Below are 72,089 nucleotides of genomic sequence, written 5' to 3'. Positions count from 1 at the left end.
TCTCTATTTCGTTTAATCTGCCCAATGGCCTCGTAATGGAGGTATTATTATCCCCAAATTACCAAAGAGGAAATTGGACCTATGCTTCAAAGTTCCATAGCTCGCAAATCACAGAGCCAAGATTTGACCCCAGGTTTTCTTGTTAAAAGCCCACCGCTCTTTCCACATCTGGCTCAAACGTGCAACACCATCCATCCAAGCAGTGTTTAGTGAACGCCTGGATGTGTCACCTGAGACATGGAGATGAATAAGGCTTTGCTTCGGGATGCTGGGTGAGGCCCCAAAGCTCTCCTCCCTTCTAAAAATCAGATGAAAGCAAGATAAATGCCATGAATTAATCAGAGAATTTTAAACAAGTCCCTCGGTGGCTTATATCCGGAGGTTGTACCTGCTTCAGGGAAGGGAGGTGGGAGGTGGTGTAGGTGGCTGACAAATTCAGGTGTGTCCTTGTGTCTTGTCACCATTGTTCAGGCAAGTGTGGATCCTGTTGTCGCCCTACCCCAGATCATTCAAACTGGTCCTGTGTCCATTTTTTATTTATAGATCCCAGAATAGGCAATTTCTCTGCTTCCGTCAAAGTACCTGAGAAGACAGCTAGGAGAGGCTGGACCACGCTCTCTGGCCTCCTCCTAATGGACAAACTGCTTTTCATTTTGCTCTGGAATCTCTCCCACCGGCCCAGCTGACTTCATAATCGTCCTTCCAGCCCACAGAGTGGGGGAAGGGGGCTGACGTTCCCCAGCCCAAGGATGGCTCATCTCTCTCTCTTTAGGGTACCTTCTACTTTCTGAAGAGAAACAAGTGGTGGTTTGGGTCTCTCTGTTGAAGCCACTCTGTCTTGGATAAAATTTCCTGAGGCTGTGGAAGTCAACGGCGACAGTAGCATTCACAGTAACTGCCAAGCTTAATAGCATCTTGTGAAGAAGTTTTACTGTAAACAGCAGAGAAGGTGGAGGGCAGCGAGTGGGGCCTCCCTCATCCTGGCAGTGTGGAGTGCTTTGTCCCCACTCAGAAGTAACACTTCTCGTGCGCTTCTTTACCAGCTCCTTACACTGTTCCAGGTGCCAGAGTCCTGGGATTGATACCAATGTCATCTGCTGATTCGATTGTGTTTCTTACCATTTTTCTTTTTCTTTTCTTTTCTTTTCTTTTTTTTTTTTTTTTTTTGCAGTATGTGGGCCTCTCACTGTTGCGGCCTCTCCCGTTGCAGAGCACAGGCTCCGGACGCGCAGGCTCAGTGGCCATGGCTCACGGGCCCAGCCGCTCCGCGGCATGTGGGATCTTCCCAGACCGGGGCACGAACCCGTGTCCCCTGCATCGGCAGGCGGACTCCCAACCACTGCGCCACCAGGGAAGCCCCTTCTTTTCTTTTTTTTGAGAGGAGCTGGGGAAGAGGAGGAGGGCCTTGCGAAGGCCGTTGGTGGTAAGCTGGCCCTGGCCATGGAGAATGCATTCCAGAATGTCCTCATTCTCGTTCCAAGCAGGCCCTGCCTTCCTCTGCCCTGGGCCTCCCAGGTTCTGGTAGAAGGGGAGGGAATGCCAATGGCCATTGGAGACAAAGCCAGTCCAGATCTCAATCCTGAGACTCCAGGGCCACCTGGGACACCACTGCCCCCATCCCAAAGACCTCACGTTCTGGAACATTCCACTAGGCAGTGAGTCATCTGGAAATGTCTGGACTTGGGACTGGCATGGTGCCTCAGCTGCTGGGATGTGCAGAAGGCTTACCAGGAAAGGAGGAAAGGGCTGGGTTGCAAACAGCTGGCCACCCAGGATGGCTCTCAGGGCCACCAACTGCTGGGCAGTGTCCTTTCTCAGAGCCCTGCTGAGGTGGGTGGATGGAAAAGGCAGGTCTGTCACTCAATTCCGAACACCGTGGCTTGCGTTTGGATCATGGCTGTGTCCTGTGGGTTCCCTGGATGCACTCCACCACCCCCTGCCCCCCCCCCATCATTTATCTCACATCATTGGAAGGAGAGAAGCAAGGGCATTCCCTCCCTGCTGGCATGGGACCAAGGCCCGGCAGGGATGGGGGTGGGATGGTGCAAGAGTGACTCACTCTGCTTTCTTGCTGGCTCTGCCACTGACTACTGTTTGTGTTGCTGGAAGCTGGGTGGTGCAGGAAAACAGGGGAAGGCGGGAGTTCTGTGTGTACAAGTGTCTGTAGAAGCAAACAGCAGGCCATCAGACCTCCACTGGGACATACCTGTGAGTCTGCTGCAGGAGCAATAGCCAGAGCACAGGGTAGAGTCTCAGGGTGAGACCGCTGTGCGTCACTCATGCAGCATCAGAGCCAGAAGATGACGATGATGATGATGATACCGACAACAGAAGCCATCTTCAATTGCTGAGGCATTTTTCCTCCCTGGCTCTTCCTTATCTTTACTTCTTTTCAAACTCTCACCATACCTGGAAGATGGGAAGCATCTCTCATCATTATTTATGAGTGGAGAACCCAGGACCAAGGTCATACTGTATATCAGAGGTAGCAAGATATCAATAAGCATGACAGAAATTTTATTGAGTGCCTACTCTGTGCTGTTATTTAATTGTATTTTTACTACAACTCTATGATAATGGAACAATTATCATCCCATTTGACAGGTGAGGATCCCTGGGCATAGAAGGGAAAAATAACCTCCCATGGGCCCAGCTCATTAATTCAAAGCTCATATCCTTAACCGTTAGGCAACACCATCCTTGAATCCAGTGTGTAGCATTTGTCCTCCACACCAATTTGTGGTGGTTAACTGGAGTCAGAATGACTTCTCCTCCTCTCCAGGAAGACACCAAGGTGCCCAGAGGCAGAGAGACAAGGTAGGTGTATTAGTCAGCTAGGGCTGCCATACAGAATACCACAGACTGGGGGGCCTCAACAACAGCTATTGATTTCTCACAGTTCTGTAGGCTGGAAGCCCAAGGTCAAGGTGCCGGCAGGGCTGGTGTCCTGTGAGGACTCTCTCCTTGGCTTGCAGTCGGCTACCTTACCCACCGTGTTCTCACCTGGCCTTTCCTCCGTGCACATGCACTCCTGGTATCTCTTCTTCTTATAAAGGTACCAGTTATATTGGAGTAGAGCCCTGTCTTTATGACCCGTCTTAACCTTGATTACCTCCCTGAAGGCCCCATCTCTATAAGGTCATATTGGAGTTAGGGCTCCATTTGATAGGTGGGGTGGGGAGATGACACAATTCAGCCCACAACCGTAGAGAGTGGAGAGCTGGACTGCCAGGAGTAGTGGAAAATGCAAAGGGGAAAGAAGGAAGGACCCCCAAAACAAAGGCACAACCAAGCCTCCCTCTCCAAAGGGAGCCCCAGACCTTGCTGTATCATAGGGCAGGGCCTCTTCAGAGAACCTGGCTCTTCCAGGGAGCTGGAGCCTAGGGACTGTGGGGCAGGTTCCATCCAAAGAGGACAGTGTGAGCCCCACGTTTCCTCCTGTTTCTCTTGCTCTACTGGGCATCTGAGGTTTACCCCAAGGCTCGCCTGGACCCCTTGTCAGATGAGCCCTGGGAGGACAGACACCCTGCTGAGAGCGTGTGAGGGTGGCACAGGTCCCGAAAGCCCCTCTCAGGCCTTCATGGCCTTCCACTAGCGTCCAGAGCTTTCTGTTTGAGAAGAGGAGTGAATGACATAGACCTGGCAGGGGAAGCGGGACGAAGCTATGTGCCATCTCTCCTGGGATGTCTGGTAACCCTCCGGTCAAGGGCACAACAGTGAGGGGAGTTTGTGCTCCTACCTGCTGCCTTTGCCCTTGGAAGTTCTCCCACGTGAGGAGGGGGCTGATATGTCTTATTTAAGGAAAAGCCTCCAGCAGGGCTCTACCCCCTTGACATGTTTGCTACTGGAGCCCTTTCTTGAGGGTTCTGGGGCATCTTTGTGAAAGGCAATAGAGAGGAGGTGCCAAAGAGCTTTCAGCAGCGCTAAGGTGATTCTGGAACTTTGAGGAAGGCGTACGCGCCTGTTTTCCTGCCGCTTCCCCTGCCTGAAGGGCTTCACCCTCCCCAGCCTCCCTCCAGCCACTGTCTGAGGGCCCAGAGGGGAAATGAGTGCCACCAGCTTGGGCAGAACTTGTCCCCGAGGAGCCCCCCTGCCTGAGCCCCAGCTCCAGAGTCCAGTTTTCTGCAGAACATCCAGACCTTACGTTCTCTTCCCTTCTCCCTTCAGCTCCTGCCATGTTTGGATCCTTCCCAGGAGCCGGAGACATGAAGCCCAGACAAAGGTGGCTTTTCTTTGGGGTGACTGCCTGGGCCAGGAAAGAGGTCAAAGCTGCCCATGGAAGCCAGGTTTGGGGATGACGTGTGAATTTCAAATACCCATGCTTTTGCCTGAGGCGAAGGGAGGCAAGTTTGTTCCTGCTTTTGCATTTACCACGGTGACAATCCTTCCCTGGGACAATTACTTACCCCCGCCTGCGTGGCTGCAGGAAAAGACGTCTGAAGAGAGAGCTGTGACCGCCAGACTCGGGAAAGTCCCTGTTGGTTGGTTTTAATCTATAGTAGAAAACCTCCACATTCTTCTGCCATCCGGGGGTGTGACAGATATTAATAACCCTATTAGCTGCAAGCCCTTCCGGTGCTATTTACAGAGGCCGTGTCCACGTCGCAGCAGCCACTCTGTTGCTACGTCCTGTGCACGTTCAAAGCTAACGAGACTCTGGCTCCTGTTTTCCTCCTCTGAACCGAGGGTGTTGACAAATTAGGTTTTTGGAAGGAGATTCCCCATCCGCACGTGCCCACGTTGCCTATGGCCCGGTGCCAAAGAGCTTTCAGCAGCGCTAAGGTGATTCTGGAACTTTGAAGAAGGCGTACGCGCCTGTTCTCCTGCCGCTTCCCCTGCCTGAAGGGCTTCACCCTCCCCAGTCTCCCTTTCTCTGCATCTGCAAAGCCTTTCCATCCTTCAAGATCAAGTTCAAAGTCACCTCTTCCTTGAAAGCTCCCCTGAGAGCCTCAGCTAAAAGTAAACTTCTCTCCTGAACGCTGACGGCCCTTCATCTGGAGCTCATTGGTGAGGCTAACACTTCTGCTGGGTTGTCTTGCCTCTCCTCCCAGGTGATGAGAGGAGCTGGGCAGTCATTTTGCCTACTGGGCATCTGCACCCTGTTTTGCTCATAGAATGTGGCTGACCTTGGCTTCTGGGGCTCGGAAGCTGGCTAATTGCAGCAGGGAGTCGACACAGGGCAGCCCAGAGCCTGCTCAGCACGGGGACAGTGTTACTGAATGAACCGGGCCCTGCCGCTCGCCGCTTACAAAACTAAACTCATAAACGTTGGTAGAGGGGAAAGTTGTCCTTAATCAGAATGCCGGCAATGTGGGGAGATGGTGAACTCAGTGTCCCAAAAGAACCACCTCCGAAGATTCTGTTTGGCCAGGAAAGTTTTAAAGGAAAGGAGGGAAGTAACCTCAGTTAATCATTGAGACAGGTCACCATCCCCCACTGACTGCAGGCTCGTGGACTCCTTGTGACCTTCCTCTACATGTTATCTTTTTTTTTTTTTACGTCTTTATTGGAGTATAATTGCTTTACAATGGTGTGTTAGTTTCTGCTTCATAACAAAGTGAATCAGTTATACATATACATATGTTCCCATATCTCTTCCCTCTTGTTATCTCCCTCCCTCCCACCCTCCCTATCCCACCCCTCTGGGTGGTCACAAAGCACGGAGCTGATCTCCCTGTGCTATGCAGATGTTATCTTTTTCACGCAGTTTGGTCACACTGTTTGTTCATGAAATTCCTGAAGGGGAAGCTGGGGGAGAGATCTGGTCATCTGTTAATTACTTATTCTTTATTCCTACTTTGATCTACGGAAAGAACCAAGTTAGGCAAGGTATTGTGAGATTAAAAGATTTGATCATTAGAGAAATGCAAATCAAAACTACAATGAGATATCATCTCACACCGGTCAGAATGGCCATCATCAAAAAATCTAGAAAAATAAATGCTGAAGAGGGTGTGGAGAAAAGGGAACACTCTTGCACTGTAGGTGGGAATGTAAATTGATACAGCCACTATGGAGAACAGTATGGAGGTTCCTTAAAAGACTAAAAATAGTATTACCATACGACCCAGCAATCCCACTACTGAGCATATACCCTGAGAAAACCATAATTCAAACATTCATGTACCAAAATGTTCATTGCAGCTCTATTTACAATAGCCAGGACATGGAAGCAACCTAAGGGTCTATTGACAGATGAATGGATAAAGAAGATGTGGCACATATCTACAATGGAGTATTACTCAGCCATAAAAAGAAATGAAATTGAGTTATTTGTAGTGAGGTGGATGGACCTAGAGTCTGTCATACAGAGTGAAGTAAGTCAGAAAGAGAAAGACAAATACCGTATGCTAACACATATATATGGAATCTAAGGAAAAAAAAAAGGTCATGAAGAACCTAGGGGCAGGATGGGAATAAAGACACAGCCGTAGAGAATGGACTTGAGGACACGGGGAGGGGGGAGGGTAAGCTGGGACAAAGTGAGAGAGTGGCATGGACATATATACACTACCAAATGTAAAATAGATAGCTAGTGTGTAGCAGCCGCATAGCACAGGGAGATCAGCTCTGTGTTTTGTGTCCACCTAGAGGGGTGGGATAGGGAGGGTGGGAGGGAGGTGCAAGAGGGAGGGGATATGGGAATATATGTATACATACAGCTGATTCACTTTGTTATACAGCAGAAACTAACACACCATTGTAAAGCAATTGTACTCCAATAAAGATGTTAAAAAAAAAAAGGTTTGAAAGGTGTGCTGAGGGAAATGAGTAGAGCATGGGGATGCCTGGTTACAAGTTAGTTACAACATAGCTTTGCTAAAGTGACAAGGAAAGGGGTTTCCTGCTAACAGCGGTTTCCTGCAAAGAGCTGCTTACAACAGTCCTGCCACGCTGCGGGACCATGGCTGCTGGAGACTCACCAGCCAGACCCTTCATCCAACTGTGCAGAGGCAGAAAGAGAAAGCAAAGCCTGGGGCTGGCCGGGGCAGGGGATGGTCACAGGAATATTACCAAACCAAACTTGAGTCTGCTCACCCGTGCACAGCAAAGCCAATGTACTGACACCGGCTTGTGGTGAAGGAAAGTGCAGAGTTTACTGCAGGGCAGCTAGTGCTCAGAACACCTGAGGAAGCATTTTTAAAGGCCAGGTGAGGGAGGGGAGTTGGGGTGGGGGGGAATCAGCTCGTGCACAGTTCTCTGATTGGTTGATGGTGAGGTAACAGGGCTGTGTCACAGGGGTTAACGTTATCAATCCTTAGGTTCCAGTAGGTCTGGGGCTCAGGATCATCAAGTACTTAATTTCTTCCATCTGGTGGTGGTTTTAGCATCTGTAAAACAACTCAGGAAATGTGCATCAGAGAGTGTTATCTAGGTACTTCAGAGAAGAGCTACCGCAGAGAATGTGGGGGAGGAGTCTGTCCCCGGAAAGCCCCATAGGGTCCTGCTCAGTTACAGAAAGAGCTTCAGAGGGACAGGTTGTAGGAGAGTCTAGAGTGTCAGCAAGAATGAGGCTTTCAGGCTGATATGAGGAGGCCAAGGAAAGCTAAGAAGAGGCTTTTAAATTGGGAGGACTGGGAGAATGGGGAAGAGAGGTGGGGAATGGACAGCACTGATTTTTACAGGAACTGCCACTAACCCACACGGAGCCTTTTTTTTTTTTTTGTGGTACGCGGGCGTCTCACTGCTGTGGCCTCTCCTGTTGCAGAGCATAGGCTCCGGATGCGCAGGCTCAGCAGCCATGGCTCACGGGCCCAGCCGCTCCGCATCATGTGGGATCTTCCCGGACCGGGGCACGAACCTGCGTCCCCTACATCGGCAGGCGGACTCTCAACCACTGCGCCACCAGGGAAGCCCCACATGGAGCCTTTGAGCACGTCAGAAAGTAGAGTCCTTTACTCAGGGGACACAGCTTCAGGGACAGGCTGCACAGCAGAGTGCAGGCTGGATTTTCACCCCTCAGCTGGACATCTGTATCAGTTAGTTATTGCCTCCAAATGCCGTATAACAGGCCACACCAAAACTCTGTGGCCTAAAGTGGCCATCTTACATTCTTGTGAATCTGGTGGTTAATCAGGGGTTGGCTGAGCTCAGCTGCGCAGTTCTGCTGATCTCCTGAGAGGCTCATTTGCATGCTTGGAGTGGTCACGGGTTGGGTGATTAGGCAAGGCTCAGCTGGGCAGTTCCCCCTGTTCCATAGTACCTCATCCCCCTCCTGGGACTAACAGGCTAGTCCATGCCTAGTATTCCCCTGACAATGTCCAAGTGCTGAAAGCAGGCCCAAGTGCTTTGAAGCCCTTGACTCTTACGTTGGCTAACATTCCACTGGCCAGAACGAGTCACATGGCCAAATCCAAAGTCAAAGAGTAGGGAACTATAATTGGACTCTTTGGTGAGAGGAACTATAGAGTCACAAGGTACAGAGTGAAGAAGTGGTACCATTAATGCAGGAAGGCACCATGTACAGGACACAACATGTCTGGCCAGATGCTGCAGCCCTGCCTGGCTCAGAGGTTCTGTCTGAGCCCTGATCTCTCGGCCCAACCTGAATTTGCATCTCATTCTGTGTCTGCCTCAAACTCGCTGCATTTACCACTTAGGATGTGATACAAACTCCTGTCTTACTGCTGGTGATTTTTGTATTTTCAGACCAGTATCCTGGCTTCCTCTCATGGCAAATCATCCTCTGACCGCTTCTTTTTTAAATTAATTTTTATTGGAGTATAGTTGATTTACAATGTTGTGTTAGTTTCTGCTGTACAGCAAAGTGAATCAGTTATACATGTACCTATATCCACTCTTTTTTAGATTCTTTTCCCATGTAGGTCATTACAGAGTATTGAGTAGAGTTCCCTGTGCTATACAGTAGGTGCTTATTAGTTATCTGTTTTATATATAGTAGTGTGTATATGTCAATCCCAATCTCCCAATCTATCCCCCTGCTTTTCCCCGTTGGTAACCATAATTTTGTTTTCCTCATCTGTGATTCTATTTCTGTTTTGTAAATAGGTTCATTTGTACCGTTTTTTTTTTTTTTAAGATTCCACTTATATGCAATATTGTATGATATTTGTCTTTCTTTGTCTGACTTATTTCACTCAGTGTGACAAACTCTAGGTCCATCCATGTCACTGCAAAAGGCATTATTTCATTCTTTTTATGGCAGCATAATATTCCATTGTATATATGGAATCCTTATGCATTCCTCCGTTGATGGACTCCTCTGACCCCTTTAGGAGGTATCCCCATCTCTCAGCCCCTACAAGCATTCTTCCCACCTGGTAAGGTGATGCCAGGACATGACGTGATCCAAAGGTATGTTGAGGAGGAGTCAGGAACTAGAAAAAGGGGAAATCACAAGGAACTGAGAGAGGAAAGTCTTTTCCAGAATCCACGGAGATGATGATCTAGCTAGTCCATTCCACCAGTCTGACGTTGGCAGATATTTGAACTGACTTACAAAGGTCACCCTGGATCCATCTTCAAAATACCTGTTGGCTCTATGTCTCGGGGGTTCAGACACAAGATGTCTGGAGGTTCTCCCCAGTATCTAACTCCAAGGCCCACTGCCTTTGAAGTCTATTCTGATTTTGTTCAGCATTATTGCTTGTTTTTTGGCCAGGTGCTTTTTTATGTTTAAACCAGCCATTTTTCTTTTTATACTGAAGAAGACACACACTTGCTGTGTGTGTGTGTGTGTGTGTGTGTGTGCATTATCCCAATTAAGGAAAGAAACAGCGCCCCATTCTTCCTGCAAATGCTTCTATTGTGAAGCAAAGTACCCAAACATTTAATCCTTGACATCTGGAACCCACTTGAAGCAGACCCTTATTTTGTGCACTTAGCTTCTCTCAATACACACAATTCCTTCTTGATGGAAACACTTGTCTGTTTTCTCAGTGGACACTTTGGGGAATCAGGCCCTCCACACTGCTTTTTGGGTTATTACACTGTCACATTTTACCACTTTGCAGAAAGAAAGTATTAAGCAAAATAGAGTTCTCAGGAGCAGGGCTTGCTATTGTTAGAGAAACAATACTTGGGAAATAATTCGCCCCCAATTTCGTCTTCATCTTTTCTCTGCTGTGCAAAGAGAGGAACAATTTATTAACAGAAGGCAGAAAATGTTACTACTGCTTATGGGCAATGGAGGTTTACGAGGTCCACAATATATGTAGTTTCAGTGGTGTAGAAGGCAAGATACTGTAGGAGCTGGAAAAAAAGAATGAATTCCCACTGGGAGAGGGTTGCTAAGGAAAAGAGCCTCATTTGAATTTCACAAAGGTTTTGGAAATCGTGGTGGTGGTGCCCTCCTGTCTGTATTGCAGACCCTCATTGTTTCAAGGGCTGTCTGCGTGGGGGAAGGGAATCTGGGGAAGAAAAGGGGCAGCCTCCTGACTCTGTGCGGGTAAGCCAGGATCCCACCCTGTGCCTGCAAGCCAGGACAAGAAGCCATGTTTATAGCATAGAGCTTAGAATTCATTGCCTTCACGGCTGCCTTGGATCTTGTATAGTTTGGCTCCTGGCTTTGGTTTTGCCTTATTTCCAAGTTCAAGCTTGTCCTTAGACCTAGTGCTAGATTGTGGTTTCCTGTCTTGACAGTGACCACTGTCCCCTGAACACGGCTGGCGCTCACATCCGTGGTTCACCATGCTTTCGGCTGCTGTGGCTCGCGCTCAGCCTAACAAACTCTGATCCTAGCATCCCCTTCTTAGCTGTGGCTCATGTGGTCCCTGTTGGCATGATTTGCCCCTGCCTCACCCTGGCGGATGATTACTGCCTGGTGAACATGTGTAGGGGAGGTTACTTCCCAGGGTCCCAGTGGGTCAGTGACATGCCTCCTAGACTCTAAATAGCCATCAGGCTGAAAGTGAACTAGGCCACAGGTATGAGTCTTAGGAGGTAATACCGATTCCTAAAACTGCATAGGGTTTCCTAAGACCTGCACTGCCTTGAATCGGCACTGGAATCATCTCGTTAAAGCTAAACCAGCCCTATGGAAAGCATTTTCATGTTAACTTTGGTCCAACTGGAGATCCTGGGCTAGCAGAGTTCAGGAAAATGTGCACCTGGGGTCTGCCTGTAGCTTGAGGCTCAAAATACAGCCCTGCACAATCACAGCCACAAGCAGGCACGTAGGCAGGAGCCTTACTCAGCTCCATAGGAGGGGCCTGTGTGACTCTATTAATGAAGCAAAAGATATTGGAATCCAATTGTTGATGGATCATCACATGCCGAGAAAACTCTCAGCTGCATCGACTGGGCAAGCAGGGGGTATCGTTTTGAACTTCTGGAGTTAATGAACTATGGCCTGAAATTTACAACCTGGTCGTGTTATGGATTTAACTCCAGAGCAGAACTCTGGGGAGCTGGCACACTCCTCTGGCCTCTGTGCAGGCCAGAGGCCCTCCAGGATTTGGCTTCTGTATTCTCCCATTTCTCTGCAGTCCATTACAGGGAGCCCAAGAGGCCTGCTGCTGCCCATGGGCCCCCTTGCTGTTCGCTGGTTGCAACTATTGTAGCCCAGCACAGACAACAAAAGAGATGGACTGGAGTTGCAGTTCTAGTTGTTTCTGTTGCCTTGAAAGAATTGAGAAAATCAGTTAGTACCTGTGTAGGGTAGGTGAGGATTGGGCATTCTTTCAAGCCACTACATTTTAGAACACAGCATTTTTTTTTCCATCTGGACATATCATTTATTTATGGATTCAGTCCACAAAGAGATTTTGAGTCCTAAGAGGGAAAAGAAAATGAGAGTTTATAAAGGTTACCCACCAATCTTGTTTGGAAGCCAGTTATATACACATATACCCATACTACACATATTCTTAAAAAAAAAAAAACTCTTCTAATATAAAACGAGAAAGAGAGGGAGAGGGAGAGAGATTCTACATGTAAAAACAGTACATAAGTAGTGATCAGTAAATGTATTAAATATATACTTAGTAAATTATAACAATGCTTCCCTTGAAAACAATGTGAAAAGTCATAGTGAAGACTGGCTTTGTGTGAAGTGAGAAGAGTTCTATTTTGACAGCTTTCCTCTTTCATTTGTTTCCATTTGCTTTCACTGCTTAATGTCAAAAATAGTCAATAGTTGCTGCTTCCTCTTCCTAATTTGCCGTTTCTCCTTGGCTTAGTTTGGTCTTGGCTTCCTTCCTGTTACTAAATTTGCTTTTTTGAGAGTATCTGGTGCTCTTTTGCTTGCCAGATCCAGGGGTCATACCTGGACCCCAATCTGGTCCCTCTCTTGTTAATGTTCAGTGCTGTTTCTCACCCTCACTTCTTAAAGGTTTTTCCCCCCTGGTTTTTATGACTTTTTTTTTTTTTTTACTATCTCAAGTCTCATCCAGCCTGGTGGTCATTTCTTGGCCTCATTTGTTGATTCTTCTTCTACTTCTACTTCTATTTGTTGATTCTCCTACTTCTACTTCTTCTTACAGATGTCAAGAAAAAATAAAAATTCAGACCTTAATTTCTTTTTACATTCTAGTTTCTTTCTCTCTATTCTGTTTCTCACTTTTAAAACTTCATGTCATTTCTTTAAAAATGTCTGTGCATGATGTCTCTCCCAGGGTCTAGCTTCATTCATCTGACAAACATTTACTGAGCACCTAAGAAATGCCAGGCACTTTCCCTGGTACTGGTAACAGAGCAATGAACAAAACACACAACACTGAAGACAGTATGGAGGTTTCTCAAAAAACTAAAAATAGAACTACTATATGACTCAGCAATTCCACTCCTGGGTATATACCCGAAAAAACCAAAAACACTAATTTGAAAAGATACCTCAGTGTTCATAGCAGCATTATTTACAATTGCCAAGACATGGAAGCAACCTAAGTGTCCATCAACAGATGAAAGGATAAAGAAGGTATGGTACATCTATAATGGAGTACTACTCAGCCATAAGAGAGCATGAAATTTTGCTATTTGCAGCAACATGGATGGACTTGGAGGGCACTATGCTAAGTGAAATAAGTCAGATAGAGAAAGATAAATACTATATGATACCACTTATATGTGGAATCTAAAGACTACAACATACTAGTGAATAAAACACAAAAGAAGCAAACTCACAGATATAGAGAACAAACTAGTGGTTACCAGTGGGGAGAGGGAAGGTGGGAGGGCATGATAGGGGTAGGGAAAAAAGAGTTATCATGGGATTATATGAAATCATGGATGTGAAACTTTTGAAAATTGTAAAGCACTATAGAATGTAAAGAATCTTTCATTCAGTTAAAATACCACACATGACACTGCCTTTTATATGGAAATTTGCATTCTAGTGGAAGAGACACATAATAAACCGAATAAATAGCAGCTAATGCTTATAGAGTGCTTGCTTTATGCCAGACATTGCTCTAGATGCTTTATATATGTTACCTCATGTAATCATCCCAACAACCACAGAAAGGCTTATTAACTTGCCAAAGATCACACAGCTCTTAATGGGTGGAGCTGTGACTCAGCCTAGGTAATTTGGCTCTAGATTTCATGAACTTGACCAGTAAGCTCTATCTTGTCTCCCTATAGAATGTTGCATGGTGTTAAGTGCTTCTCAGAGAAAATAAAGTAGAGCGGAAGGGTAGGGTGTCTGTGTGTGTGTTGGGGGGCTTGTGATATTAGACAGAGTGGTCAGGGACGAGCCTATGAGGTGATATTTAAGACCTAAAGGCAGTAAGAGAGAGCCTTCAGGAATCTAGGGAAGAGGGAAGAAAAACAGTTTGACGTGAGGGCGTGCCTACCTGTCTCAAGGAAGGGCAGGAGGTGAGTGGCCAGGAAGGGTTGAGGGTCAGGGGGGACCTATAACCTATAGGGCAGGTCATCTGGGGCTCGGTAGGTTACGGTAAAGGCTTTGGCTTCTGCTATGAGTGAAATGAGAAGCTAAGTCATATTTTGGCAGGATCACTCTGGGTGCTGCTTTGGAAACAGATGGATGGGGCTGGGGACTGGGAAAGATATAACCTGTTAGGAAGCTACTGCAAGAATCCAGGTGTCCTTGAGTTGGGTGACGGGAATAAAGGGGTGAGAAGTGGTCAACTTCTGGGTCTATTTTGAAGGTAGAGCCAAAGTATTTCCTGATGGATCGGATGTGGGGTGTGAGAGAAGCAGATTTAAAGGAGATTTAAAGTTTTGTGCCTAAGTGGAAGAGTGGGGTTTCCATTTGCCTGAAATGAGGAAGAAGACCGTAGGAAGGTAATATTTGGGATGGTAATATAAGGAGTTCAGTTCGGGACATGTTTGAGGTGTCTATTAGATATAGAAGTGAAAGTAACACATAGGTGGTTAGATATGCAAGGCTGAAGTTCAGGAAAGAGTCCTGGCTTAGAGATATAAATTATTTTCAACACACATGCACATAAATGTTCTACGGACACCTAGAAGAATATTCTGGTTCTCCTTCCTCCCTCTTCTCATCTTCCTTAACATTTGAGTGTTTATAATATGCCAGGCTCTTTCTCCGGTGTTTCAAGTTTCAATTCATATGATCCTCACAACGACCCTGTGATGTAGGGACTATTGTATTACCCATTTTACAGATGAGGAAATTGAGGTCCACCTACTCCAGACTAGTATCAGACATCCAAAAAGAAAGTGAGGTGGCTTATAATAAAATACATGGATAAAAAATTCATAAAGCTATTAATATGAGTACAAGGATAACACATATTTAAGGTCAAATAAAAAGGGGGATATAATTGTACCAGAATATTTAGACTAAATATAACAAGTCTTCTAAAGAAAAAAAAAATAGCCTTGAGCTTCTTGGCAGCAGAAATAAAAAGGGAAACAGCATGAACATCAGTTCATCAGGAGGGATGAATTTTTCTTAAGTACTTGGTTATTTAGTTTTAAAAATAACTTCTCCTGGGGGAGTAAAGTATATTCTTGGAGAGATTCTCAGGAGGCACAATAACTTATAGAAAAGACTGAAATTGGTTAGATTAATTTCTTTTTTTCTCTTCACCACGTTAATCAGTAATCATTTATTAAGCAATTAGAGATGTAAGACACTGTGAGAAATAATAATAAATAATAAGAATGCTGTGAGAAATACAAAAGTGCATCAAACATGGTCTTGGCCTTCAAATATCTTATGATTTAATTACAGATGAAACATAGACACCAAAAATGACCAACAATGAATAATCAGCAACACATAATAAATGGATGAGGGCATGTTGTCATAGAAAGAATTTTATTCTGATACTTATGGGACCTGAATTGTAAAGCCAGACTTCCATGCTTCAATCAGGCATCACTACTTGCTAGTACACAGAGTTACGTCACCTCTCTGCCAGTTTCTACATCTAAAATATACAGATGACAGTAAGAGAACTTGCTTCAAAGGGCTGTTGTGGGGATCAAGTGGGTTAATAATGCCTGTAAAGTGTATAGTACAATGCAAGGCACATAGTAAGCACTACAGAAGTACTTGCATCATTAAGAGAGTACTTACGTCATTCAGAGGAGAGATCCAGTCTTTATGACCGGTTAATATCACCAAGGTGTCTCCACCTCTATCACCAAAATGACCATCATCCAACTTTTCCAGCCGTGTCTTCTGGTAGCAGCTTCTGGAAGGTGATGGGGTACAGAAGTGACCTTGTTAAACGCAGCTTAGTTAAGAGAGGCATCATATTAGGTCTGAATCATTTTTCGAGGACATGGGAACATCTGAAGTTAACCAGATGACAACAGAAAGAAGAGTTAGCTGCTCTTTCCAAACCAGCTACAAACCGATCCTTTTCAGGTATAGACTACGGTCAATGGGGAGACTCACAGTCAGAGTAATTATGTGCACACAATAGCTGTCCAGAGCTCCAGGGTCCCATGGCTTCCAGAGCCTGGGTTCTCAGGTCTTAAGAGGATTGCTGTCATTCCATCATGAAGGGCTTTAGCCTCTGACCTCAGTGAGACCAAGAGCCATGTACACATCTTCTGAAAAGCAGAGCCACAGTCAAGTCGAACCAGTTATTTTGTTCAGACTCAGGGTGAACCTTCAAGAGGCAAAGATGAGGAGAGGGAATGCTGTCACATGCGGTGAGAATAGAGCAGAGGGCCGGAGAGTAAAGTCAGGTGAGGGGGTAGGGAAGTAAGGGGAGTGTGAGGGCAAGTGGGTCTGTAATAGCATTTTCTGGAGTCCCTGAACATTCCTGAGAGAGTCATTTTTGTTCTTTATCATTAAATAAACATGAAAACTGTATTAAGAGTGGCTGGGGGCTTCCCTAGTGGCGCAGTTGTTGACAGTCCGCCTGCCGATGCAGGGGATGCGGGTTCGTGCCCTGGTCCGGGAAGATCCCACATGCCGCCAAGCGGCTGGGCCCGTGAGCCATGGCCGCTGAGCCTGCACGTCCGGAGCCTGTGCTGGAAATGGTGCCTTTGTCATTTTGGAGGTTAGCTGGTAAGGTCCCTCCAGCATGGGGCAGGGCCCCTGCCAAGTGACCGCTTGCTTTCTCCCAGGCCCCCAGCGCTCACAGCACCCAGGCCCCGCCCTGGTGCTGGATGTTGCTCTTAGGAATGCCCTGCTCAGCTTGGATTCTCTGGAGAAGAAATCTCATTGGAGACAGCTGCTCAGGCGGGTCTAGGAAATGGGAAACATACGGGCGGCAGCGACAGACGGAGGTGGTTTTCTGAACAAGGGACCACCTTCTGGAGTCAAGAGCTGCAGCTGCAAATGCAATTAAGGGCTAACACGGCCTTGCAAATAAGCGCTGAGCACATACCAGACCTCCAAAGAACCGGGCCACCCTAACCCTGTAGGAACCACGAAAGGGAGCCAAGAAGAGGCAAGTGAAAATTTTCAACGCTGTTTTCCTGGAAAAATATCTCCCTTTTCCTTCCTGATCCCTTGTAGGTGGGCATGTCACCCTTGGGGATGACCAGCCTGATGGGTTTTGCAAGGGACAGTTTGAGGAAGATGGCCCTACCCTATTGCCCACTTGTACAAAAAGTTTCAACTTAAGGACAAAGCAGACTGGGCTTGAGCTGGGGTTGGAGCTCAGGAAGACCAGGCCTGGGTGTTCTGTGGTCTCAACACCATCTGTGGCAGGATGGGGAGGGGAAAACATAAAAACCAAAGGCCTTAAGAAGAGACAAGTATCAGAATTAGTGAGAACAAATACCAACAGGGACCTCAAAGGTCAGGGTAAGAATCATAACACAGAATGGAGCCGAATCAGGAGCCGGTTGGAAGCAGCACCTGGACAGGGTCCACCTGGGATGATGTTGGGACGAACAGAGGAGGTATCTGAGGCTGACTTCACTCCTGGAAATCAGAAGGTGGATGCGGGTGGCTGAAAGGCATGGTGATGGGCAGCTGTTGACAACGGTAAATCGCCCCATTGAAACGTACATGCAGTGCCTTGAATGGGTCACATCTGGCCACGAAGAATCAAGGCTGTGGAAGCCCAGCCCGCTCTCGGCAGCCCCCTCCCACCCTCCTTCTGTGCCGAGAGTCAATACCAGTTTTAATTTTATTCACGGGGCTGCACTTGTTCCATGCTGCCTCTCCTCCATGAATACTAATGGAACTCCAGATTGTTTTAAGTGAAGATCTGAGCAAGACACTTCCTTTCATCTTGTCAAGAGCTGTCATTTCTGACAGAGGTTTTTTTGAGTTTCCTTTCTACCAGATTCAATGCAAACTCCTCTCTACACAGAGCTGCGTAGGTATTGCTGGCACTGGGCAATTGCAAAGTAGTCCTCATGGAAACGAAATCCTCCTTGGCCTCCTGCCCCCTCCGTGGTCACTGTCAGTGGAGAATTCTCCTGCAGGAGGACAGAAGGAGTGAAGCAGGAAGCTGGCAAGGAGGCAGTTCAGAGGGCATCTTTTAGAAGGTGGTGGAAGCCGGGGTTCTCTTTCCTTTGCAAGGCTGTTTTGATCATTTTAAATGTCATTTCCATGATTTTCATAGACATGAGGTTTTTAAGGTTTAGAAGAATGGCTTCATGACCATTTGAACTGCTTCCTTAATTCCCATCTTTTCTTGTTCCTGTTCATTCTGCATACAAACGCTATACATACACAGTCGTTAGACAAAAATTTTTTTTTTTTTTTTTTTTTGCAGTACACGGGCCTCTCACCGTTGTGGCCTCTCCCGTTGCAGAGCACAGGCTCCGGACGCGCAGGCTCAGCGGCCATGGCCCACGGGCCCAGCCGCTCCGCAGCACGTGGGATCTTCCCAGACCGGGGCACGAACCCACGTCCCCTGCATCAGCAGGCGGACTCTCAACCACTGCACCACCAGGAAAGCCCCCCAAAACTATTTTAAATCATGACTCTGCCCTACTCAAAAGTCTTCAGTGGCTCTGATAGCATCTCAGGTAACCTTCACTGACTAATCTTCTAAGACTTCCTTCTCCCTTCCTGACCATTTCAATCCCTCCCATCCATTGCTTCTGCCTGCCTGCCCTTACCTTGCCCAGCTGCAGGGGCTGAAGGCCAGCTTCTTGCATGCTCAGTCTGGCATGGTTCCTAAGCCAATGAGACACAGGCATGCAGTTAATGGATTTGCTATTCCACGAGTGAGGACAAAGTGGACTCATCCTTTACCCTAAGTCCACCTGGGCTATCCCCAAACCAGTGCCTTTCTACCCTAACCCCAACCATGTATACTTAACTTCATTGTCCTCAACCCCAAATGGTTTGGAAAGACCACAGCCTAAAGTAAACATAAGCTTTTTGATTGACCTAGAGTGTCTAGCTCAAAACCTAGCCTCTAATTGCTTGGAAGGTAGTAGAGTGTAATATCCAAGAACCAGGGACAAATGGGTCAATCCTGGCACTCAGGCTTTGTCATCTTGGGCCAGTTATTTAACCCAAGTCTCACTGCCTCATCTATAAAATTAGGGTGATCACAGAACTTACTTCATAAGTTTGTGATGATTAGCTGAGATGATGGATATGAAGAATCAGCATGGAGCATGGTATACAATTCAGTATCCAACAAACGTTAGTTATTATGCCTGTTTCTCAACTAGTGTTGATTGAGTCTGTACATGAAATTAGCAAGGCTTAATGTGTGCCTAGATGGATAATAATTTGTTGTGATTTGACAGTCCCTTTTCTTCCTCAGTCACCCCACCCCAAACAAAAATCAAGCAAAACCCACAAACCATCATGTTTTCTTTTCTGACCTACCATTATGCAAGAAGTGTTCCTTTAGGTAAAGGCACTGCCTCTCAGGCATCGTGCTGGCCTGCCGGATGGCCCTGATCTATCCAGTAAGAGACACCCTCCCCCTGCTCATTGGTGATGGTGGGGAGGGAGGTGTAACATCTGCTGAGGCCCAGCTCTCCAGAGGCGAGCCAGCTGCCCCTGCAGCAGAGGCAATGTTCTGCTGTAATGGCCCACGACATTACAGCTCCCAGGGGCCTCTGGCAGGGGAGCAGGCCAGGGCTGAGTGGGCTAAGAACACTCAAGGGCAGCACTGGGTGGCTGCTGGCCAGAGTGGTCCATCTGTGAGGCTGGCCAGAGGGCAGGAGGCAGACATGATGCAGCTTATTCCTAGGAAGGTACTTTCCTTCCTTTAGAAAAAACTCAACCCACAGAGTGATGCAAACCTAAATTTCTGGGGATGGGATGGGGGGGGGAGCTTTGCTGTTACATTCAGCCAGGAGGGGATGATTTGGGGTTTCATCAAAGATGCAGTGTGAGGACCAGTCTCTCTGCAAAAGTACCGTGCCTCTATAGAACCCTGAAGTTGCATGTTTGCATTCCGGATTGAAAGTCCTCTCCCAGGACTCTGGAGGACTCCAGTCGTCATTTTCCAATCTCCACTGAACGCTCTTGCTTTTTCCCCTTCTGTCTCCTATTCCAATTTACAGTTAGATAAAGGGCTGCCTCAGATTAACTGTTAATTTGATACTTCTTCCAAATGTCATTCTTTTGCCCATATGTATCTTTTTGTCTAATTTCTCAAATTATACATGAGTGCATTTTCTTTGAGACCAAAACCAATATTGAAGTAAATGGAGCAAAACACGGGTCATCCACCTCCTCCTCACCCAACCTCCTCGCCACGCCCACATCTCACTCCTTCACTAAGAGGAAAGTAACTGATCTCTGTGGTTGGCACGCACACCTCTTGATCCATGTACATCTATATGTCTATATATGCATGTGATTTGTGGTGGGCTTTGCTTACGTTTAATCTAGTTTTTATTTTTATTACAGTCTTACATGCATATAGTTTAGAGAATCAGTTATTCCTCCAGGCTTATTATGAAAAACTAAAATCCTCCCCCATGCCCACCCCTCCATTTCCCTCTTTCCAGAAACAATCAATGTGTCGCCTCTTAGCCGATTCTTTGGGTATTTATCTCCATATTGCCAAATACATTTCTTTCTTTTTTTTTTTTTTACATCTTTATTGGAGTATAATTGCTTTACAATGGTGTGTTAGTTTCTGCTTTATAACAAAGTGAATCAGTTATACATATACATATGTTCCCATATCTCTTCCCTCTTGCGTCTCCCTCCCTCCCACCCTCCCTATCCCACACCTCCAGGCGGTCACAAAGCACAGAGCTGATCTCCCTGTGCTATGCGGATGCTTCCCACTAGCTATCTACCTTACGTTTGGTAGTGTATATATGTCCATGCCTCTCTCTCGCTTTGTCACAGCTTACCCTTCCCCCTCCCCATATCCTCAAGTGCATTCTCTGGTAGGTCTGTGTCTTTATTCCTGTCTTACCCCTAATTTCTTCATGACTTTCTTTTTCTTAAATTCCATATATATGTGTTAGCATACGGTATTTGTCTCTCTCTTTCTGACTTACTTCACTCTGTATGACAGACTCTAGGTCTATCCACCTCATTACAAATAGCTCAATTTCGTTTCTTTTTATGGCTGAGTAATATTCCATTGTATATATGTGCTACATCTTCTTTATCCATTCATCTGATGATGGACACTTAGGTTGTTTCCATCTCCGGGCTATTGTAAATAGAGCTGCAATGAACATTTTGGTACATGACTCTTTTTGAATTTTGGTTTTCTCAGGGTATATGCCCAGTAGTGGGATTGCTGGGTCATATGGTAGTTCTATTTGTAGTTTTTTAAGGAACCTCCATACTGTTCTCCACAGTGGCTGTATCAATTTATATTCCCCCCAACAGTGCAAGAGTGTTCCCTTTTCTCCACACCCTCTCCAGCATTTATTGTTTCTAGATTTTTTGATGATGGCCATTCTGACTGGTGTGAGATGATATCTCATTGTAGTTCTGATTTGCATTTCTCTAATGATTAATGATGTTGAGCATTCTTTCCTGTGTTTGTTGGCAGTCTGTATATCTTCTTTGGAGAAATGTCTATTTAGGTCTTCTGCCCATTTTTGGATTGGGTTGTTTGTTTTTTTGTTATTGAGCTGCATGGGCTGCAAATACATTTCTTATATTACTGCTTCTTGAGTTTCTTGTTTCAGGCATAATCCTTTGACTCCCCATATGGAAAATAAGGGTTTGGTTGTCGTCCTCTCTGGTCCCCCATGACACACTCACATTGATGTTCTGTGCTTATGTTATTATGACTGTTATAGGCCATGGGGTACACCATGTGTCAACTTTTCCTCTCTGTCAAACATGTTGTTCCCTGGAGTTAATAATTGTCTTGCTTGTTTGTTTTTCCCTGTTACTGTCAATAATTCAACATCAAATACTTCCTCAGTTGCATACATTTCCTTTTGATATATTCCACCATCTTAGTTATTGAGTCAGTTTCAGCTTCTTGAAATCTCTCGGGAGCCTTGTAAGTTGCTCCAGTCTGGACCTGTCAGCCTCCCACCTGTTGCACAGCTGCTGGGCTTTTCTTTCCTCATCATCCTGGATAGGCCCTCTGAGTCTCTCTTATACATGATCCGTGGATTTTGAACCCCATGTCTTCCTATCATTTGATTTAGCCCTTGTTTGGGGGTGCGCATGCTTCAGTTGCTTCTTAAAAGAAAACACATAGAATTAAGCCACACATTAGTTCATTCAACTTCATTGAGCTCTTATGAAGCATTCTAGGAAGGAATTGTGTTTTAAGTGTTGGGCACTGTTCTAGGTATTTGAGACTCCTCAGTGAATAACATTCCAAGGTTCCTGCCTTTGAGGATCTTACATTCTAGAAGAGAAAGTCTAATGACAAAAATAAACATAATGAACACGTCAATCATATAGTATCTTAGAAAGTGGTAAGTGCCAAAGAGAAAGAAAAAATAGAGAAGGATGAGGGGATCAGCCCTGCCCCTGACATCTGTGGAGCCTGAAGCAAGAGATCAGGTAAGGACCCATTTAATTAGCATCACACCTGACTTATGTTTTATGTAGACCTAGATATATACAACTTTAAGAGCAATGTGGATCATTTCATATTGCAAAATATTCTTCAGCTGCCATGTGCAACTGCTGTGGGTATCTCTTGATTTTGTGAGTACCTTAGAACCACAAATTGGAATTCAAGGAAAAGTAATAAAATGATGTGCTAGAAAATGTACTTTCTAGCACTTTCTTACTGTCTTATGTAAGAATCTACTGTATGCATGCTATCTGAGAGAAAAGATTTGACAAGTTAATTAGTCTCTTGTTTAAGTATTTCTGCAGCTCAAATTCTACCTGAACTCCAAAGCAGTGTCCCTCTTTGATCTTGACAATGACCCAATCCACAAAACTTCATGTTTTCAGATATAGTTTCCTTTTATTTCAAGGACAGAAAGAAAGAGATGGAGAGATACATTTTCCTGGGGCCTGAATGGCATTAGTATTGAGAGTGGACATTGACAGTTAGAGAGAGTGCTGGGCCAGCTTGGAGGACCAGATTCCAATTGACAGAGGTATGCATATATTTTTTAATAATTGTGTGTGTGTGTGTGTGTGTGTGTGTGTGTGTGTGTATGTGATGCAATGGGTCCTACAAAACCTAGACCCAGGTCAGAGGCCCTCTTGTCTGGATCTTAGGGGAGTATTGGGATCAAGGGCACTAGGCCAGAATTAGAGGAACTCAGGGTAGCCTTGTTGAGAAGCTGACATGTGAGAAAAGACTTAAAGGAGGTGTAGCAGTTAACTGTAATGTTATTTGGGGGAAGAATATTTCATGAAGAGAGACTAACTGGTACAAAGGTCTTAAGGCATGTTTGTAAGTGTCTTTAGTGTACATTTACATTTAATTGACATTTTGGATATAGATTTCTAGAAAGGATTTTTTTTTTTTTAGGAATTTTGAAGAAATTACTCCATTGCATTTACCTTCTGTTATAACTGTTGAAAGATTGATGCCATTCTGATTCTCCATCCTTTATAAATGACCTATTTTTTGCAAGTTGTAGGGTCTTTTTTTCCCCTTCCTCCTTACCATATTCTTGGCATAGATCTATTTCCAACCATTGTGCTGTGCACTCAGTGAGCAGTCATTTATTCAATAATTCATTCCCCAAATATTTATCGAGTGCTCCCTAAGCTCCATGCATTGTTCTCTATGCTGGTGACACAACAGGGAGTAAAACAGTGAAAACTCCCAGCCCTCAGGGAGCTTCCATTCTACTAAAAGGGAAAGATCATAAACAAACACACTAAAACAGCTGGTGTGTTAAATGATGACAAAGACTACAAAGAAAAATAAAATGGGGAGGAGGGAAAAGGAATTCTGGGGGGTAGAGAGTTGGGATAGTTGCAGTTTTAAGTAAGGTGATCAAGGAGAGCCCCAACAAGGTGACATTTGAGTTAAGCCCTGAAAGAGCTGAGGGGACAAACTGTACTGATATCTGGAAGAAGAACATATTGATATGACACAAGGGTGAAGGCTGTCAGGATAGAGCATGTCTGGTGGACTCAAGGGACCACAGAAGACTAGTGTCACTGGAGCAGAGTGAGCAGAGGGGCCAGCAGAGGAGATAAGAGGAGGTGAGAGATAAGAGGAGAGAGGTAAGAGGTGTCAGATCACCTAGGGCCTTATGCTCCATTAAACATGCTTTGGTTTTCACTCAGAATGAAATGGGAAACATTTGGCCAAGCTCTGGTTCTCTTTGAAGTTGGGACCAGCAAGATTTTGGGGTGGTATGGATGTGGGCTTATGTGAGAGAGAAAAGAATCAGAATTGATGACAGTTTCTTTTTCTGAGCAACAGGAAAGAGGAAGGTGTCATCTGAAGAGTCAAGCAAGATCTGAGGAGTCGCAGATGTGGAGGGGTGGTAAAGGATAGAGAGTTGGCCATGGACTTCTTAAATTATTATTATTATTATCTTAATGATTTCCTCCCCTTCGTTGTCTTGCTTTTTCTTTGAACTGCATTTTCTGAATGCTGGATTAGTTCTCAAATTTTCTTATATTTTTCCTCTCCTAGTTTCTATTTGCATTTTTGTTCTAATTACTGGGCCTTTTTCCTCAATTGTATCTATTACTTCCATTGAGTTTTAAAATTTTCTGTATGTTCCATTCTTACAGCATTCTATTCTTGTTTCATTGATACAATATGGTCGCTGTTTCTGAGGATTTTAAGGACAGTTGTTTTTTGTTTTTTGGGGTTTTTTTTTTGCGGTACGTGGGCCTCTCACTGTTGTGGCCTCTCCCATTGTGGAGCACAGGCTCCGGATGTGCAGCCTCAGCGGCCATGGCTCACGGACTTAGCCGCTCCGCGGCACGTGGGATCTTCCCGGACCGGGGCACGAACCCGTGTCCCCTGCATTAGCAGGCGGACTCTCAACCACTGCGCCACCAGGGAAGCCCTAAGGATAGTTTTTTAATTAAGGTTTGTTGTCTTGAATTGTTTCTGTTTCCTTAGTTATCCCCTCCTCCATCCCCTTGTTATTTTGATCTCCTTTTTTCACATTAAATGTTTTCTCAAATGTTCATGATCCTTGGTTGTTTATATCTACGCCTGGGGCACTTTGGTTATGTGGTGGACATTGTCAACTGTGGCTCTCCTGTTAGTGTGATCTGTCTGGGCTGTAGTATGGGGGAACCCCCTGTGTCACTATCTTTAAGTCTCTTTGGGGGATGGTCACTTTAGCCTGGACTTCGAATTCCCTGTTTGGTTGTTAAATGCCTGGCTCCCAGCTTACTGGAAGACAAGTGGAAAAGGAAGTTTGGAGGCCAGTTCTCAGTAGTCTGATGTAAACTTTTATTTAATCTCTCTATTTTCAGTATGGTACTCTTACCCTCAACATGCCTGTTTTATGCTTTCCAGAGAATAAACCTCCAGTTTATGAGGAAGGGACAGACTCATGGCTACTAAGAGTGCAAAAGAGATACAGCTTTTTAAAATAAGCATGTAGCCAGTCCTTCTCTTTTTAAGCCACCTTCACCCCCTACTTCCCAAAATACCTTGTGTTGCCTACTTCTGAACCTCTTTTATGGGCTCTGCAATGTAAACTGACTTGCTTTGTGGTTTTCCCCATCACAAAGGTTTAGGACGCAGTGACTTCTCAGCTGCTGAGTTAGGCACTATCTGCCCATCCATTTTTTAGCTTTCAGAATTTTGTTACTGTAGTTACCTCTCCAGTCTAAGTCCCCATGCGCTCCTTTGAAAAGCTAAAATAAAATAAATCTGGAATCTGGAGGAGAGCAGAGCTAAATGCATATGTTAAATCCTCTGTCTTGAACTAAAAGAGCAAAATGGTAGTGTTTACATTTTTCAATGCTTTATTAGTGGAGACATGAGAAAATTGAATTTTCTTTATTAAAATTATACACTTTTTCTTAATACTCAAAATCACATAACATGTTATTATTTTTTCTTTTTACATTTTATAGTTTTATCATCCTTCTTAGCTGTAGCTTGGCTACTCAGTTATTTACTCAGTTATTTACAATTACTTCTAAATATAGAAGTAATTTACATGGTTATAGTTACAAATCATGCTACAATATATTTCAATTTCCCATTTTCACTCATTTACAAGTCTACAAACTATTTCTAACTTTTGTATATGTTTTCAAGTTTTTATTTTGAAAAATTTCAAATCTAGAGAAAAATTGCAATAAACATCAATATATACTCACATTTAATTTATCAATTGCTGTTATTTTGCCACATTTGTACTTGCTTTCTCTCTCTCTCACACTCTTGCTTTAGCTCTCTCTGTGTCTTTCACACTATGCACATATATTTTTATTTCTCAATCACTGGAAGGTAAGTTGCAGACATCCTGACATTTTATCCCTAAACTACCAGCATGATTCTTCTAAGAATAAGACTATTTTCCTGCATGACCACAACACCATTATTATATCCAAAAGATTTAATGTTAATACAATAATACTATTTAATGTATAGCCCATTTTCAATTTACCCTAATTGATCCGAACATTTCCATTAAAGTTGTTTGCCCCTCCCCCAGTCCCAAATCCTATCAAGGATCAAGTACTGAATGCGGTTATCATTTATCCTTAGTCTTTTTTCATCTAGAACACTCCCTCACCTCAGTGAGGGAGTCCCTCACCTCTTCATTTTAAAGAATTTAAGCTAGCTTTTTGGTAGAGTGCCTCAATTTGGATTTTGTATGATTACTTCTTCATGCTTAGACTTGGGGTCAGTATATATATATAATATATTATATATATAGTATTGAATATAGATATTTAGCAAGAATATATGTATATATATGCATATATATATTCAATATATATTTAGCAATAATACTACATCGTTGATATTGTATACTTGTCATGCATTGAGTAAGGAGGCATATAACATCAGGTAGTTTCATTACTGGTGTTGCTAAATTTGATCACTTGGGTAAGGTGGTGTATTCCAGATCTTTCTATTTTAAACATAGCTCATTATCTTTATATGTAAGAAGTAAACTGGGGTGTGAGAGTGGGGGATAAGGGTGGGTGAGACTTTGAAATCTTGTAAATGTACTGTGCCCCAACAATCTTTAATCCAATCCAATTTAGCGTCCATTGAGGATCCTTGCTGGAAGCAATGATTATATTGATGACTGCAAAATCATGATTTTTCTAATTCTCATCCTTTCTGTCTTTCTTAGATGGCAAGCTCCCATAAAGAACTTTATTCTTCATCCCCCCTCACCTTTTCTAGCTCTCTTTGAGTATGACTATGAATTTATGGATTTTTTAATTCAATATATTATGGCCTATTACCTTCACTACTAATTTTGATGTTCAAATTATCCAACATTTTTCTAATCAGAGCCCTTTCAAGCTAGCTCCTATGTCCTTTGTTTATATCCTCTTCATCCTTTGAGTCTCCCTTGCTTTCTAGCACAAAAAATGTTCTAAGCTTACTTTGTAATTTCTACTCCTCAGATATGGAATCAGTCATTTTTTAAGGAGACTTCTTTTAGTGAGGACTGGTATTTAGAAATCAAGTGCTGGGCATGAAGTTTCATTATATGCCACCTTCTGTGTAAGAAAGGAGAAATGAGAATGTTTTGTATACTTATGTATGTTTTTGCTTATTTTGCAAAAAGAAACTAAATAAGGATAAATCAGAAACAAAAGGAAATTGGCACCTATGGGAAGTGGCTGGGAATGGAGTGGAGAACTAGGCATGGAAATGAAGCTTCTCTGAGGATATCATTTAATATGCTGGGAGTCATTTCCTTTAGGCCCTTTCAGTGGACAGAACTAGGGAACATTACAAAATTGTGAGTTTATAATTAATATCTGCAGATGAAATCGAACACCACCCACCTTCACCCATTCCAAATTTGACTCTCCCCTGTGCACGTTGAGAACCCCATTCCCCAAAACATAGCTATATTTATTCATTTATACGCTTACTATGTACAATAAAGAGTTTCAGATTTACTAATACCACCTTTAATAGCAAACTTATGAAATAATGTTCAGATATTTTTGCTTCTTTAAAAATCTTAGAATATATGCCACGAGTGTATACAACCTGAGTGTTATGTTTCAGAGCTACTTCGAAAGTTCTTTTTCTGTGTGTGATTGTGTTACTGCTAAATAGTACCATATAGTACTATACTGTGATGCAATAAATCACACAATCTTTTATGGACAGGCATTTAGGTTGCTTCCAATATTTTGTTAGGTTCATTTATATCTGTTTGCATTCACTTTTTGGATCTGCTTTTTTCATCCTTTTTTGATGTAATTTTACTTTTGAATCTGCAAAAGGGTTACATGGCTCAATAGTCAAAATCATGCAAAAGTTGCATTTAGGGAAGTCTCACTTCCATCCCCATCTTTTCCTCCCCATTTTCACTCACCCACTAAGATAACTGACTTCTAATTCATCTTTCTTGTGTTTCTTTTTGCAAAAATAAGCCCGTTTTTCTTACCCCCCCAAAAAAATAGTATTCTAATATCTATATCTATTTATATATCTATATATCTATGAATAATATATCATGTAATATGTAAAGATACAAATGATATGTATATGTTTTGTACTTTTAAAGAAAATCTAAATTATGTTTTAATTAAAATATAACAATATATCCCAGAAATCTCTCCATGTCAGCTAATGGAGATTTTCTCCATTCTTTCTTACTGCTATATAGTACTGAGCTGTCAGGGGATAAATCATAGTTTATTTATTCAGTCTTTCATAGATAGACATTTTGGTTGTTTCCAATATTTTGCTGCTACAAATAGTGCTTCATTGAGTGGCCGTGTGCATATGTTGTTTTGTGTGTTTGTGGAGGTGTATGTCTTCTGTTCCTTTCTCTGTTTCTTCTCCTTCTGTCATTCTCATCATGCATATGTTATATCTTTTGTAATTGTCTCGGCTATTCTGTTCTTTTTTTTTCTTTTTAATTCTTTGTCTTTCAGCTTGGGGAGTTTCTAGTGAGATATATTCAAGCTCACTGATTCTTTCCTCAGCTGTGTCCACTCTACTGAGGAGCCCATCAAAGGCATTCTTCATTTCTGTTACTGTGTTTTTTATTTCTGGCATATCCTTTTGATTCTTTATTAGAGTTTCCATCTCTCTGCTTACACAGCCCATCTGTTCTTGCATGTGGTCCACTTTTTCCTTTAGAGCTCTTAGCACATTAATCATAGTTATTTTAAATTCCTGGTCTGATAATTCCAAAATGTACCATATCCAAGTCTGGTTCTGATGCTTGCTCTGTCTTTTCAGACTGTATGTTTTGCCTTTTAGCATTTTTTTTGTTGTTGCTTGAAAATTGGGCATACTCTACCAAATAAAAGACACTGAGATAGACAGGCCATTAGTATGAGTTTTTATGTTTATCTGGCTGGGAGTTAGGCTGTGATTACTGTTTGCTGTGGCTGCAGGTATCAGAAGCTAAAACTTTCCCCCTGGTATCCTTCTATTTTTGTCTCCTCTGCTGTCTTTGGTTTTCCCAAGAGACTTCTTAAACAATACCTGAGACTTGCAGTTCTTCCAGTTATATTCCCCTGATATTATATGGGAGCCCTATTTTTGGGGTGGCGAGGGGGTGGGAGGGAAAGAGGGGAAATGTTCCATAATCCTATGATCAGGTCTCAGTCTTTTAGAGAGTCTTTGCCCAAGGCTGTGACCTTCACAAGTGCTTCTCAGTTTATTCCCCGCCTCCTACCTTTAGGTGGGACGGAAAGGCCAGAGGAGGCTGAATTTGGGCACTTCCCTTCCCTCATGTCAATTAGGCCCTGACAAAATATTTTTCCTGAGGGCAGACCTTTGCTAAGGAAAAAGGAAAACTTTGGGTGTATTTTAAATAGTTAATCTACCCTTCCCCCTCCCCCTCCCCTTCCGGCTCCTGGAAATACAAGGGGATTATTCTCAGTTCTTTACCCTCAGAACCAATAAGCCTCCTGGAGATAAAACTCAGGAAACTGTAGGCCCCCTTATGGATGGTCCCCAAGACTTTTTCTCAAACTAGTGCACATTCAGTCCCCAGCAATTAGTCAATTACCTTTGTTTTCCTACTGATTTCCTACCAGTTGCTGGCTCCAACACTGGTTTCTGCTCCCTGAGGCTGTGGTTCTCTATGTTTTCCTGTTCAGTTTTCAGGCCAGTGATTTTCCCCTTTGACCTCAGTTCTCTGATGGACATAAGAAGAGTTGTTGATTTTCAGTTTGTTCAACATTTTTTTCTCATCATGGAGGTGAAAGTGATCATTTCCAAGCTTTTTACATGTCAAACTGGGAACCAGAAGTTCATATAAATCCTGGAGGTGTATGTTTTCCAGTTCTATTGAGATCTAATTGACATATGGTATCACATTAAGGTATACAGCATAATGATTTGATAGATGAATATTTTTTGAAATGATTATCACAGTAAGTTTAGCTAACATCCATCACCTCACATAGTGATTCTTAAGGTGTATCTTAACGGTAAAACACTGGAAGTGGTATTACAGAGTCAAAGGGTTAAGATGTATGCAATTTTGTTTGATATTGTGAGTTCCTCCTCCACTGGGTTGTACTGTTTTGCACTTCCACCAGCTACGTGTGAGATTGTTGGTTTCCCAACAGCCTTGCTAACAGAATGTTGTCAAGCTTTTGACTTCTTGGCAATCTGATGGTGAGAAAGGATGTCTTGATTTAGTTTTATTTTGCATTTCTCTTATTATGAGTGAAGCTGAGCATTTTTTTCATATTTAAAGGATATTTGTATATCTTTTCTGGTGAACTATCTGCTCATGCTTTTTGCTCCATCTCCCACATTTTAAAAAATAGAGTTTTTACATGTTAGGAAGATTAGTCCTTTATACATGATATATTTTGCAATTGTTTTTAATAGTTGATAATTTGTTCATTGATTTTTCTTTTTCATTTTGTTCATGCAAAATTTTTTTATGTAGTAGTTGAATTTATCCTTATTTTATATGGATTCTGAGTTATAGTTTAGAAAGTCTTTCTCCACTTTTCGGTTATAAAGGAATTCACCCATATTTTCTTTTAGTTCTTCAATAGTTTAATTTTAGATCTTTGATCCATTTAGAGTTTATTTTGGTATATGATTTCAGGAATGAATACTAGTTGTCCCATTACCATCTATTAAAAAATCATTTTTATCCCAGTCATTTGAGATGCAATCTTTTTTATACAGTTAGTTTCCAGATGGACTTGGGTCTATTTCTTGATTTGCTATTTATTTCCACTGGTCTGTCTACTACGTGATCATTTCCATAATGTTTTCATTACCATGGCTTTGTAGTATGTTCTAGTTTCTGGTATGGCTGGCCTCTTCTCAGTTCTCTTGTTTTCAGAGTTTTTCACATATATATGAAGTGAACAAGTTGGATGCAAGTTCTCTAATTCCAGAAAATAAAAATTTAATGGTATTTTTATTGGGATCATCTTAAATATATGCTAATGTGGGAGAACTGGTATTTCTAATGCTGTTGAGTCATTAAATCTTTATTAGTTTTCTTATGACTACTGTAACAGATTATCACAAATTAAGTGACTTAAAACAATATAAATTTATCATCCTACAATTCTGCATGTCAGAAGTCCAAGGTCAGTCTCACTGGAGACTTAGGGGAGAATCTGTTTCTTTGCCTTTCTATCTTCTTTGGCTTGTGGCCTTCCTCCATCCTCAAAGCCAGCAGTATAGCAGCTTTAAATCCCACCCCCCTCTACCTTTATATTCAAATTGTCTTCTCTGACTCTGATCCCCCTACTTCCCTCTTAGAAGGACGCTTGTGATTACATTGGACCCACCCAGATAATCCAGGATAATCTCCCCATCTCTATATCTTTAACGTAATTGTACCTGCAAAATCCCTTTTGCCATATAAGGTAACACATCACAAGCTCTGGGAATTAGGACATGGACACCTTGGGGGGACAATTATTTTATCTACCACACTATCCAAGGAAAAGTGATGTCTCCATTGTTCAAGTCTATTTTTGTGATTTCAGGACTCTTTTCAAGTTTTCTTTATATGGGTTTTGCACACTTTGTGTTAGGCCTAGTTCCTGATTTTTTCCGTTGCTTTTGTAAACTGAGTATTCGCCTTCATTATATATTTGAATTAATTATTGATTGGATACATGAACGCTATTGATTTGTATTTTAATTCAATATCCTGGTATCTTACTGAAGTATTTTATTTTTTGTATTGATTGTCTTTGACATACACTTTCAGGTAATGATCAAATGAATATAGATAGATACACTTCTTTTCTAATTCATAAATGTCAAAAGATTTTCTCTTATCTGATTGCATTGCCTAATGCCTCCAATACATAGTGGGCTACCTTGCCTTCATCCTGACTTTTTTTTTTTTTTTGCGGTACGCGGGCCTCTCACCGTTGTGGCCTCTCCTCTTGCAGAGCACAGGCTCCGGACGTGCAGGCTCAGCGGCCATGGCTCACAGGCCCAACCGCTCGGTGGCATGTGGGATCTTCCCGGACCAGGGCACGAACCCGTGTCCCCTGCATCGGCAGGTGGACTCTCAACCACTGCACCACCAGGGAAGCCCCATCCTGACTTTTGAGGGAATACCTCTGATGTTGCCACACTGAATAAAAATCTAGTTTCAGGACTGAGATATGCATTTTTTATTTTGCTAAGAAGGTATTCATCAATCCTTACCAGGATTATGTTTGGGATTTTTATCTAAGGCATTTGCAGGTTCTTTAGAGAAAATCATATTCATTTTCTATTTGCCTCTATTAATATGTTAAATAATATAGATTTCTTAATATTGATCTATCCTTGCCTTACTGGAATAAATCCTATTTAGTCATGATATATTCTCTCTATTTTTTTTTTTTTTTGTGGTACGCGGGCCTCTCACTGTTGTGGCCTCTCCCAGGCTCCGGACATGCAGACTCAGCGGCCATGGCTCATGGGCGCAGCCGCTCCACAGCATGTAGGATCTTCCCGGACCGGGGCACGAACCCATGTCCCCTGCATCGGCAGGCGGACTCTCAACCACTGCGCCACCAAGGAAGCCCTATTCTTTCTATTTTTAATGTGATCTTTAATTCTGTTTGCTTTTATTTAGGCTTTTTTACATCAATATTTATAAGTGACATTGGTTTGTAATTTTGTGGGGGCACCATTTTTTGGTAGAAATGTTATATTTGCTTTATAAAAAGAATTTGGGTGTTGCCTTAGTTCATTCAGGCTGATATAACAGGATACCATAGACTGAATGGATGGCTTATAAACAACAGAAACTTTTTCTCACAGTCCTGGAGGCTTGGAAGATCAAGATGAGGTTTTGGCAGATTCGTTGTCTGGTGAAGGCCTGCTTCCTCATTCATAGATGGCCATCTTCTTGCTACATCCTCACATGGCAGAAAGGGGGAAAAGGGAGCTCTCTGCGGTCTCTTTTATAAGGACACTAATCTCATTTGTGAGGGTTCCACCCTCATGACTTAATCACCTCCCAGTAGCCCCACCTCCTAATACCATCACTTATGAGTTAGGATTTCAACATATGAATTTTGGGAAGACACAGACATTCAGTTTATGCAGGTGTTCTTTCTTTTTCTGTGCTCTGAAACAGTTTAGGTGGCATTCAGGTTTTCTGATCTTTGGAGGCTTGGTAGAGTTCACCTATAAAATCATCTGGGCCTGACATTTATTTGTAGTATAGTTCTAGGACAGCTTTCTTTGTTTCTTTATGGAAAGTGGTTTATGTAAGCTTTCTATTTTCACTGAGGTCAAACTTTGTACATTACATTGTCCTGCAAATTTATCCATTTAACTATTTAGTTTATTTGCATAATTATGCTAAGTAGTGTCTCACTTTTACTTCCTCTATTTCAATGGTTATTTCCACATTTTAATCATTAATTTTTATACTTGTACTTTATTCCTTTTTATTGATTAGATTAGATAGTAGCTTGTGCATTACATTGATTTTTTTTCAAGAAAGAAACATTTTCATTTATTTATTACTTTCTCTGTTTTATGTTTTCTACGTCAATAATTTCTGGTTTTATTATTACCATTTCCTTTCTTCTGCATTATTTCTGTTTAATTTTTTGTTCTTTTTCTTGCTATTTGAGTTGGAAATTTCATTCATTTATTTTCAGCCTTGATTTTTTAAAAAATTAATTGAATTAGGTCATATAAAGTAGACATATTTTACATGACTGAATTTTAAAAGTGGACAAACCCTGGTAACCACTACCTAGATCAAGATCTAGGCTATTACTATCACTCCAGAAGCATCCAGCATATTGTTTGGTAGCCAATATCTCTCGAATTCTGCTTCTATCTCTATAAATTAGTTTTGTTTACTTTTGAACTTCACATAAATGGACTGATATAGTTTGTACTCTTTTATGTCTGGCCTTTTTGCTCAAAATTGATGTCTCAGAGATGACTGCTTTTAGCTATGCATTGTGACTGTAATATATTACCTTGCATGAATATACTACCCTTTATTTGGGTATTCTACAGTTGATAGATATTTGTATTGCTTCCAGTTTCAGTCTATTGTAAGTAAAGCTACTATAAATACGCTCTTTCATGTCAATGTGTGTACATATGCATACATTTCTGTTGGGTACATACATATCAGGAGCCTAATTTCTAGGTCAGGTTTAGTAGATACTGATTACAGTACATAATTTTTCAAAGTAGTTGTACAATTTACACACCCATCTTCAGTGTACACAATTTTAACTTACTGCCCAGTCTCTCCAACATTTCATACTGTTAGTTTTTAAATTTTAGTCATTCTGAAGCATTTATATAGGTAGTTTATTGCTGTTGTGCCTGTCATCATAGGCATATTGGTCATTTGGATATATTTTTTTTTTTGCAAATGTTTGTTAAGATTTTTGCCCATTAAAAAAAATAGATTGCTATGTCCTTTTCTTATTGATTAAACATTTTTCTCTATGTGATATTTTTTCTTTTTTTTTTTGTAACTCTTTTGGTATTTAGGAAGTCTCATTTTATTTGTTCTAGAACTTACCTTTATACCGATAACTTTTAATGCCTAAAGTTCCCTTTTTTCTTACACAGGCTACTACTGCTGAGTTTATAAGACTTAAATAATATCCTCTGTCTCCTACTTACTGTCTGTATGTCAATCAATGAGTTTATTCTATTTCTCTCATTTTCTTTTCCCTCTCTCCCTATTTTAGTTGTTTGGTTTCTTCTTTTTCAGAACCTATAACATTTACATACTATTCTTCCACTCTTGTCTTCATCATCATTTTAGCCTTCGTTCTATGCTTAAATATATTCAATGTTCATCATCAGTCATTTTGCCCAAGATTCTCCAGTCATCTATTTGTTGGATGAAGATTGTCCTGAGTAGACTTCTCACAAGACTTATGAGTATAATATTCTTTGTTCCTTGTAGGCTTAAGATAGTTTTTCCAATATTATTAATAGCATGTATCTCAGAGTTGATTGCTATAGGTCAGTATTCCCAGGTACATGTTCTTAGATATTATTTCTTCAAATATTTCTTTTTCTCTCTTTTATCCTTCCTTTCCTTCTGATAGTCCATTTATACATGTTAGACTATTGACATTGCTCCACTGATCTCGAATGCCTTTTTGTTTTTCTCCCCACCACTCTTTTTTCTTTTTTCTTTTTTTGTCTTTATATTTCAATTTGGACAGTTTCTTTTAACTTGTCTTCTAGTTCACCAATCCTTTCCTTGGTTGTGTTCATTCTTCTGTTAACCCCATTTAATCAACTCATTTTTTTATATTGTTTTTCATTTCTAGCATTTTAATTTCATTCTATTTTATAGTTTCCATGCTTCTACTGAAATGTTCCATCTTTTCATCCACCTTCTCTATCTTTTCACTAGATTTGTTAGCATTTTTAACAGAGTTATTTTAAAGTCCCTCTCTGTCCTCTGGGTCATCTCTGTGTCTGCTTCCAAGACTACTCTTTACCCTCTTAACCATGGGTATCCTTTTCATTTCTTCTTTTTGTGAGTTTTAAAATTTTTTCTGGACATTTTGCATGAAAGCAAAGTAGAGACTGACAAATAATGTTTGACTTCAGGGAGTGGCATGCCCTGTTTTATGTCAGGCCACCAGATCTGTAGTTGAACTGGGTCTGGTCTTTGTTGTGGTTTTAGTTTGATTCAATTTATCACTGACTGCAAATATTTTGAGGATGAAATTAGGACATATTCTTCAGTAGTCCCTGAGCTCTGAGAACTAATAAAAGCTTTCTGAACTATGCAAGATCTCTCCTTGGTTTACAGCCCAGTGGTCTGTCTTTTGGGTCTCTGAGGTGTTCTCTTTCTTCCTGAGCCTAGCCCTCCTTTTTCTGAGCCTGGGAATATCTTTATCAGTCCTGTTGTTCTACCCCTAGGTCTTCTTAGGGCAGCATCACAACCCTCTGCAAAGACCTGGAATGAATGAAGGGATTTCTTTCAGAAATTCTGCCTCTCGCCTAGTCTTTGGCAGTTGAAAACCTTAAGTGCCTTGGGCTCTTTTTTGTTTGTCTGTTTTTTCTCCTCTGTTCCAATCTTCCTTAGGTTAAAGTCTGGAGTACCTAAGATGCTGATGGTTTCAGCTCTTCTCTTTGCCATCAGCCTGAGAGCCTAGAATGTTTTTGTTGCATTTCTCTCAGCTCTTTTATTTTATCCCTCCTTCTGATTTCAAATGGCATATACCTTGCATTTGGTGATGGTCTCATCTGTCTCATGGTGGATCACACTCAGCTCTCCTTTGCCCCCTTCTTTTTGGCATACTATCCACAAATGCTTTGCAAAAACCTATAAAAATTGGAGTTGGGGTGGGGGGTGGCTTGCTTTGTGGCTATGGTTCTTCAGGACTCCACTCTATCATGCTTGTCCACACATGGCCTTAACAAGTTCTTTAGACTTTCCTTCAAAGTTCTCCTTACTCCACCATTGTGGATTTCTCTGCCTCCTGAAGTTTCACCAGGGATGAGAGTAACAGCAAATCTCTTCTTTTCTATAAAGGATTCCTAATATTCTGAAGTTTATTTCATTTGGGTTTCTCTGTGTTCTCCTCTGATGGACTTTTTAAATCTATGGTTTCATATATTACCTGGGCTGTTTTGTGGTTAGGCTGACAGGGAGGCTCCTGCAAAATTGTATATCCAAACCAGAAGCAGAATTAAATTTTTTAAAAATATTTTTTGGTTTCTAGTTTAAGAAAATTATTTTCAAATATTCAAGCCAGAAAACTTCTTGGGAGACATATTAAAGTGATTTAAATTTAAATAAAACATAGATTCTAGGATGTAGAATGAACACATCTATTCTAATCTTCTAATCTAAATTTTAAATGATCTAAAACCAAATTTAAAATGATTCTGAGGGAATAAAACAATGAATAATCACCCCCCCACACACACAACTACCAGCATCACACACATGAAAGAATAAAGCAGAGAGTTGGAGATGAGCCATTAACCAGAGAAAGAGCTCAACAAACTTCTGGAAGATGGAAAGCCACCCCCCCAACCCTGCCCCCAACAAGTCATGACTGAGAAGCAGTGGAGGGGAGAAGATGAGCTGAGAAAAATCTACCCAAGTGACTGCTTTTGAGAAGGGATTGTGTCTGCCATTCAGTGCCCCAGAGTCTTAGGACTGAGCCTAGGTAAGCAGCAGGAGAGTTGAGGTGTGTATATGGAATAGTTTAAGCATCTTGTGCCATCCTTCCTTCGCCTTCACCTGCCCAAAGAGAAGACTGCAGCAGGCCAAGATAAAAATCATACGGTTCTTTTCTAAAGAACACTCCAGAAAGAACTAGGGAAACTGGTATAGGTTTTGGTGCTCTAGAGCAAAGCTCTCCATCTTGCAGTATTGAAGGCCTCAAAGATAAGTTTCAATCAATATCTTTAGGTTGAAGGCCACCAGCCCAATAAGCTCAGCCCAGATGCTTCCAGTCTTCCTCTTGCCACAGTTTATATATGAATGAGAAACCAAGTGTCCTGGTGATCTATTGCTGCCTGAAGAACCACTCCAGAATTCAGTGGCTTAAAATAACAACTTATTATTATCTCTCATAGTTCTCTAGGTTGTCTGAGCTCACCTAGGTTGTTCTCCCTTGTAATCTCTCATACAGTTAGAATCAGGTGGCTGCTGGGCAGTGAGTCATCTAATGCTCCATTGGGCTGAGTGTCCGAGATGGCTTCCTACTTACAAGCCTGGTGTTTTACTTCTCCTTGGCCTTTCTGTGTGTATGTGTGTGTGCGTGTCTTGGCCTTCTCACAGCATGGCAGTCTCAGGGTAATCACACTTATTACCTGGAGGCTGGCTTCCAAGAGAAAGAAAGCAAAAAGTGCGGAGCCAGTTAAGGGCATACTCAGAACTGTCACAGAGCACTTCAGCCTTACTCTATTGGTCAAAGCAATCACAGAGTCTTCCCAGATCCAGATTGATGGGGGAGTGTATTATGTTGTAGAAAAGCATGTGGGGTGTAAGATATCATTGCAGCCATCTTTTGAAAATACAGTCTACCACATTAATTATTACAAGCCCTTGAGAAAAACCTGCAACTTAAGGAAGATGAAGAAAAATAAGTAGAAAATTAAAGATCTTGGAGGCATAAAGATTCTTCAAAAGGTAGGAAAGTCTCTATGAAACAAAACAAAATGATCAGAGCTTTGAAACTTATTAGTGCCGCTCAGAGAAAGTCAAGACAATGTTACATCCATAGAAAAAGGAATTGGGTGTTATGAGACAGGATGATCAGAAAATAGGAAAGAGCTCTTGAAATGCAAAAAGTGAGTGCTGAAATTGAAAAAGAATGGTTGACCTGGGATGCATTTGCTTGTATGCATTGAAAAACAGACAGATAAACAAACAACCACATCTCTAGAGAGGTGTGTGGAAACAGAGCTTTCTTTATTTCTTCTTGATGAGTTTGTCTACACTTGTGAGAGAGGAGAGAGGAACAAAGGTACATTTTGGTATGTATGTCAGGATTTTGGTATGAAAAACCTGAGTTAAATGAACCTGTATATCCAGCGAATTCACGTTACGTTTTAAGGGCCCTTCTTGACTGGAGTTCTGGGCAGCTGGTGGCTTGGTTGGCCCAGGCCTTATTTGATGCCACTCGCATTCCTTCCATCCCCAGAGCCTGTTGAATTAGGGAAACCCTCCTCAATGGTCTCCTCCACCCCCTCCCAAAATCTGTATCCATATGAAACCAGACCAACATAAACAGCAACAGCTAACCGCCCTGAGCAGGGTTAAGTCATAAGATAGCCATGCGCAGACTTTGAGGTCTCAGTAAAGGGTGAAGGGCAGTCTAATACCTGGACCTTGCTGGCAACAAGGAGGGCAGCTTTAGGCTGAGTATAAAATGTACACTTTGGGGGACACATGAGGGAGGCATCACCGCATTCTCCCTTTTGACATTTTCCCAGATATTACTCAGCCACCTATGGAGCCACCTAAGCTTTTGTCACAAATTAGCACACACTTGGTGGTTTAAAACAACAGAAATTATTCTCTCACAGTTCTGGAGGCCAGAAGACAGAAAACAAGCATTGACAGGGCTTCATTTCCTCTGGGGGCTCGAGGGGAGAATCCTTCCTTGGCTCTAACAGTTTCTGGTAGCTGTCGGCATTCCTTGGCTTGTGGCTGCATCACACCAATCTCTGCCTTCATCTTCCCATCACTCTCTCCTCTGTGTCTTCTCCTCTCTTGTCTGCATCCTGTCTCCTTCTGCCTTTCACTTCTAAGGATACTTGTCATTGGATTTAGGACCCATTTGGATCATCCTGGATGGTTTCCTCATCTCAAGATCTTTAGCTTAAATTACATCTGCAAAGACCCCTTTCCAAATAAGGTAACATTCAACCCTTTAACCTGTAAGATAATATCCACAGGTTCCAGTGATTAGGACATGGACATATCTTTTTCAAGTTACTATTTAACTCATTACAGAGAAGTTCCTTGAAGCATGGGGACTGAAATATTCACACCAATTCCTTACACAATTCCTGCTGACCTCGTCCTGCTGGGCTTATTTGATTGTAACTGCCTGGGCTTCCCATATGCAATCTTGCGCCTCCATCTTGTGAGCTCTTCTTAGAGTTTAGAGTACCAGGGAGGGAGAGCTAGTGAGGGGTTTAAATGCCCCAGATCAGGCCAGAGGGCAAAATTTTGACATCACAAAATGAGCAGTCCTCTCCAAAGGACTGTGTCCCCTCCTCATTATGCCAGTGCAAGATCGCTAAAGTTTGGCTCCCAAGGCACTCCTTAGCAGGCTGAATCTCAGATGAGAACTACTCCACTTAGCAAAGAGGATTAATGCTTCCTAACAAAAGGTAATTTATTCAATTGTATGCAAAAGAGGTGGTAGGAATGGCATGTATAAAGCATGCTTATTTTTGTCTATTGTATCATATGTTTAATTCCCATAAAAACACCAGTAACTCTGTTGAGTACCTTTCGGAGAACTTGACCACTTCCAGAATGAATTGGATTTTGTTAATTAAATACACTTGACTTTGATGAAACCGAAACCTGATAGGCTTTCAAGGAAATGAGGCTTAGCAAGCTTTAGTGAATTTTAATAGATAGTGGATAGGATTAAATACAAGATCAGGCAGCTCTGGTTTTCATCAATTGGAATGGCAAGAAGACACCAGTCACTCCTGCCTATCTGGAATTTACCTTTTAAGGGCATGTATGGCTAGGCAGAGAGTATGTCTATGGCACCCTAAAAGTTCTGTCCTTCATCCTAGACAAGAAAGTTTGATTCTACCATATTTAGAACTGATAACTAATATTAAAGATCAAAGAATCAGATTTTTATAGCTTAACACGATGGGCCGTGAGGGTAACAAATTGAGATGAAACTGAGCAGGAAAAACTATAAAGTCTTTAATTCAAAAAGTGTATTGCACAATTGTGGTACTCAGTCTAATGTACCAATATTATGTATGGAAAACTGCATACTGCAGGTATAAATGAATGAATTGAGTTAAGAACGGAACAAGGATCCTGTCTTATTCACTACATCTTCTTCTCAGCATATATGACAATCATCTTAGGCTACATCATGCTGTGGTAGTAAATGATCCCAAAATCTTAGTGGCTTCCACACCAGGGATTTATTTCTCACTCATGTTATGTGGGTGTTTGATTCACCTTTATTCCCTGGGCCAGGCTGAAGCAGCAGCTCCTATCATGTTGGTCTGGAGGCAGAGGGAAGAAAGAGATGGCAGAACCAAGTCATGGCTCTTAAAGCTTATGTTTGAAAGTAGCTAATGTCACAGTTCATTGGCTAAAGTTGATCACATGGCCAAGATGGGCATCACTGAGTCAAGGTTGTGAAATCCCTGCAAATATCTGGTGGTAAACATACAACCTACCATGACATGTATAAGTCAAGTTCATTGCTGACGTTATTTCCATTACTGTAAGAATGCTAAGAAATACTTATATATGATCTACATAGGAAGTGCACCTAGAGACAACAGATGATGCTTGTGATGGAGTCATGTAGCAGGAAGTATCCTCACAAAGACACAAATTTCAAATCCTAATAATCCTGCAGAGCCAGAATGTCAGATCTCCTGCAATATTTCAGTATATAATAGCTATATGCAGAACACAATGGTTTCCTCTTTATGACCAAATGAAATAAATTTCAATCCATAAATAATGAATATTTACCTTTTCTTCAAAGCACATGGGTTTTTTTGTGTGTGAAATTAGAAGCATTTTGTATGCTGATGTATTTTATAAACTGGCAAATACTGTATACAGAAGATTTTGGTTGGCTTTAAGAATTAGGTTTTTCTCTGTATGTCATAGACATATTAAAAAAAATTTAAGGTCATATCCAGCACCTTCTCATTCACATCATTAAGTGCAACTTCAAACAGAGAATTTAGAGGGGGAGCAGGGGTCTACCATTTAGTTAAAGCAAATACTCAACCACAAGCTCCTTAATAACAGAGAACACGTCTTAAATATTTTTGGATCTCCAGCAGCTAACTAAGTACCCAGTAAGTTCTCAATAAATGTTTCATGCTAACATGTTATATCAAATTTCAAAATGCTTATCAACTTGACCCTGAAATTCCCATTTTAGAAACCCATCCTCAGAAAATAATTGGAGATGTTCACAAAGAAAATAATTGGAGATATATATGATGTTTACCTCAGTCCTATATGTAATAGCAAAAATATTAACAACTAAAATATCTGACAACAGAGTACTAGTCAAATACATAGTAGCATATCATATAATGAAATATTATGCAATTATGAAAAACCATGTGTTCAAAGAACATTTGATTGTAAGGGAAAATGAAATAGACTATGTGGGAGAAAAAGCAGTTAAAAAACTAGTAGGTACAATAAAATCTCATTTTAATAAAATTCAGATATAAATGTACACATATATATTCACACACACACATACCTACATGCATGCATATGTATCTGAACAAAACAGAAAAAAAATGATCTGTTACAAGGGAAAGAATCACATGTTTCTTTCAAGCCCCTTCTGGCTTATAAAGATGGGGAATACTTCGTCTACAGAGAGGAGAGATACATGTGAAGATGTGAAGGGAGGTGAGTCTGGGGCTGGGGACCAGGCAGGCTCTCTGTGGCAAGACTTAGGACAAGCAAGGAGCTGAGGCAGTTGACAGCTGATGACAGAGAGCTCAGATGTAGGGTGGAGATTTCTTATTCCATGTTGCTGTGCAGTATGTATTGCATCCTTCTCCTTTGCCTTCCCCTGAAAACTTTGGCAAAATCTCCGTTTTTCTCTTCTATGTGAAGGTAGATTTACTTTGAAAGGAGATGTCCACCGCGTGACTCTTGCTCAGGGGCAAGACACAAGGGTACCAGAGGGCCCGGCGTGCCTACCAGATCTTTATGAAAGAAAATGCACCAAAATAGTAAGCAAACATTAGCTTTGGATTAAGAGAGAAAAAGGTGATTTTCATTTCCTCTTGGTACTTTAATGGTTTTCCCAAATTTCTGCGATGAATATGTATTGCTATTATAATCAGAAAAAATTGTTATTTTTAAAAAATAACTTGATGTTGAATGAATGAATAAGGGAATAAATCAATGAATGAATGAATTAACTAATTAGTGAAATGATTGACGTGGGCAACAGAAGTGCAAACAAGATTCTAATAGACAGATTTGCTTGTTCTTATTTCCTGCTGTGGACATTAGTCAGCCTCTATCTTTAGACGAGGCATATTTAAAAAAAGAGAGAGAGAAAAATACTCTTCAGATGGAAACAATATTTTCATGCGTTCTACTCTCTGACATGTGCAAAATGCCTGCATCCCATCCAACCTGGGTCAAGACTGACACGCCTCTGATCTTTTTCTCAAGGTCTGTGGCCAATATCCCCAGAATTCACTAGCACAGAATTCCATGAAATCAAAGAAAACAGGCAATCACTGGAAGAGGCAGCATCTACAAAGAAGCCTGCTGCCTGCTGCCTTTGAAATGTTGTGGTTTTGTGTTTATATGGCTTTGTAATGTCAATGTGTGTGTGTGAGACACGTACAGGCATGAAACCAAGGCTGCAAATTGCAAACATACTTAACACACATCCAAACATATTCACCCTGAACCAGTGCCAACCCACATGTGCTGAACGTGTCAACAAACTGTCTCATGTGTTCCTGTCTTCCACGTAAACCCTGTCAGGCAGGGCTGGAAATCGGGGGCCCTGCACTGGATGGAGCTATGAGGGCTTCTATAGAAAGTATATTGTGAGCCCATATGGGCTGGTGGAGGTGACAGCTGGGTGAGGACCTTGCCGCCTGCCAGGCTGAGAGACGATAAGCCTGCCCCAGAGTTGCGGAATCCAGGCTGAGGACGGCTCAAGGACGTGGGGAGCTTTCTGGAATATTTGGGGAGGACAATTACTGGGTGGACTCTTGGAGAGGAGAGGGAGTGAGAGGGAAAAAAGAGCTCGCCTGACAAAGCTGAGTTTGTTTGTTTTTTTTTTGTACAGATGCTGCTGGCAGCAGAACAGAGTGGGAGAGTGTGTTCAGCTACATTAGTCAGGGATGGAGTTTTAATAGGGCTGCAGAAGGAAATGATGACGGCAAAGTTAGGAGCAGTGAGTAACTCAATTTGAGAGAGCCAAGCTCCCGGGGAAACGACAGCAGAAGTACCATTTTTCTGTTTGGCCCCATGGGGACCGGGTTGCTGTTGGGGTCACAGCAGCGACTGGTATTGGGCACTTTTACCTGAATAAACACGAATGAGGGCCTCTGGGAGGTAACCCTGCAGCTCCTCCTGCCGTGACCCCGAGACATCCTAGGGCTCGTCAGCAATGCCAACCTGTATGGAAATGATCCTGAGCAGCAGGGGACAGAGCTGTCATTTACAGGACAGAGCTGTCATTTACGGTTACAGCGGGGAGGGACAGCGCCTATTCCTGAGGAGGCTCTGTACCTGGATGGGGCAGAGGGGGAGCCTCTTAACTGCTGCAGCTGCTAAGGATGGGTAAGGTGACACCGAGGTGTGCCAGCGGTCAGCAAGTCTGGTAAAGGGGCAAACTGGTGACAAAGCTGGCAGGGCTCAGGCGCCTTTGAATTAGAAAAAGGCATTGTCCTACTAGTGAGGGATGCATGGCTTGATGGAAAGTGGGGGAGGGATGCAGTCGGCCTCCACTTGGCCCCCTGGCTGGGCACACTTGTTCAGAGTACCATCTGCCCAGCCATATGCAGCAGCCATGAAAAACAGCCTTTGATAAACAAACTCCTTAGCCTGGCATTCCAGGCCCTCCGTAAGGCAGCCCCACTCTGACTGTCTATCTCAATCTCTCATACCTCTAGCCACAAACCCACCCTCCAGCAGAAGGCAAGTCCTAACCATTCTCCAAGCCTGCATTCACATCCTCACATTTATTTATACTTTTGCTACTACTGTTCTTTTTAGCTGTAATGCCCTAACCACATCTTTGCCTAACATTACCATGTACATTTTTAAGGTCCTGCTCTAATACCACCTCTTCCAAGAAGCCTCCTCTGATTGCCTCCAAGTCAAAGTGATCTTGTCGTAACTTAAGCTCTTGCAGGACTTTATCTCTATATCCTCATGTCATCATTTTGGGGTCACCATTTACCTTTTTCTACCCTGTGTGGTAGTTTTTACGTGTCTTATCTTTTCTACTAGACAGTGAGCCCCCTGAGGGCAAGACCTGTTTCTTGTTAATATCACATACACCATAGCATCAAAATGGTGTACTTGGCACATGCAAGATGTTCCCTAGGCTGTCTTGTGGAAAGAGTATTGGGCAAAGCAGGTTTAGATTCCAGCTCTTGTCACTTGAAGACAATAATAGCTAATCATCATTTATTTTTATGTGTGTCAGTCACTGCTAAAAGTGCTTAACATGTACGAAGTTACTGAATTCCCCTGACTAGTCTAGGTAAGTTCTGTTTTTATCTCCAAGTGCAGAACAGGAAACAGAGACACAGAGAAGTTGAGTGCTGTAAGGGGCAGAAGTGAGATTTGAACCCAAGCCTACTGGTCCTGAGTCCACACCTGTAACCAGGTGCTGGGCTGTCCATTACTGGTTGATGGACCTTGGGTTTAATTAACCTGATTCTCACCTTCTTCATCTGTAAAATGGGGATAATAATACTCAAAAATTATACATGTATATATAATAATTATATATTAATTATGTAGATTCCTGGAACATAATATAGCTCCAATAAAAAGTGGTTACCATTCATAAATATGTTTTGAATGAAAGAAATAAAGAATTTGTCATCCAGAGTAGTATATCCAATAGAAATACAATGCAAGCCATACATGTTATTTAAATTTTTCTAATAAAGGCAAAACAAAATAAAATTAACAAGATACTTTATTTAACCCAGTATATCCAAAATTTTATTATCTCAACACGGAATCAATATAAAAATCTCAATAAGATATTTTACTTTATTTCTTTATAGTAAGTCTTCAAAATCTGGCTTGTATTTTATACTTAGAGCACTCTCACTTTTTTTTTTTTAACATTTATTGGAGTATAATTTCTTTACAATGGTGTGTTAGTTTCTGCTGTATAACAAAGTGAATCAGCTATACATATACATGCATCCCCATATCCCCTCCCTCTTGTGTCTCCCTCCCACCCTCCCTATCCCACCCCTCTAGGTAGACACAAAGCACGGAGCTGATCTCCCTGTGCTATGCGACTGCTTCCCACTAGCTACCTATTTTACATTTGGTAGTGTATATATGTCCATGTCACTCTCTCACTTCATCCCAGCTTACCCTTCCCCCTCCCCGTATCCTCAAGTCCATTCTCTACGTCTGCATCTTTATTCCTGTCCTGCCCCTAGGTTCTTCAGAACCACTTTTTTTTTTTTAGATTCCATATATATGTGTTAGCATACGGTATTTGTCTTTCTCTCTCTGTCTTACTTCACTCTGTATGACAGTCTCTAGGTCCATCCACCTCACTACAAATAACTCAGTTTTGTTTCCTTTTATGGCTGAGTAATATTCCATTGTGTACATGTGCCACATCTTCTTTATCTATTCACCTGTCGATGGACACTTAGGTTGCGTCCATGTCCTGCCTATTGTAGATAGAGCTGCAGTGAACACTGTGGTACATGACCCTTTTTGAATTATGGTTTTCTCAGGGTATGTGCCCAGGAGTGGGATTAGAGCACTCTCATTTTGGACTACACATTTCAAATATTCAAAAGCCATGTGTGGCCAATAGCTACCATATCAAGCCACACAGATCTAGCAGATCTAAGAAAAAAACCCTCTCTGAAAATCCTGTTATGAAGTCAAACTTCTGCTATTTGAGTTATGATGAATTTTGTCTTTTCAACAGCTCATCATTAAAATGTAAATACTTCTGGGAAATATCAACTAATGCTGAAGCTGGGCCAATGTTGCATCTTAGACTAGCGGCGACACTCAGAAATACCTTCGGTGGTTAAAAATGTGAATCCCGGAGCTGGAGAGACCTGAGTTCCAGTCATGACTGTGACCTGGGCTGAGTCCTTTAACATGGCTGAGCCCAGTTTCCTTATCTGTGAGATAAGGAGACATTAGGATCGAGCGAGAGAAGGCTTGCAGTGCCAGGACAGGGGCTCAAAAAGTGTCAGCTCACCTCCTTTTCCATCGACCTCTGTGTCACTGTGTGTCCCTCTCCCTACCCCTCCTCTATTGCATAGAAACCCCTTTAAGGTTTTTGCCCAGATGAGTCACCATTATTGGGGCCCTGCTTGATTGACTCTCACAAGGATTTGTTGAGAGTCAATGTTCCTAGAACATGAGGCATGAAGGGGCTCCCAAAAAATTGCACCATGGTTATAATGGTTGTTTCAGTGCCAGTACTGGTCCGATGATTTTGAGGTCCATTATGACTCTGCCTCTCCCTTGGAACCTGGTCTCAGCCTCTGTACCCCTTCTCTACCCCTGCCTGGGTCCCTGCTCCTGGGCCATGGGGTAGAGCAGGCTGGCCCTCAGTGTGTTGGCTCCCATCAGACCCAGTCCAAGAAGTGGACTCTCCCTCTGGTCCATCCACTAATGCCTATTCTCATTATTTGCCTTCTACAAGCTGCCTCTCCAGGGCCTAGGACTTGTTTCTGTTACTTTGTCACACACAGTCTGTCACCTGACTTTGTCTTGTCCCACCAATGAGGCAAAGGTAAGTTGTGTGAGAGGCCATGGGTGGAGGTGAGCACAAGTAGAAGAGCCCTGGGGCCCAAGGTCTACATGTTGAGTGCTATCCAAGGGCCAAGGGTGGATTTCTGGGATAAATGGGAAAAGCCATAGTCAAGAGGAAAAGTCCATGAAAAGTGTACTGCTTTGAGCCACGAAGACCAGTGAAAGGCCTAATGGCATGAGGAGAGGTGTGAGCAGAAGTCTGGGGCTGTCAAGAGAAACAAGGGAATGACCCATGAATGGGTCAGGCAGTCCCGGAAGCTAAGTGTGCAAATGAGGTGCTGGTTTCAGAACAATCCTTTCCCTCAAGGCCTACGTAGGATCTTGGGGGTGGGAGTGCCCAAAGCCTCCTTGTTTGTTTGCCAGCGTTTGCAAACACCTCAAATGCCTTGCAAACACTCCTGCCCATGTGTTGAAAACACATGCCATTTCAACTTGGACTTGTCCCCATCACTGCCAGCCACTCAGTGGGCCGTGGCGGCTAAATCAGCACACGTGGCCGTCCTGAAGCCAGTGCCTATGCCTCCCAGTCGTTCCAGCTCATGGCCTCGCCAGCCTTGCTCTAATTTACAGGTCACGCCCACCTAATCCTGAGTCAGGATATTCGGATGCTTACCGTTTGGAAGGGTTAGATTGATCCAGCTAGGAGGTAGCATAGGCTACCAATGAAAGGCTTCAGTGTCAGAAAGACTCAGATAGAAATCCCAGCTCTACCACTTGTACAACCTTAATCATCTCAATTTTCTCCTCTGTGCAATGGGTGTAATAAGATCTATCTTACAGAGTTGCCAGGAGATATAAAGGAGAGTATGTAAAGTGCATTCAGTACCTAGCATGTAGGAAGCATTTCATCCATGGTAGCTTCATTTAAACACACGTGAACACCTGCAGTGGCTGATGATGGATGGAGTGCAAAATCCCTAGCCTGGCCCCCAAGGCCCTGAGGAAGCTGGTCCTGCATCCCCTCCATCTCATCCTTCACATTCGCCACAGATCCTCTTCCCTCCATCCATACTCAACCACACATCGTTCCAGAACCAGCCACGTGCCCTGCTGCCACTGAGATTTTGCACAAACCACCTCTCTTTCTTAGGATGCTCTCTCCCACCGTCTTCACCTGACTGGCTCTGATACCCACCAATCAGCCCCCAAGCCATGTCCTCCAAAGCCTTCCCTAACGCTCCACCTGAAACGCGGGGCTTCCCCCTCTGCAGAGTCTAAGGCCCATCGTCAGCCCCTTGGCCGTATCTCTGCTCTTTGTGCTGAAACCTCTAAACCAAAACTCTGAGAGCAGGGCCACTTTTGTGCCTGACACAGAAAAAATAGTTAAGAAGAGCAAATATGTAGTGAGTGCTTACCCTGTTTCCAGGGAGGATCACCTAATCCTCCATCACCTATGAAGTGGACACTGTCATTAGCTCTGTTTTTCAGCACTTGAGGCATTTAGGCATTAAATAACTTGTCCTGGTAAAACCAACTGTGTGTGGGGGTGGAGATTCCAACCTGGAGTCATCTCACCCCAAAGCCCGGGCACGTAACCCTGCCATGCAAGGACCAATGAAGGAATGAATGAATGACACAATCAGGTTCAAATGGTAGAGCAGTGATGTAGACTCTTTGAACAATCATTTGTGGTCTTTTTATTGCCTATTTATAATTTATGATATATATCATCACTCTTGATGGTGAAATATTTTACAGAACCAAAACTCAAAGAGAAATAAAACACTGAACAATGGTTTTCACTGTCACTCTGCTCACAGAACACTTGCCTAGCACCTCAGTTGTCAGCAACCACCCTTGGAGGACACAGGGGATGGTGACCAGCCACCTCCTGCCTGTTTTCCTCTTCCTCCTCCACAGTGACCCTACTGTGTCACTGCAGAAGCTAGTAAGGCACTGAGCACCCACGAGGTCCAGGCACAAGTGGTGGGGATGCTGGCCGGCCATCTCACCTCCTGAGGAGGAGACTGGAGGGAAGAAAGAAACATCTGGAAGCAGCAGCATTCTGTTCTGGACCTTGCGCCCATGAATGATGCGCTAAGACAATTCTCTGCCTTATCATAAATTCTGCAAACTCATGAACTTTGCAATCTCTGAAGCTCAGCGCTGTATGGGAGCCACTTATCTTGTGCTGAAAGCAATATAAAAACAGATGGCAAAGAGTGCATCGGGAGATAAATCAGCGGCCTGGCTGCCAGGAGTTTGCGGACAAACCCAACATGGCCAGGCTCTCAACTCTCGGACACGGGGCCTGCTGGGAGGGGCACCCCTCAGGTGACATGGTCAAGCTGGCAGAGAAGGCGGCTGGCAGTGGGGAGAAGCAGAGCAGAGTCCCATTGGGAGGGCAGGGGAAGGGCATCTTCATAGGCAGCCTTGAGAGAGTGGCCAGCCCTTTCCCAGGCGGAAGCTGTGGGTGGAGGATGGCTTGGGCCTCTGTCCACAAAACTGCAGCTGAGACCCAAGCTTTAGCATTTACAAGGCACTTTCCCATAGTCGCCACCCAGAACCCTCACTGCGACCTGGCAAGGTATTTACTTTTGCCGATAGGGAAACTGAGGTTCAAGGATTGTGCCTTGGCCTAAGCCACACGGCAGAGGCAGAACTTGAATCAAGATGTCACAACTCCAGTGCTCTGTCACTCACATCACAGGGTCTGCATTGGCCGTGTTTGACTCCCACCATAGTTCCCTGAAAAGATGGAACAAAAAGGAAAATATGACTCAGAGTTGAAGTGCCTGCCTGGGGTCTGAAGGCTGGTGCGCAGCTGGGCTGAGGAACGCCCCATCCGGTACTTCTTCTACCTGGGCTGCAAGCCAGGCTGACGCACCACCTATGGCCCCCAAAACAAGAGTGAGCTCCCTCAGATCCTGGATCAGGCTCAGGCCTGCAGGGGACAGGCCCCCAAAACAGAAAGACGGTGATGAAAAAGGTAAGGAGCCTAAAGGAAGCAGGAAAAGTTGGAAGAAAAGAAAGGGAACATCAAAGGGCAAGAGCCGTGGACAGGAGAATGAGAGATGAGGAAAAGAGAGAGGGGAAGTGTGCACAGGAGGCCCAGGAGGTGGGAAGCTGGGGCCCGACATGGCTGGGGGAGTGACTCTGCAGCACTGGGCCAGGGGCAGCCCATCCTTGGAACGTGTATGATAGAGTGGGACACCAGGGATGCTGCCTCTATGTGCTCTTAAAATGCCACAAGTGCCCTCTTCTAAGAGGGGCCCAACGGAGGGCATCTGATATTTGTCCCTGTGCAGCACAGACGTATTGAGTGAGCACCTACTCGGCACCTAGAACTGCTGAGTGCGGGAACGGGATGCTGATACAGACAAGCATGGTGAGGTACCACGATGGGCCTGGAGTCTTCAGATTAGCTCAGGCCCACAGCTTCACAGCCTGAAAAAGGGAGCTCAATTAGGACCGGACTCCAAATAGCAAATGCAGTGGCAAGAACACGAGTTTGGGAGGCAGAGTGAAGCCCAGAGCCGCGCTGCTGATGGTGTGAACTTGAGCCATTCCGGAACCTCTCTGAGGTTCTTCAGTTGTCACATTGGGCTGATGCTGCCCCTTCAAAGACTTGTGAGGTGATGGATGAGAGACCCGGAGCAGACATCTGACTCGTGGCATCCAGTAAATGCCCGCTCCCTCCTCCCACATCCGCTTGAGGAGTGCCCTTTCCTGTGTCTTTAATCCTCCCCCCACCCCTGTCCTCAGCCCCTTCCCACGCTGATCACGCCTTCCCTCTACGATGCTTCAGCCTTAAGCACTAGGCTCAGCCTTACCCATGAGCAGGGGTTTAGAGATCCTCAAGTCTTTGTGTTGTATTTCTGTCCCTTTGGTTGAACTTCCCCAGCATAGAGACGGCACCTCCCATTCCCTTTAAACCTCCACAGTACATCCCCCTCCCGGACCCTGGTCCTGGGGGCGTTTGGGCTGAATGACTGTGTCCAACATAACTTGATGTCAGATCCATTTAATGTATATGGAGTCCCTGTCCTGTTCCACATCCTGCCTGTTTAGTACATGTCACACTCATTGTCCTGTTTAATCTTCCCCCAAATCCCAAGAGGTGAGTATAGCATCTCTCTTATCAGTGAGAGAACTGAGGTCCAGAGATGGGAGGAGTTTGCCCAAAGCCACACAGATCCTAAGAAGCCAAGCCGGGATTTCCATATTTAACAACAAAAACACTAATAATAATGGTGAACATATAGCACTATTGACATTATCTCATTTGGGTCTCTCAACAAACTTATGAGACAGATACTATTATTATTCTCATTTTACAGATGAGGAAACTGAGGCACAGAGAAGTCAAGCAACTTTCCCCTGGTCCCATGTGGTTGAACCCAGGCAGGTCTGACTACAGACTGAGCAGATGTGTGATGCCTGAAGACTTCACACAGCTCAAGTGTAGCTTCTGTGACTCTGGATTCAGAGACGGCACACAATCCCAGATGCACATGCCCCCAGAGCGGTGGTTCAGGGAAGGATTCCACTCTGCCCTGCCCGCCCAGTCCTCTCCCAGGAAAGGCTGACACCAGTTTGGAAGCAAAGCAGAGAAAGACCAGATGTGGGGAGGGGCTGAAAGAAGCCTGCCTTTCACTCAGGCAACAAGCAAGATGCCTGCTCGTGTTTTTGCAAAACATCCCTCCCCTCCCCAAAATGAGCAGGCTTACAGCCACGGCTGCACTGAGACAATAATCACTAATCAAGTCGAAGTTTCCTTCTAATCAGTTCAGTTGTTGAAGGAAGAAATGCAGCCGGGCTTGTGCTGGGAGGATGGCGTTCATCACCACCACATGCCAGAGGGGCTGCCCCCGACCATCCTGAACTCCAAGCCTCTCTTGGCATCACAGGGCCTTCTCTGGGTGCTTCTGCCTCCAGCTCCCCCAAATCCCAGGCTCAAAGGGGCTAAAAATGGCAAGAATGGAGCCATAGAAGAATGTTGCCTCTGAGGTCAGACACCTAGGGTTCAAGGGTGGCTCTGCCATTCTCAGCCTGGACCTTTGGAAACATTACTTGACACTGTTGCCCCTCTGTTGCAAAAAAGAGATTGAAAATAAGTTGTGTCTTCCTGGAAAATTCTACTCATCCTTCAAAACGTAGCTCAAATATCACTTCCTCTGTGACTCCTTTCCCAACCAGCATCTTGTCCCCCTCCCTGAATTAATTGTCCCTCTTCTTCATTTCCCAAATCACATTGCTCAAATATCTGCCAGAGTACTTATCACTCTGAGTGATGGTTTCATCATCTACAATTCTGTTTTCTAGACCAAGAGCACTTGAAGGAAAGAAAACATACTGTATTCATAACTGTGACCTCCACACCTGCCCACCACAACACCCAGCACATAACAGATGCTTATTGAACGTTTGCTGAATGAACAGTGAATGAAGAATAACTAAGTGGTATGTGTACTTGAATCTGTCATTTGTATTCAAATATGATGTCTCCCATTTTATTCGATGTTGTTATCAAGTGCAAAACCTTTTACAGAGTCTGGCACTTCAGCAATAATCATCCACAGGACTGGAGATATGCAGGAAATAAGAAAACTGGGTGATCAACAACTCCTGCAAAATTTCATCAAGAGTTTTCCAGTTACTGGCAAATGCACAGATCCTACTTTATTCAATCTAGATTAAACCTCTTATTGGGAAGACTTTAAATTAAGTGTGACTGAATTAGCTACCGTTACTCTTTTTTTTCTCCAAGATCTGCTAATCTCTGCACGAGGCCCTCTCTTCCTGGACTGATCGGTTTCCTCTCTGGTGCACTGGGATTGATTCTCTATCTTCCAGGATATTGAGTGACAGGGCTGTCAGGCAGGGAGAGATACTGAGCCTGCTGGTGCAGCAGGGCCCTCTTTGCTGTGAGATTCCCCGGCGGGAGGGCTGTCTGGCATTTGGAGAGCCAGCCGGGACAATAGGTACAGTGCTTGTGACGTGCTATTGCTAATAGTAATCTGTGCACTTGGATGAGCTTCGGCTGCAAACCCTCATTTCACAAAATGGAGATGCTGGGGAGTTAGCAAGGCCACAAAGCCTCTTACGGTACTAACTCTCCTCCAGGGCAGCAAAGGGCAAATGGAGTTGCTGCTTTCCCTCCCTTGGCTTCGTTCCCTACCCCCACCTTCCAAAAGGAGACCCATGTTCTTAGCCTCCTCTTGATGTTCTTGAGGCTGGAGACATAACAGGATGACTGGATATCTTGGCAAGAAGCCCACAGAGCACAGCAAGCAGGGCAGCCAGGATGTATGGAAGGGAATATTTTATGGGTTCAATTGTGCCCCCCAGAAGGATGTTGCAGTCCTAACCCCTAGTACCTGTCAATAGGACCTTCAGAAATAAGGTCTTTTCTGATTATCAAGTTAACATGAGATCATTTGGGTGAGCCTGAATCCAACAGGACTGGAGTCCTTGTCGAAAAAAATATCCTTATAGGAAATTTCAACAGAGACCTGCACACAAAGAGAACACCGTAGGAAGATTGGAGCTATGCTGCCACAGCCAAGGAACTGCCAGACAGTAAGAGAGAGGCCCAGAACAGATCATCCTCTAGTGCCTTCAGAGAGCAGGGCCCGGCTGACACCTTGATCTCTGACTTTTAGCGTCCAAAACTGTGAGACAAGGAATTTCTGTTGTTTCAGCCACGCAGTTTGTGGTACTTTGTTACAACCACCCTAGAAAAGAGTAGCTAGCCTAACCAGGTCATTCCTGAGACAGAGGGGACAATGGAAGCCATCACAGAAAGGATGCAGGAGAGGTGTCTCTCCTGTTTCTTGGCCCCAAAGCCGTAGTCAAAAGAGCTCAGGCTTTGGATCAGAGCCATGTTGGACTCTGTTTTCCCACTCTCCATGCTTCAGTTTCTCCCTCTGTAAAATGGGATAGAAGACGGAGCTCGCATTTCTGCCAAGAAAATCAGACTAGAAAATGTATGTAAAAGCCCAATTTGACATAAGTACCTGATTCAATCAATTGAAACTGCTAATTCCTGTTGTTGTGATTGTAATAACTATTAAATGAATACCAAAGAAAGATGCTGAAAAGACAGGCAGATATGAGCACTTCATTGAGATCTTGCTGTAGCTCTCTGATTCAAAGCTGCTGGGTCCTGGAACCCAGAAAGCAGTTTCATCTGCCTGCAGCGCCTCACCACCCTCCCTCCTCACAGCCACAGCTCCGGTGTCTGGCAAGCAGGAGCAGTTCCAGCGCTTGCCCACGCTCAGGAGTGTCCTTCGGGTCTTCTTTGGTGGGAGTGCAGTGATCAGGCATTGATGATTCATGACTTAGCCACAGTAGCACAAGGACTCCAGGCAGGTTATGAAGCCATCAATCTTGAGCAGAGATTTTGTGGAATGCTACAGCCACCCACCCCACACCAAAACACATACACACACGTGCTTGATTCATTCCCCCCAGGCCGGTGTGGCCCTTGGGAATCTGCCAGCCTTGCCAATGAATCGCTGGTTTTGGTTGCTTGAAAACTTGGAAAGTCTTGAAACTTCTCAACGGTGTAATTAACACTCTCCTCGTCTGATTCCGGAATATCTTTCTCCGGCCATTTGCCTATTCAAGCGCCCCACACACCAGCCTCTGACTCATTCCCACCCCTGTGCTTACATGTGACCCCTGCTAAGAAAGAGCCTAGGTTTTAGAATCAGGTTTGTATCAGTGGGGCCACAGCAGGGAGCAGGGTGCACTGAAAACAAGATAATTGATGGGGAACTCAATATAGGCACTGTCTTACCTAAGTGTGGGCAGCCTTAGGGAAAACAACAAGGGGTGATGAAGAGAAGGGCCAGCAGCAGCAGGGAGCCTTACCACCCCTAGGTCAGAAGGGCAAAAGAAGGGAAGCCTGCAGAAGAAGATGTGAAAAGGAAATTAGCAGACCTGCACTGTGGCCTTCCGAAGAGGCACCAGTGGGGAGGGAGGTGGGAGATAAATATCCTGACCTCACTCCCCCCCAGTCAATAAGCTGCCAGAGCCTCCCATTGGCAAAACACAATAGGAAGCCGAGGGCAGGGGAGAACATTGACAAAATACCTGAGTCTTATTCTCCAGGGAACAAATCAGGGTGAGGAAGGTGAAGAGAGGATCCAGGTGAGCATACAGAAGATACCCAGCTTAAAACCTGAGATCAAATTTCACTTCTTCCACTTACCAACTGTGTGATTTTGGACAAGTAAATTAACTACTCTGAGCTCCAATTTCTTCATCTATTTAAAAAAATGGAGTAACACTCTTTTCGCGAGTATATCATTGTGAGGCTAAATGAGGTAATATTTTCTAGCTACTTAATGTTAATAAAATGAAATAAAATAAAATAATAAAATAAAATAAAAGACAGCCATTTATTTTCACATTCTGAATTTTTTAACCAGCCATTTTGCTAAATTCTTTTTTAGCTGTTAATAGTTTTTAAAGTGCTGCTCTTAGTTTTTCCAGACTTACATTCATATCTAAAAATGGTTATTTTTCAACTTCCTTTTCAAAATGTATTACTTTTTCCAGTATGTACATCGTTGTCTCCAAAATAATGTTGAATAATTGTGATGACAGTGGGCATCCTTTTCTTATTCCTGACGTTAACAGAAATGCTTTTTTAACTTTTAAGCATGATGTTGGCTTTAATTCTACATGAAGAAAACGCCCCTCTCTTCTGAATTTAAATCAGGAACAGGAATTGCATTTTGTCAAGTGTGTTTTCATTCAGCATCTTTTGAGATAATCCCAAGGAGGATTATCCTGGTTTGACTGCCCCCCTGCTGCAACCCACGCCCTGAACTCTATCAAGAGTGTGTCCAGAATTCCAGGCTGTCAGCGCTCGACAGCCCACCTGTGGCTGTGACATGGTCCTCAGAAGATTTAAAGGAAGCCCCTAGGGCTCCATCTCTCCCTGGTAAGACACCCCACCCCTGTTGTGAAGACATTTCCTGGCTCACCTATCCCCGAAGGAGGCTACATGTAGAACCGATGATACATCTTCCTCTAAAGACTTTCAGGGCTAATCTCATCAGGCCCTACAACACTGTTTACCTCCTTTCCCACTCTACTCATATCCCCACACAAAAATGTTCCAATACAGATGCCACTCAGTTTCCCACCTCTTCGACCCATAAGACCTTTCCTTGCACCTCTGGAACCCATGGTATCTATCACTGGCAACATCCCCTTAGAGGATGCTCAAGCTCTACTCGACTTGCTCAGTGAATCCTGGCTCAACACCTTCTTGCTCAGTCAATCCTCGCTGTGCCCCGAAGCATCGCTTCCCAGGAACCCCTCCAAATGGTGGCTGCTGGTGCATCCACAGCCCACCTACTGCAGTCTGGAATGCACCAAGGGTTCCCCTTTCCTTCCTTGCTGCTTCCAGGCCATCTCTCTTCCACCCTTCCTCTAAATCACCAGCTCCTCTGAAGCACATGTTATCGGTCAGCCCCCGTTGCAGTTACCTGTTAGCCATCCTCGCTGGAATGATTCCCTTCATCTCTTCCTGTCATTGGTCTTAGCCACTTCATCATCTACATGGATGATTCACACAACACCCGGCCTTTTCATATCTTTGAACCTTCAATTCCAACGAAGTGAGGAGTTATCCTCTAACTTCACTCATGCCCTAGACTTTGTCACTCCCAGTAACTGCTCTGCCTTCCCACTCTGACTCCCAGCTAATCTCCTTCTCTCACTCATGTCAGCACCTCTCCTCCAAAATTATTTGAATCCCATCACTAACTTCTACGCATTGGCTTCTCTTCGTTATTTTGCTCTCTGAAACTTCTCTCCATTGTCTCTTGCCCTCTCCTCCTTGTTACTCAGCTTGGATTCCAAATCACATCATTATAATCTTTCCCTTGAGTATACCCTCAACTCCCTTGCTCTTTTCCTCTGTTAAATGCATCTGGCAAAACCCCACCTCTCCCTACTCACTCACACTGAAGAAGTAGGATATAGCTACTCAAAAATTGTACTACCTTTCCTTCATTCCTTATCCCATTCTCCAAAATAACTATTTCATATTGTGGTACCAACAGGTAGTCATCCCACAATATCTGTAATATCTTTAGTAATCAAATATTTAGTTGGATATATGGTTGCCCAGAAGACTACATTTCCCCATCTTCCATGTGTGGGACTGTAGCCCAATTGTGCCCAGTGGAACTGTCATGTGGCAACTTTTGAATACTTCCTTTAAAAGACTGCAGGTGGCCAATCAGTTGACCTCTTCTCTCTTCTTTATTTTGCCACTTGAAACATGTTTTTGACAGCTGGACCTTCATTTCAGACTATAAGGATGAGGGTCATGTCCCAAGAATGGTGGAATAGAAAGCTGGAAGACCCCTAGACCCCTAGGCCCCACGGAGGAGGTCTCCCACAGCAGCACTGGGTAGCTTACTTACAAATTTCTAACTTATGTAAGCCACTGTTATTTTGAGCTTCTGCTACTCATAGAAAAATAATACCTTAACCCAGGGGTCCCCAACCCCCAGGCCGCAGACTGATAGCAGTCCGTGGCCTGTGAGGAACTGGGCCATGCAGCAGGAGGTGAGTGGCGGGCGAGCAAGCAAAGCTTCATCTGCCGTTCCCCATCGCTTGCATTATCACCTGAACCAAACCCCCGCTCCCCCATCACTCACATTACTGCCTGAACCATCCCCCCACCCCCCAGCTCTGTGGAAAAACTGTCTTCCATGAAACCGGTCCCTGGGGCCAAAAAGGTCGGGGACCGCTGCCTTAACCCATACATACTCTCTCCTTAACGTCTAACACCCCCCTTCTTACTCTTACTCTCAACTGATAATCTTGCTTCTTATTTTGCCAAAAAAATAGATGCAATCATAAAGGAATTTTCACATCCGCCCACCACGAAACCTACCAACCTACCTGCATCTGTATGCACATCCTCTGCCATCCTTTCTTGATAGTGGACCAACCCAACTGTTCCTGTTCCTCCACTGGTGCTTTGGAGCCTACCTCTCATCTACTCAAGGATTTCGTTCCTTCAGTTTTTCATCTCTCTCTTGCATCATCAGCATTTTCCATTATAAAGGATCACTCCAAGCAACATTTAAAAAGCTTCACTTTCTCTCATACTTAAAAAAAACAACAAAACGCAAAAGTACACTGACTTCATAGCATTCTCCAGCCATTTTCCTCTGTTGCTTTATAACAAAACCCCTTACTTACTAGGTGTCTATTCTCCAAGTCTCCTCTCTTCCCATTCTTTCTTGAGCATCATTCCACTAGGCTTTCATTTCCATGATATCATGAAAATCCTCTTTGCAAGGTGGCAACAACCTCCACTTTTCCAAATCCAAGAGTCAATTCTCACTCCTCCTGTCACCCGATATCTCAGCAGTAACTCAGCAAGGTGGATTAACACCTCCAACTGCAGACATTGTCTTCACTTGGTTTGGGGGACACTCCTCTCTTTTAATTTCTTCCTCCTTCACAGGCTGCTCCTTTTCAGTCTCTTGGCTGGTTCTTCCTCATTTCTTTGACCTCTAAGTGATCATGTGCACTTGGACTCAGGCCACAGACCTCTTCTAATCTCACGTAGTCCAATGGCTTTAGTTACCATCCATATACTGATCACTTCTCATTTCATTTTGGTAGGTCTGACCTCTTTCCTGAACTCCAGATTTATATTTCGATATTTCCAACTGCCTATTCCACATCTCCAGTTGGATGACTAATAAGCATTTTAAACTTAACACAACCAAAATCAAATTTCTGACAATGCTAGACTTGTGTAAAGAGGGGAAACTAGGCTGCCCTTAGATGGATGTGACCACATAAACGCTGAGTACTCTTCCCCGAGTCAGGACCATCCTAACAAGTGTTTCCTCCATTTGCCTAGTTGCTCAGGCCCAAAACACTTGGAGTCGTTCTTCAATCCTCTTTTATTCCCTCCCTCTCTCTTTTTCATTCTTGATTCTCTCTTGTTGACTCCCCATCTAATCTGTTAGCAAAGCCTGTCAACTCTGCTTTAAGAATGAGGCCAGAAATTAATTACTTTCCCCCTTTCTTTTGCTCCTACCTTTGTCCAAGCCAGTTATCCCTTCCTGGGACAACTGCAAGGACACCATAATATTAGAGTCTGTTCCCTGCCTACCTCTGTGGTTTCACCTATGACATCTTTGCCCATCTCCCACTTTGCTCCAGTCACATTGCCTCCTTGCTGGTCCTGCAAGCTGCCGAGCACACTCCTGTCTTAGAGCCCTTGACCATGAGGCTCCTGATGCCTGAAATGTTCTTCCCCCAGATATTCACATTTCCCTCCTTCCCTTCACTTAGGCGTCTGCTCAAAATGCTCCTTGTCAGAGAGGCTTTCCCTGACCATCATATCCAAAATAGCACCCACCCCCTCCATCAATCTCTGTCCCTTAGATTGCTTTACTGTCTTTATAGAATTTATCACTGCCTGATATCATATTATCTATGTATTTATTTCTCTGTTTATTGTATGTCTCTCCTCACTGGAAATGTAAGCTGTACAAAGATAGGCACTTTGGCCCCTTCTCCTCCTGCTAATCTCCAGCACCTAGAATAGTGCTTGAATAACAGAGGCATCAAGAATATTCCTTATTCCTAAAGACGCAGATGTAGAGAATGGACTTGAGGACACGGGGAGGGGGAAGGGTAAGCTGGGACAAAGTGAGAGAGTGGCATGGGATATATACACTACCAAATGTAAAATAGATAGCTAGTGGGAAGCAGCCACATAGCACAGGGAGATCAGCTCCGTGCTTCGCGATCACCTAGAAGGGTGGGATAGGGAGGTTGGGAGGGAAACGCAAGAGAGAAGAGATATGGGGATATATGTATATGTATAGCTGATTCACTTTGTTATACAGGAGAAACTAATACACCACTGTAAGGCAACTATACTCCAACAAAGATGTTAAAAAAAAGAATATTCCTTATTCCTAAAAAGATGTTGTACATATATATATATATATATATATATATATATATATATATATACACAATGGAATACTACTCAGCCATAAAAAGGAATGAAATAATGCATTTGCAGCAACATGGATGGACCTAGAGATTATCATACTAAGTGAAGTGAGTCAGACAGAGAAAGGCAAATATCATATGATACCATTTATACGTGGAATCTAAAATACGACACAAATGAACCTATCTATGAAACAGAAACAGAATCACGGACATAGAGAACAGATTGATGGTTGCCAAGGGGGACGGGGTTGGGGGAGAGGGAATGGGAGGTGGGGTGAGCAGATGTAAGCTATTTTTTATATATATATATATATATATATATATATATATATATATATATATATGGAGAGAGAGAGAGAGAGAGAGAATGGATAAACGGCAAGGTCCCACTGTATAGCACAGAGAACAATATTCATTATCGTATGATAAGCCATAATGGAAAAGAATATATATATATGTATATATATATTTATGTATAACTGAATATATTTATAACTGAATCACTTTGCTGTACAGCAGTAGTTGACACAACATTATAAACCAATTATACTTCAATAAAAAAAGATATTCCTTATTCCTTTTATTCTTTAAACTAAGAACCATGTGCACAGAAGTTAGCCTCAGCCACAGCTGACTGGGGGCAGGATGAGAAATGCCAATGACCAGCCCCTCATCAGAAGCTAGCCCTCTGGGAGCTTGCTGCCCCAGCCTGGAGTGGAGTTTCTGTCTCCCTGGACTGGGAGGAAGGAGCAGGTTTTGGTTTAAGCACCAAGACTTTTGCTTTTCTTAGAGTTTAGTAGGTTTTCTTAAATAAATGTTTCTTTTTTTTCTGTATGCCCTCAGGACCATTTCTAAAGAACTTAACTTTTTTTAAAATAATTTTCACCAGTTTGGCAAGGGGACAGCTCCTTGGATCTCCTCGCACTGTCATGTCAGAAGTGAAACTGATAGTCCATATAGATCATCCTGCTTTTACCACAGGATGTGCCAGGCCATTCCCTTTGCTAATTAGTTTTTATGCTTCAGGTATAGAGAGTTGAGCTAAACATAGTCCTCAGTGAACCACCATACTATTGTCTGCGCAGGGCCCCTCTATTGTGATATATTTTTAAAATTTTATCTCTTTTAATTCCAATTCCTCACTTCCATTCTTGTTCCAACCTCACAGGCAGTATTGTGTTTACTAAGTATTTTTTGTCCTTTTTGTCATGTAAAATGTGTATTGCATTATATATCAACTTCTTTTTCTTTCTTTTTTTTCCCCTTAGCAAAGTTTTTAGGATCTAACCATGAATATATCCAGTTTGCCGCTCTTTGGTGCTGCTGGTACTCTAGTATGTGCTCCCACCCCATCGTATCTGCCCACACTCCCAGCAATGGACATCAGATGCCTTCAACTCCCTTGCCACAAATGTTGCAACAGATTACCGACCTGAGCCCTTGGATGCTTTAATCAGGAGAAATTGATCAGAGGTCAGATGAGAAATTCAGGCAAGGCTTTACTGGGACTCGTGCTGCAGCATGAGGGAGCGAGAACAAGAAAGAGGTGCCCTTGCTCACTTTCCGAGGACTGTGGGCTATTTCCTTAAATGTGGTGAGCGTAGGGGCAGATGGGTGGGTTGGGTTGGAGGCGTGGCTCAGGTGGTCAGCCCACCCCCTTGGTGATGCCGTGTGCAGGGATCATGCACAGTACCCTGCTTTTGCTCCCAGCACCTCAGAAGTGGCAGCTGGGATTTGGTCTTTTTGTATCTTGTTCATAATTTGCCCCAACTGTGCATGCACCCAGTTATTTTAGTCCCTATAGTTTCTTTGTATTCTGTTGCTTGAGGAGACGTTTGTCCAGGTGCAAGCACTGCAGCAAGGGGTCCCAGGTCCCAGGTCCCAGCCTGCCTCAGTCTTATGGATCTGTGTAAGAATCTGTCTCAGTTATATTCCACAAGTGCTGGACATAGAGTTTGCTAGATTGTAATTTGCTTAAGTGTGTCAACACTGCTGCACCACTCAGTAGTCCTCTAGCCAGGCACAAAGGCTCTGCACCCCTTCCCTCCAAAACTTGGCATTATCCTCATTTTGCCATTCTACTAGGTATAATTTCTCTTTGATCACTAATTAATTTCAGCATCTCTCCATATGCTTATTCATTTTTAGGGTTTTTCTATATATATTGCCTATTTGTATCTTTACAGCTGACATTTTTTTGGTGTGTAATATATGTTTGGTACCATTTAAGTGCTTTATATTTTCTATATCATTTAATTCTCATAACAACCCTGTGAAACAAGTAATATTATTAACTCCCTTTTATCAAGACCAAAACTGTGATTTAGAAAGCTTTAATAACTCTCCCAATGTCATAGGCATTTAATTAGCTGCTGAGCTGTGACTCAAACCCAAGTCTCCTTGGCTCTCAAACTCCTGTGCTTAATCCAACACTGCTGCCTAACAGAGGCACCTCATATTGAGTGATGCCTGGACAAGACAGTCGGAGTCTTTCTTGGGAGAGGGGGCATTGAATGCATTCATTTCTCTAATAACTATTTAGCAAGTACCATGATAGGTGTTGGGAGTAGAGAAATAAATAAGGCAGAAAGGTTCTTGCTCTCATATAGCTTTGGGCCTAATGGGAAGACAAATACTAAATAAACACACAATGATTTATGAGTTACAGTTGTGGTAAGCACTTTTAGAACACAAGTGGACCCAGTGGGGCTGGTTTTTCCAAAAGAGTGCCATTTAAGGTAAGATGAAGCAGTAGAGAAGGCAGTTTAGTCAGAGCCCATGAGAGTAGAAGCCCCAAGCCGACAGAAGCCATTGGGGACAGAGGTGCAGAGGAGACAAGGACGGGGAGAAGTCTTGAGATTACTGCTGCTGATAGCGTTTATTGATACAACCACTTTGGAAAACAATTTGGCAATATCTAGTAAAGCAGAAAATACACACTCTATCGTCCAGCAATTGATTTTCTGCCCATAAGCCCTAAAGACACTGTCGCACACACACGTACAAGGATGTCATCGCACCAGTGCTCGTAATAGTGAAGAATTTTTTAAAAAGCAAAGTGTTCATCAATAGAGGAATGGATAAATTGTGATATAGTCACACACAATGGAATACAGTACAATAGCTAAAAAGAATGAGCTTGACCTGTGTATCGACATGAAAATATCTAAAAAGCATAAAATAGATACACACAATATAAAAGATTTATACGGATGTTAAAAACCCAAAACAATACTCCATTTATTTTTTATAGATATACTTTTAAGTAGAAAAAGCATAAAAACATGGACCAGAAGGATACAGAGAAAATTCATGATAGGTGTTTTCTCTGAAAGGGAGGGTGAGGAATGGAAGGGAGATGAGAAAAAAGGAAACTTTAGTTTTATCTGTACTGTTCTATTTATTTTATTTAAAAATGTGAAGCAAAATATACAAAGTATTAGCATTTAAAAATTCTGGATAGTGGGTACACTGATGTTAGTTTTATTTTCTGAACATTAAAATACTTTGGACATTTTGAAAGAAAAAACATGTAAGCGAAAACAAAATAGCCAAGTTTAATCCATTGAAAATGGCATAACACTGAAAACGTTAATACCTTTGTTGAAGAAACTGCAAGAACATCTTTTCCGATAGCAATTCTATTGCTATTGATGAAACGTTTCTCTAGGGCAAGGAATTACACTGGCAGAAAGTAATCTTTGGCATTTGTTAGTCTCTGTCAGAGTTTAAAAATAATATTCAGGCTTCTTTGATAACGGTAGTTTATTGTGCTGGAGAAAGAAAGGAATTAGTAATAGGTCACTTGTATGTCTGGAACAATACAGCTGTAGCTCACTATTGTCATCTAGAAACCAGCATGTCTTACTTCCTCCTCAGCTGCCTCCACCACGTTAGTTAGGCTGTTACGACAGTGATGATCCATTCCTCCAGTAGCATTAGCCCTTGAGATGTTACACTAAAACATAACAATAGTGAGAACTAGCTGTATGAGTCTTAGAAAATTTGATTGATCATGAGACATTCACCATGCCATGAAAATTGAGTACCAACTTGTAAGTGGGCAGGACCCTATGGGGCCTTCCCGGGACAAATCCTAGCTTTCCTTGGCCTCCTCATATCAGCCTGAAATCCAGACTCAGCCTTCTCAACCTCATTCTTGCTAACACTCTAGTCTCTCCTACAACCTGTCCTTCTAAAGCTCTTTCTGTAACCCAGTAGGACCCTGCACACTCTCTACTTTAGCTCCTCTCTGAAGTACCTAGATAACACTATCTGATGCACATTTCCCGAGGTGTTTTACAGATGTGAAAACCTCCACCAAATGGAAGATATTAACTACTTGATGACCATGAGCACGTAGCCCCCAGACCTACTGGTGCCTAAAGATTGATAATGTTAACCCCTGTGACATGCCCTGTTATCCCACCATCAACCAATCAAAGAATTGTGCAGGAGCTGATCACATACCCTGCGACTGCCCGTTCTTCACCTGGCCTTTAAAAATGCTTCCCTGAAACCCATCAGAGAATTTCAGTGTTTTGAGCACTAGCTGCCTGCAATAAACTCTGCACTTCTCTTCACCACAACCCAGTGTCAGTAGATTGGCTTTGCTGCACGGGTGTGAGTGGACCGAAGTTTGGTTGGGTAGCAAACTGAGCCCAGGTTGGACTCAGAAAGATCAAACTCGCAATGATTTTTAAGCATGACTCTTCCAGTAGCTTCTTAGCATCCTTCCAACACTGTGCACTCCCTCCCACCAGATATGAAACATGCCCTCCTGTCTCATGTATAGGATCCCTTCTTTGATGTGTAGAGCTTGTTTGTGCCCTCTGAAAACCCCAACTTATTTAAAGTTTATATAAACCTGGATCTGAGTTTTCTATTGGAAGGATTTGAAAAGTTACAAGTATTCTAAAGAAATTAGCTAGGGACACAAAAAAGAAAAGAAAAGAAAAATTATTAAATATGTGGTTATTCACAGTTATTTTGTTTTGAGCAGATGAAATTGGTGGTTGGCAGAAAACTTGAGAGGACGAAAATTTGGCCCTGCAATTCAATTTCTACCCATGAAGCCTAAAGGCACTGCCACACACATTGTGACAGTTGTCCCTCAAAAGCCTCATAAACTGAATTAGGTAGAGAGATCGATCTATTTTGATGTTCTGGGACAGTTCATATAACACAAAGGTTATGTGTTTCTTGAGAGCTGAAACTATCCACTGGTCAAAGTCCCTGGACTGAGAATCTTTATTTCTGAGAAAACAATCCATTGGCCAAGACTTCTTGAAAACTTGAAATGTTTATATATGTTATTCTGACATAATTAGAAAAATTGATAGTTTTAATTTGCTTCATGAATTTGAGTTATTTAGCCTATAGCTTTTAATTATATGTCTAAGTAGTTTTGATACTCATAAAATTCTTTTGCATAATGAATTCTTTATTCCTGAATTCACACTTTTGTTCCATCTTAATCAGACGAAGTGCATCCTCAAGTAGTTTTCCCAATGAAGAATATTATTATTATTATTACCAACAATGAGAGCTAATATTTTTAGAGCTGATAGGTGTGCAAGACAGTCTTCTAAATGCTTTATGCGGATTATATCTTTTAAGATTCAAAATAACTCTACATGATATTGCAGTTCTATATAAGTCACTTAATAGTACTATTGTCCCCACTTTGTGCAATTTACAAGACCTTGAACATCTGAGAACATAAACAACAACAGACCAGGGTATATAATTCTTGAGTCAGCCACATTCTTGACACAGGCAATCCAAATACAAATTTCTGTATAGATTTTCGTATTTAGTGTTGCTGAGAGGAAGTCAAAGGTCAGCAGGAATTTTGTCCTTTGGCAGCCGCCTGTCTTGTTGTTGTCCTCAGTAGTGGTGGCTGTTTTGTTTTGTTTTCCTGCGATGCTGCTTATGGTGGCAACATGGTGCACTTTCCATGATGGTTTCCTGGAACAAAGTGAGCCCTTGTGATCTGCATATGCAGAGTGTTCTTCATTTCTGGAAAGGTTTCTTCCATTCTGCCTTGTTTATTGAGTTTGCTACACTTGACGTTGACTGTACCTTGAAGACACCAGCAGAGTTCTGTTCTCTCTCTTCCACATTTATTCTATTCTCTTCAAGTTTTCTCTGCAATAGACAAGAGTTTTTTTGTGTGTGTAGTAAGCATCACTGTTTTAATTTTCCACAAAGTCATATCTGCTCTTCATTGCTTCCAATGGGATTTTAATTCTTCTATTGCAATTCTAGTATCCATGGAATCCACCCCTAACTCAGCCTGTTTTCTTCTTGGTCCATATCCTTATTTAATCCTCTCACCCAAACTCGCTATTTTCCACTGGCTTTCAGGTCCTATTTCAAGGAGACCATGTCCTTACATCCCAATGAAAACAGCAAGTAGCTTGTAGTGCTTGGGATGCTTTAGGTTGCAAATAACACAAAACCAATTTACACTGCAGCAAAGCATTTCAGGGACATTTTGGACAGAGCTCAGCTCCAGGCCTCAGTGCTTTTCTTGTTCTGCCCTCCTGCACATGCCAATTTCTTCACCGAGCTGGCTTTCCGAGATGTGAAGCAGGCACAATCCATCCATATAAGAAAAAGAGCACCACCTCTTACAATTACTGGGGGGGAAAAAAAAAGCCCTAAGCTTCACTCTGATTGGCCACCTTTGGTTAACCACTCTGATTGGTTAATCACTGTGTCTGAGGAAATGCATGCAGTGACTGGCTTGCATCTCTTAAAACAATCACTGTGAAATGGGGATGGTCCTGAATCCCTAGCGGTGAAGATGTGGTCACTTGGGGAAGGGGTTGATGGCTTAAAGAAAAATCTGAGTATGGGTAGGAAGGGAAGAGAGAGACTGACCTAGAGTTTCTTGAGATTTGGTCTAGGTCTTAGTTTTCTGCAGCATTTTGGGGGTTTTGTCTGTTTGCATGCCTAGGTATCTTCATGGAGAACCACAGGTGATTCTTCTCTTTTCCTTACCCCTCCCACCTTATCCACCAGTAAGAACTATCAACAATAACTCGAAAACATTCCCTGAATCTGACCAATTCCTACCATGGATCTGTTTTCCTCTAATCTCAGCCACTGTCATTTCTCACCTAAATCAAGACCACTGACATTTTGACGGTCTATTATTCACCAGACAGTGAGAGTACTCTTTTAAAATAGTATCTAAAATATCCACTGCATTTAGAATAAAATTTGGTATCTTTTTTTTTTTTTTTTGCGGTACGCGGACCTCTCACTGTTGTGGCTTCTCCCGTTGCGGAGCATAGGCTCCGGATGCGCAGGCTCAGCGGCCATGGCTCACGGGCCCAGCCTCTCCACGGCATGTGGGATCTTCCTGGACCGGGGCACAGAACCCGCGACCCCTGCATCGGCTGGCGGACTTCCAACCACTATGCCACCAGGGAAGCCCAAAATTTGATATCTTAATGATAGCATACAAACCCTATGTAAAAGGGACAGCTTTTCACTATATTATGGCTACAATGGCCTTCTTTTGGTGCCAACTTGATTTCTACCTCAGGACCTTTGCACTAGTTATCCTCCGTATCACATGGGTCCTCCCCACAGAAAGTTAGACTTTTCCTGACCATTCTGTATAAAATCATACCCTCCCAATTACCCCATCACTCTATACTTTTCTTGTTTTCTTTATGGTATCTCTCCTTTATTGACATTTTTTTCCCCAGTGTAGTAAAAGCTTCTTTAGGGCAGGGCTTTTTTCTTGCCTTGTTCACTGCTATGACAGTGCCTGGCACTTAGCAGTCACTCAATAAACCTCTTCAGAGTGAAAGAGTAAGTGACGCAGGACAGATTCTGTGAGAGGTTATTGGCTGTGTGGAGCCAAAGATTCACATATATGCGAATCTAGATTTCACATATATGCGTTCTAGATTCCACATATATGCGTTAATATATGATATTTGTTTTCTCTTTCTGACTTACTTCACTCTGTATGACAGTCTCTAGGTCCATCCACATCTCTAGAAATGACCCAATTTCATTCCTTTTTATGGCTCAGTAATATTCCATCATATATATGTGCCACATCTTCTTTATCCATTTGTCTGTCGATGGGCATTTAGGTTGCTTCCATGACCTGGCTATTGTAAATACTGCTGCAATGAACATTGGGGTGCCTGTGTCTTTTTGAATTATGATTTTCTCTGGGTATATGCCCAGTAGTGGGATTGCTGGGTCATATGGTAGTTCTATTTTTAGTTTTTAAGGAACCTCCATACTGTTCTCCATAGTGGCTGTATCAATTTACATACCCACCAACAGTGCAAGAGGGTTCCCTTTTCTCCACACCCTCTCCAGTATTTATTGTTTGTAGATTTTCTGATGATGCCCATTCTAACCGGTGTGAGATGATACCTCATTGTAGTTTTGATTTGCATTTCTCTAATAATTAGTGATGTTGAGCACCTTTTCATGTGCCTCTTGGCCATCTGTATGTCTTCTTTGTTGAAATGTGTATTTAGGTCTCCTGCCCTTTTTTTTTTTTTTTTTTTTGTGGTACGCGGGTCTCTCACTGTTGTGGCCTCTCCCGTTGTGGAGCACAGGCTCCGGACGTGCAGGCTCAGCAGCCATGGCTCACGGGCCCAGCCGCTCCACGGCATGTGGGATCTTCCCAGACTGGGGCACAAACCCATGTCCCCTGCATCAGCAGGCGGACTCTCAACCACTGCGCCACCAGGGAAGCCCTCCGGCCCATTTTTTAATTGGCTTGTTTGTTCTTTATGATATTGAGCTCCATGAGCTGTTTGTATATTTTGGAGATTAATCCTTTGTCCATTACTTCATTTGCAAATATTTTCTTGCATTCTGATTGTTGTCTTTCAGTCCTGTTTATGGTTTCCTTTGCTGTGCAAAAGGTTTTAAGTTTCATTAGGTCCCATTTGTTATTTTTGTTTAATTTTCATTACTCTATGAGGTGGGTCAAAAAAGATCTTGCTGTGATTTATGTCAAAGAGTGTTCCTCGTATGTTTTACTCTAAGAGTTTTATAGTGTCCAGTCTTACATTTAGGTCTTTAATCCATTTTGAGTTTATTTTTGTGTATGGTGTTAGGGAGTGTTCTAATTACATTCTTTTACATGTAGCTGTCCAGTTTTCCCAGCACCACTTATTGAAGAGACTGTCTTTTCTCCATTGTATATCCTTGCCTCCTTTGTCATAGATTAGTTGACCATAGGTATGTGGGTTTATCTCTGGGTTTTCTATCCTGTTCCATTGATCTATATTTCTGTTTTTGTGTCAGTACCATATTGTTTTGATTACTGTAGCTTTGTAGTGTAGTCTGAAGTCAGGGAGCCTGATTCCTCCAGCTCTGTTTTTTTTCCCCTCAAGATTGCTTTGGCTCTTTGGGGTCTGTTGTGTCTCCATACAAATTTTAAGATATTTTGTTCTAGTTCTGTAAAAAATGCCATTGGTAATTTGATAGGGATTGCATTGAATCTGTAGATTGCTTTGGGTAGTATTGTCATTTTCACAGTATTGATTCTTCCAATACAAGAACATGGTATATCTCTCCATCTGTTTGTGTCATCTTTGATTTCTTTCATCAGTGTCTTATAGTTTTCTGAGTACAGGTCTTTTACCTCCTTAGGTAGATTTATTCCTAGGTATTTTATTCTTTTTGTTGCAATGGTGAATGGGATTGTTTCCTTAATTTCTCTTTCTGATCTTTTGTTGTTAGTGTATAAGAATGCAAGTGATATCTGTGCATTAATTTTTTACCCTGCAACTTTACCAGATTCATTGATTAGCTCTAGTGGTTTTCTGGTGGCATCTTTAGGATTTTCTATGTATACTATCATGTCATTTGCAAACAGTGACACTTTTACTTCTTCTTTTCCATTTGTATTCCTTTTATTTCTTTTTCTTCTCTGATTGCCATGGCTAGGACTTCCAAAACTATGTTGAATAACAGTGGCGAGAGTGCACATCCATGTCTTGTTCCAGATCTTAGAGGAAATGATTTCAGTTTTTCACTATTGAGAATGATGTTTGCTGTGGGTTTGTCATATATGGCCTTTATTATGTTGAGGTAGTTTCCCTCTATGCCCACTTTCTAGAGAGTTTTTATCATAAATGTCACCCTCTCTACTTCTGAAGTGTGTTGATAAGGGTGGGAGGTGAGTGAGATGAGGGCGGCAGATTATGGTTACATTTCAAAGAAGGATGTGTTATGTTCATAGCCACTCATCAAGGCAGAAAAGGCAGGTGGGTCAGAATCCAAGTCTCCTGAGTGCCATCACGTACCTCTCCTTCTACAGGAAGGAATCCTCCCTATCATGACGTGATCGGCATTTGTCCAAAAACAAGAGACAAAAGAGGTTAGACAGGAACTGTGATACGTAGAGCTCATTTTCTAAGAATACATGAAATATTTAAAAGAAATTGATATGAGGCTCTGTGGGGAAAAACGGTTACAAACAATTCATATAACAAGCCCTGGAAGGCTCATATATCTTCCTAGATTTACTAAATTTCATTTCAAAAGTTGGTTATAAATCAGCCAACAAAACCCCTTTTCAAACCATCTCCAATATCCTCCATTGCTGTTAGTTAGAAACTTAACTGCCATTTTCACAAAAGACATAACACTTTCCATGGCCTTCAACAGCCAATAACCTTGGCTGATTTAGACTCTCCATTTTGGCAATGGGCTTGAATAAGCCCCAAGAGACTAGGACTCAAAAGGCTGAGGGATGGATGGGGAGTGTGGGAGGGCTGCCAAGAAATGGGGGAAGGCAGAGAGAGAAGAAAGCATCGCCAGCGCATGTGGAGAAGCATGGAGGGCAGCCGTGGGTGCCCCCAGACATGCCCCATGCCCTGTGGTGAAGAGCAGGAACTTCGCCCCCAGGCAGATCTGAGCTGCACTCTCTGTGTGGCTACTTCTTACAAGTGTGTCTCTGTTGGATTATCAAATTGTTTTGAGCCTTTGAGTTATCATCTGAAATGGGTAGCATCACCTAAATCATTGTGTTGTTGGGAGGATTAAATGAGATCATGCATGTAAAGCACTTAGCTAAGTGCCTGGCACATGTAAGCCCTCAATAAATACAGTTTCTCAGGGGCCCTCCTGTCAACCGCACATCTGCTCTCTCTCGGGACAGTCAGCTACTATGGCCCTGTATGAATTTACAGTAAAGCCTCATTAATTTGCACCTTACTCACTTAGAATTTATGATAATTCATCAGTGGCCTAAGCTGAAATTTACTTTTATAAGGGCTATTTTTAAAAATAGTAACAGGGAGGTTCAAACAAATTTATGAGGGGACTATTTAAGTTAATGAAACATTCACTGTACTTTAGAAATAGTCATTTACATACAAATAATGGATGTGCTAATTACAAAAGTTTCTTATCTACACAGGAGGAAAGCAGGCCCCTGATTCAAAGTATAGTTCAAATTATTGAAAGTATAAAAGTTTTTTGAAAACTTAGTTTATTAGATGATGTTAAGAAATTGATATGATTAGAAGGTGATAGCAATGTATTACCAATTTTTAACATAGTTATCTTGTATATTCAAGTATTGGCCATATTTAAGACAAAGTTGTAGCCAAGCCCTGTTCAAGTAC

The sequence above is a fragment of the Pseudorca crassidens genome, chromosome 9 (assembly GCF_039906515.1).
Source record: "Pseudorca crassidens isolate mPseCra1 chromosome 9, mPseCra1.hap1, whole genome shotgun sequence".
Lineage (NCBI taxonomy): Eukaryota > Metazoa > Chordata > Mammalia > Artiodactyla > Delphinidae > Pseudorca > Pseudorca crassidens.
Note: the sequence above shows the minus strand (reverse complement) of the source record.